The following is a 69,023-nucleotide window of genomic DNA, read 5'->3' as shown; positions in this document are numbered from 1 at the left end:
CCAAAATTACAGTGAGCACATAATAATACAATGAAGCTACGGTAAAAAATTTAGGATTAAAGCTATCACCAATTTACCACAACAATTCCTATAATAATTACCCTAACAATATTAAGCACTTTTAAACGATTTAATAGCCCTGAGTATCAACATAGATATGCATGATCTATCTATACTACCAGATAGATCATAATTTTTGGAACCTAACAAAATTTGTTTCACAAATTTTGGACACCTACATGAATTTATATCAATTATACAAATCTAGCTTAGAAATTGAAATGGAAAAACTATTACTAAGAAAAAGAAAACGCGGATTCAACCGCGCGGCCCACCTACGCATGGCCCGCATGGACACGGCCCACGTGCGAGACGGCCCACGGTGGGGGAGCCAGCGCACGCTGGCACTTTTGCAAAAGAGCCCTCGGACTTCTCCTGAACTACACCTAAGTCCTAACACTATTTCTTCCTCTCTCTGACGAATCAGCACATGGTGGCTACGCCGGCCACCTAGGATTTGCGCGAACCCATCAAGCGGGTCGATCACCATCGCTAACCTAAACTATTGTGTTGGGTGGCGGTGAGGGGTGGCAGGGCTCACTGGTGAGGGCTGCAGCAATGCGTGGCCATCCACGACGGTGGCACGACTGTTTTGGTGAACTAGGACTGTTCTGGTGATCAAGATACTTAGCGAGTGTGATCACATTTAGGATCGATAGCCGTACTATTAAGAGGGGTGAAACTCATATCAAAATGCGGTCATCCAAGTGCCACTAGATGCTCTAACTCATTGCATATGCATTTAGGATCTAGTGGAGTGCTAACACCCTAGAAAATGTTTGTGAAAATATGCTAACACATGTGCACAAGGTGATACACTTGGTGGTTGGCACATTTGAGCAAGGGTAGGAAACTTCACCGGTGGAATGTCTGTCCGTAAAGTGCGAACAGTCCGACGATGCCACCGGCGCCCTAGACAGAAAAGACAGAGGTCACTGTGTGTGACCGAACGCTGGTCTCAGAAGGACCGGCGTGTTCGGTCAGTAGAAGCAGCGAAGTTGCTGTCGTCGGTCTCTGACCAGATGCTGGGACACTGAGTGACCGGACACTAAAGGGGTGCATCCGGTCCTACTGACATGGTAGCGCACAGGGGAGCAACTATGTGACCGGACGCTGGGAGAGTCCGGTCGAGCAAAAGTCATCTCTGGATGCTTACTGGAAACGACTAAACGTTGGTGTTCAGTGTCTGGTCACTTTGAGCTACTACATTCGGTCTTCACTTGACCGTTGAGATCGGGCGATCAACATTTGAAGAGAGGGGACACGTGGCACGCATCGCGTGACTAGACGCTGAGGTCCAGCGTCTGGTCAATATGACCAGAGCGTCTGGTCACCCCGCGTTGTGCCCAGTGAAGGGGTACAATGGCTCTATTTCATGAGGGCTTCTATTTAAGCCCCATGGCCGGTTCAAGCTCACTCTCATGTTTCGCTGTAGGATTCGCTTGTTACTCTTGGTGGTTGCCGCCACCTAGATGGCTTGGAGCAGCGAGGATTGTTGAGCGGAGGTTGGTGATTGTCTCCGGCTCCGATCGTGGTGATTGTAAGGGGTTCTTGACCTTTCCCCGGTGGAGAGCCAAAAGGTACTCTAGTGGATTGCTCGTGGCTTATGTGATCCTCATCTTGTGTTGGTTGTGTGGCACCCTATTGAGGGTTTGGCGTGTGATGCCAATTAGCGCGTGAACCTCCAAGTGAGTGAATCGCCACAACGAGGAGTACCTTGCCGGCAAGCAAGTGAACCTTGGTAAAAAATCATTGTGTTCATCATTTGATTCCGAGGTGATTGGTCTTCATTAGTATTCATTCTTGTGATTGATTGGCTCCTTCCTCGACACGAAGGTATAAACAAATTGCTCACTCTCTTTACATTACCGCAAACTAGTTGTCAAGCTCTTTAGTGTAGCTAGTTGTGAGAGCTTGTTAGTTTGGTTAGTGTGGCTCTTTAGTTAGCTTTTGAGAGCACACTAACTTAGTGTAGTGACATAGTTATTTTGTGGATAGAAACTATATAAACTAGAATTGTGGTAGGTGGCTTGCATTTTTAGTAGGCTAGCGCAACACTTGCTTTGAATCATAATTGTCTAACCGGTTTGTTAAGTGTTGTTGTAGAAATTTTTAATAGGCTATTCACCACCCCTCTAGCCATTAGGACCTTTCAAGTGGTATTGGAGCTGAGGTCACCGTGATTTGAGGCTTAACAACCTTCGGTGTAAAAATAGCTCAAATCAACAACACCAAGAAGCCACCCTAATTTGATGGCACAAATTATCCTTATTGGAAGTCAAAGATGACCACACATATCAAGTCAATCAATAGAAAGGTGTGGAAGGTGGTCGAAACCAAAATTGAGATTGATGATCCAGAGAATCCCACCGCGGCCAAAGAAGTGCTTCTCCAAAACAATGACATTGCTCTAAGTGTCATTCATGATGCAACTGATGAGAGAACATTTGAGCAAATCAAGAATATTAAGATGGCTCATGAGGCTTGGAAGAAGTTGGAAGAATCATTTGAGGGCACTCAAGCCGTGAAGGGTGCAAAGGCATACATTCTCAAGGAGAAGTTTGCAAGCTTCAAGATGAAGAAGGATGAGAGTGTGCCGGAGATGTTACATAGGCTTCAAGTACTTGTCAATGATCTCAAGGCACTTGGAGAAGAGGTGAAGGACAAGGACTTCTCCCATAAGTTCTTGAGATGTTTGCCTTCAAGATTTGGCACATTGGTCACTATTCTAGTGAGGAGTGGTTTAGACACCATGACACCAAACCAAGTGTTGGGATATATAATGACCGATGATACTTATAGAGATGATGATGAGAAGGAAGAAAAGAAGGAGAAGAAAGATGAGAAAAAGGATGAGAAGAAGAAGAGCATGGCATTCAAGGCCACATCATCCAAGGGCAAGGCAAAGCAAGAAACATCAAGTGAAGATGATGGTTCATGGGATGATGATGATGATGAGAAGATGGCTCACTTTGTCAAGAAATTTGGCAAGTTCATGATGAAGAAAGGGATACCGTGCTAGAAGAAAGAAATCTTCATCCAAGAACAAGGAAGAGTCAAGAAGGTGCTTCAAATGTGGAAGCAAAGATCATCTTGTTGCTCAATGTCCATACAATAGCAACAATGATGACGACAACAAGAAGAACAAGAAGAAGGACAAGAAGGAAAGAAAGAGAAGAAGGATAAGATGACCTTCAAGAAGAAGGGTGGTTCATATGTGGTCACTTGGGATAGTGATGCTTCCTCAAGTGATGATGATGATGATGATGATAGTGATGATGACAAGACCACCAAGAAGAAGGCACTTGCAAGCATTGCAATCAATGAGAAGCCTTCTCTCTTCGACACTCCATCATGCTTCATGGCTAAGGCCACTAAGGTACAAATTTATGATGATGGAAGTGATGAGGAACTATGATAATAAAAATGAAAATGAAAGTGATAGTGATAATGATGAACCTACTAAGGATGAACTATTTGACATGCTAGAAGATGCTAAAGAACACTTTGACATCAAGAGAAGGGAATGCAAAAGCTTGCGTAAGGAACTAAAAGACCTTAAGCAAGCCTTTGATGAGCTCAATGCATCTCATGAGAGGCTAGAGGAAGCCCATGAGAAGCTTGGCAAGGCTCACAAAAAGCTTGAAAAGGCTCATTCCTCTTTGCTTGATGAGCAAAATAAACAGAAGCATGTTGAAACTTGCAATGTAGGTTTAACTTGTGATATAATTGATGAATCATTATCTATGCCTATCATTGTTGCTCCCACTAACCCTTCTTGTAGTACTTCTACTTCCACCTCATCTAGTAGTGATGGTCTCACTTGTGATGCCTCACTAATAGTTGAGAATGAGAACCTCAAGAAGGAGGTCAACAAGCTCACTCACACCTTGGCTAAGGCCTATGGTGGTGAGGACCGCTTGCTTATGTGCTTGGGTAGCCAAAGAGCTTCTCTCTACAAAGAGGGATTGGGCTATACCCCTAAAAAAGGCAAGGCGGCCTTTGCTCCTCACAAGACTAGTTTTGTGAAGAACAATGGTCGGTTTTGCACTAGTTGCAAGCAAGTTGGTCATAAAGAGCATGAGTGCAAGAACAAGAGCAAAAATGCTAATGTATCCTCAATTAAGATTAATTCTTTCTATGTGCTTACTAGGGTACAAATGGTGTGAATGGCTAAGTTCATTGGTAAACTATGGATGAGCTCAAAGAAGAAAGCTATTTGGGTACCAAAGAGCTTAGTGACTAACCTTCAAGGACCCAAGCAAGTTTGGGTACCTAAAAAGAATTGATCTTTTTTGTAGGTCAATTACAAAGCCAGAGGAAGGCATTGGGTTCTTGATAGTAGGGTGCACTCAACACATGACCGGTGATGCAAGAATGTTCAACTCAATCAGCACCAATGGCAATGATGGTTATGATAGTATCACATTTGGTGATAATGGCAAAGGCAAGGTCAAAGGGCTTGGTAAGATTGCAATATCCAATGACATGAGCATATCCAATGTGTTGCTAGTAGAGAGCTTGAACTTCAACTTGCTATCCGTGGCTCAATTGTGTGATCTTGGATTCAAATGCATATTTGGGGTAGATGATGTAGAGATCATAAGTGTAGATGGCTCTAACTTGATCTTCAAAGGCTTTAGATATGAGAATCTATACTTGGTTGATTTCAATGCTAGTGAAGCTAGATTATCTACATGCTTGTTCACTAAGTCTAGCATGGGTTGGTTATGGCATAGAAGGCTTGGTCATGTTGGAATGAAACAATTGAATAGATTGGTTAAGCATGACTTGGTTAGAGGCTTGAAAGATGTTGTGTTTGAAAAGGATAAGCTTTGTAGCTCTTGTCAAGCCAGCAAACAAGTTGGAAACACCCATCCTAAGAAAAGCATGATGAGCACTAGTAAAGCATTTGAGTTATTGCATATGGACTTGTTTGGGCCAACACAATACACTAGCATTGGTGGAAATAAATATGGCTTTGTGATAGTGGATGATTATACTAGATACACATGGGTATTCTTTCTAGTGGACAAAAGTGATGTGTTTGCAATATTCAAATCATTTGTCAAGGGCATTCACAATGAGTTTGAAACAACCATCAAGAGAGTTAGAAGTGACAATGGTAGTGAGTTCAAGAACACTAGAATTGATGAGTTGTGTGATGAATTTGGAATTAGACATCAATTCTCAGGCCAAGTACACTCCACAATCAAATGGCCTTGTTGAGAGGAAGAATAGAACACTCATTGATATGGCAAGGTCTATGCTTAGTGAGTACAATGTGAGTCAATCTTTTTGGGCCAAAGCTATCAACACGGCTTGCTATTGTAGCAACCGCCTCTATTGTCACCCATTGAAAGAGAAGACACCATATGAGCTCTTGAATGGTAGAAAGCCCAACATTGCATATTTTTGGGTCTTTAGGTTGCAAATGCTATATCTTGAAGAAAGGCACTAGATTGGGCAAGTTTGACAAGAAATGTGATGAATGATTCCTACTTGGTTATTCCACTACAAGCAAAGCATATAGAGTTTGGAATTTGGATAGTGGTACTCTTGAGGAAGTTCATGATGTTGAATTTGATGAAACCAAGGGTTCACAAGTAGAGAATGAGAACTTGGAAGATGTTAGAGGCATTCAACTTTCAAATGCCATGAAGAACATGGATGTTGGTGAATTGAGGCCTAGGCAAGTGAATGATGATGAAGATGATCAAGTGCAAGTGCTCTCTAACTCAAATGTGCAAGATGATACAAATCAAGTTAGTACAAGTGGCTCTCATGATAATGAACAAGATCAAGTGGCTAGTACATCATCTCAACCCTAATGATCAAGCAAGTGCAAGCAATCAAGTTCCAATCCTCCAACCAACCAATATTGCAAGGGATCATCCATTGGACACTATCATTGGTGATATTTCAAGAGGTGTGCAAACTAGATCAAGATTGGCTTCATTTTGTGAGCATTTCTCATTTGTGTCATCCATTGAACCAAAGAAGATAGATGAAGCATTGAAGGATGTTGATTGGGTGAATGCTATGCATGAAGAATTGAATAACTTCACAAGAAATCAAGTATGGGAATTAGTAGAGAGACCAAAGGGACACAATGTGATTGGAACCAAATGGGTCTTTAGAAACAAGCAAGATCAAGATGGGATAGTAGTAAGGAACAAAGCAAGATTGGTAGCACAAGGCTATACACAAGTTGAAGGTCTTGACTTTGGAGAAACATATGCCCCGGTTGCTAGATTGGAAGCAATTAGAATCTTGCTAGCCTATGCTTGTGCCCACAACATCAAGCTCTATCAAATGGATGTTAAGAGTGCATTTCTCAATGGTTACATCAATGAAGAAGTATATGTTGAGCAACCTCCTGGTTTTGAAGATGACAAGAAGCCCGACCATGTGTACAAGTTGAAGAAGGCATTGTATGGCTTGAAGCAAGCACCTAGAGCATGGTATGAGAGATTGAGGGACTTCCTACTCTCTAAAGGGTTCATGATGGGCAAGGTTGACACCACTCTTTTCATCAAGAAGATTGGAAAAGATTTATTTGTGTTGCAAATCTATGTTGATGACATCATATTTGGATCAACCAATCAAGACTTTTGTGATGAGTTTGGAAAGATGATGGCTAATGAGTTTGAGATGTCCATGATTGGAGAGTTAAGTTACTTCCTTGGTCTTCAAATCAAGCAATTGAAGAATGGTACATTTGTGAGTCAAGGCAAGTATATCAAGGACATGATCAAGAAGTTTGGCATGAGTGATAGTAAAGTCATTAGCACACCAATGGGAACAAATGGCAACTTGGATAGTGATGCAAGTGGAAATATGGTGGATCAAAAATTGTATCGGTCTATGATTGGAAGCCTACTCTATGTGACCGCATCAAGGCCGGATGTCATGTTTAGTGTATGCATGTGTGCAAGATTTCAAGCCTCACCAAGAGAAAGTCATTTGAAGGCTACAAAGAGAATATTGAGGTACTTGAAGCATACACCAAATGTTGGTTTGTGGTATCCCAAAGGAGTAAAGTTTGAGCTAGTTGGTTACTCTGACTCGGATTATGCGGGATGCAAGGTTGAAAGGAAGAGCACCTCGGGCACATGTCAATTGTTGGGAAGATCACTTGTTTCATGGTCATCAAAGAAGCAAAATAGTGTTGCATTATCAACCGCCGAAGCCGAATACATATCCACCGATAGTTGTTGTGCACAAATACTTTGGATGAAGGCCACCTTGAAGTGACTTTGGAATCAAGTTCAAGAAAGTGCCATTGCTATGTGACAATGAGAGTGCAATCAAGTTAACCAACAATCCGGTTCAACATGCAAGAACAAAGCACATTGATGTCCGCCACCATTTCATAAGATATCACCAACAAAAAGGGGACATTTGCATTGAGAGTGTAGGCACCGAAGATCAACTTAGCCGATATATTCACCAAGCCATTGGATGAGAAAAGGTTTTGCAAGCTAAGGAATGAGTTGAACATATTGGATTTCTCAAATATGTGTTGATGCACCCCCACTCATATGACTTGCCTCTCCTTTGAGCAATCCAAGGTAAAAGTTGATTGGCATGGCATACATCCTTGCTAAGGACATGTTTAGTACATCTAGACATCTTTCACATTTAATACGCTCATTCATAAAAATCAAATGAATTTGATGATTGTATGGTACCACTATTGCTTCTATGCTTATTTTTTTGATCTAGTGGTAGCATATGACATGTTTATGGGCTTGTAAACCTAGTGTTTGATCTAGAAAATGAGCTCTAAGTGTTTAACTTAACATGGTACAAGATAATCCTTATTTGGAGGTGTGAAGAAGCTTATCCTTGGATCAAACCGAGTTAAATATCTTTGGCAAGTTTTTTTTGATTGAACCAAATTTGGAAAAATGATCCTCACCCCATTGATTGACATTGATAATCTCAACCTATCTACACTTTAAACCTTTGTGGTCATTGATGACAAAGGGGGGAGAGAAACAAAGATATAAGTGATAGGGGAGTATTTGACATAGGGGGCGAGATATGACAAAAGAAAGGGATCAATTAAAATTTTGAGCACACAAGTAGGGGGAGCAAGCTCATGAACTTGTATGGTGCATTTGAATGTGCATTTCATATGTTTGCTTGCATGGCACAAGTTTTAAATTTCAATATCCATGCTTGTGTGGTGTATGCTAATTGTAGGTTTGAATGATGAAATGAAAAACTAGCATGCATAGGATATCTATTGATTTCATTTCCAAGTGTTTCCAAGTGGTATCGAGCTAACCATGGTGCTAAGGATGGTATATTGGTGCACTCCAATTGGTATCATGCTTCAAAGGTCCATCTTTTATATCTTAGCATCATTTGGTAGACATTGTCTCCTATATTTCCTATCTAAGCATATGTGTAAGCTACAATCCAAACTCTTAGCACATATGTAGGGGGAGCAATTACTACCATTTGGGGTTCATGAAACTTGTCCATATTCTTTTGCACATAGTAAATATGCTTGGGCAAGCAACATGGATTCAATTGAATTTCAATTCATATCTTTGTGTAAAGGTTGTCATCAATTACCAAAAAGGGGGAGATTGAAAGCTCTAGTTTGGTTTTGGTGAATTGATGAAACCCTAAGTGCTAACCTAGTTTATCAAGTGATCATGAGATAGGTAGCACATTCCAAGTGGTGAAGCAAATGAAGATCATGACATGATGATGGTGATGCCATGGTGATGATCAAGTGCTTAGACTTGAAAAGAAGAAAGAGAAAAACAAAAGTCTCAAGGCAAAGGTATAAATGGTAGGAACCATTTTTATTTTGGTGATCGAGACACTTAGCGAGTGTGATCACATTTAGGATCAATAGCCGTACTATTAAGAGGGGTGAAACTCGTATCAAAATGCGGTTATCAAAGTGCCACTAGATGCTCTAACTCATTGCATATGCATTTAGGATCTAGTGGAGTGCTAACACCCTTGAAAATGTTTGTGAAAATATGCTAACACATGTGCACAAGGTGATACACTTGGTGGTTGGCATATTTGAGCAAGGGTAGGAAACTTCACCGGTGGAGTGTCCGTCCGTAGAGTGCGGACAGTCTGACGGTGCCACCGACGCCCTAGACAGAAAAGACAGAGGTCACTGTGTGTGCCCAGACGCTGGTCTCGGAAGGACCGGCGCGTCCGGTCAGTAGAAGCAGCGAAGTTGCTGGCGTCGGTCTCTAACCAGACGCTGGGACACTGAGTGACCGGACACTAAAGGGGTGCATCCGGTCCTACTGACGTGGCAGTGCACAGGGGAGTAACTATGTGACCGGACGCTGGGAGAGTCCGGTCGAGCATGAAAAGTCATCTATGGATGCTTACTGGAAACGACCGGACGCTGGTGTTCAGCGTCCGATCACTTTGAGCTGTTGCGTCCGGTCTTCACTTAACCGTTGAGATCGGGCGATCAACATTTGAAGAGAGGGGACACGTGGCACGCATCGCGTGACTAGACGCTGAGATCCAGCGTCCGATCAATATGACCGGAGCGTCCGGTCACCCCGCGTTGTGCCCAGTGAAGGGGTACAATGGCTCTATTTCGTGAGGGCTTCTATTTAAGCCCTATGGCCGGTTCAAGCTCACTCTCTTGGCCATTTGCATTGACATAGCAACCTTGTGAGCTTAGCCAAAGCCCTCCCACTCATCTCCATCATAGATTCAACATCTTTGTGAGATTGGGAGAGAATCCAAGCGCATTGCTTGAGTGTTTGCATCTAGAGGCACTTGGTATTCGTGTTTCGCTGCGGGATTCGCTTGTTACTCTTGGTGGTTGTCGCCACCTAGATGGCTTGGAGCAGCGAGGATCGTTGAGCGGAGGTTGGTGATTGTCTCCGGCTCCGATCGTGGTGATTGTAAGAGGTTCTTGACCTTTCCTTAGCGGAGAGCCAAAAGATACTCTAGTGGATTACTCGTGGCTTATGTGATCCTCATCTTGTATTGGTTGTGTGGCACCCTATCGAGGGTTTAGCGTGTGATGCCAATTAGCGCGTGAACCTCCAAGTGAGTGAATCACCACAACGAGGAGTACCTTGCCGGCAAGCAAGTGAACCTCGGTAAAAAAATCATTGTGTTCATCATTTGATTCCGAGGTGATTGGTCTTCATTGGTATTCATTCTTGTGATTGATTGGCTCCTTCCTCGACACGGCGGTATAAACAAATTGCTCACTCTCTTTATATTACCGCAAACTAGTTGTCAAGCTCTTTAGTGTAGCTAGTTGTGAGAGCTTGTTAGTTTGGTTAGTATGGCTCTTTAGTTAGCTTTTGAGAGCACACTAACTTAGTGTAGTGACATAGCTATTGTGTGGATAGAAACTATATAAACTAGAATTGTGGTAGGTGGCTTGCATTTTTAGTAGGCTAGCGCAACACTTGCTTCACCTCATAATTGTCTAACCGGTTTGTTAAGTGTTGTTGTAGAAATTTTTAATAGGCTATTCATCCCCCCTCTAGCCATTAGGACCTTTCACCCGGCAGCGGGGAAGTGGCCAAATTGAGGCTTGGACGGGCTCAACTCAAGGCGGGATGGGGTCGGGCGGCTAGGTGGCTTAATGGCGAGGCCACGGACGAGTTGAATCGAGTTGAGGTGATCTCCCTCTGGTGGATTTAGTGGGCGCGGCTCAGATGGCAGAGACGGCAGGGAGGAGGGTAGGTCTGAGCTCTGGCCGTCCTCGCCTTGGCGGCAAGCGACAGGCCGAACCTGAGACAACACCTGCGCGCTCGCTACGAGACAACGTAGCCAGAAAATGTACGCGCGCGTAGGCAGTTGGGGAGCGCAGCATGTGCGGCCACCGCGCCATTAAGGCGAGGCGACGTCGCAAGGCAGCAGGGAGCCAGCCCACGTGCGCGCGGCGACGAGGCGAGCAACAACAACACAGCACGGTTCCACAGCGGCGGCAGCAGCAGCAGCACTGTGCGGCAGCGGCCAGAGGCGACTAATGGCCCACCGCCGGCCAGGCAGGTGGCCAGCAACGCGGTAGCGAGGTGGGGCAGCAGCACGGCGGCTAGCAGTGGCCAAGCCGCGGTCAGGCTGCGGCCAAGCCGAGGGCGGCCTCGGTCGGCCAACACGTGGCAGCGCGCGTGCGAACGGGCGGCCAAACATGGCGACGTCGTGCTCCCGAGCGTGGTGACCGCGCCCATCTGGCCAACCAACCCAAGATGATGTTCGTGCACAGATTTTAAAGCGTTTGCCAAAACTAAATCGATTTGATTGAGGCTCGACCACCTAAACCATACTAAAGAGGGTACATCAAACTACCATACGGAACAAAAACATAGCACTGACCTTTAGCTAAATTTTTCAAAATTAATTCACCAACATAGCCTTGTCACACTGTTTTCAAACTTAAAGTTTTTTTTTAAGTCTTGAGCTGGATTTGATTTCAAGTTCCATTTCTAAGCTATTAGAAATACTAGCTAGCAATATTATTTTTCTAAGACAAAAGTTGCATTGTCATCTACAAAGTTTGTACTTCAAACTTTATTTAATTGTCACATACATGCTTTATAACATTTTTGCTTAATAAAAATTGTTTTATAAGCCTACTCGATAACACACAAGTACTATAACTAAATCTTCGTTGGGCATTTTTAGTACAACCAAAATTCTATTTTCACTTTCCCACATGTTCTAACACATAAACATGATGCTCATGAGATGGTTTAGTAGTTGATTTAGAGTGTAATACCAAGGGTGTTACACGGGCCCCACATGGGCACGCGAAATGGCGCGGGAAGCGGACTGCAGGCGCGAACGGACAAACGCCCCGTCTGACCGGACGCTAGTAGTTCCATTATTTCAAAGCAAAGTTAATTCGTATCATGGTGTTCCTAATTCTACGATGAGCCCACATGAGGGATATCCATGGTCAAGTTTGATGCTTCAGGTTGAGGTGAAATTTCGTTCTTTGGGGACTCAGTATGTCCACCTCACTGTAAGACCTTTCTATCAGCGTGTACAAGATGTCCGAAACAGCTGTAATCGTTGGAAAACTAGATAAAAAGGTTTTCCCAAATGGTGCTTCAAGAACTACTCCTAGTAGTCAATAAATAAGAATATACAGGGTAAACTGTCTTGTACAAACATAATGGACGACTACAGGACAGGTTGTGACTTGTGAACAACGTATATCTCATCTTCTGAACACATGCCACAGTTGTTAGAAACAACCTCACACAAATTCGCAAAACTTGTGACATGCATCCAAACCGACTATGCACACACTTAGTTTCTATAGCAAAACAGCCACCTGAACGATCAGCACACAAATTCCCTGGGGCTGAAACGGGTGTTCTCGTCGATAAAAATATTGACAATTGTCTGTAAACCTATTTCTCCACCAAAACAAAAGGCAAAGATTGGTAAACCATCCAGGGTAAGATTGAATCATTGTGCACCCTGGTTTTTCACCGCCAAAACAAGGGCGCCTGCAGTAACGGGTTAACTGGCACGATGCTACATTCATTGTGCGTTCTCGGTTTTCTCATCACTGTAACCAGCTGCCCTGCCGGTTCTGCCTACCAAGATTGAATTAGTCACTGGACCTTCATATTCTCCAGTTAGACCACGGTATGAACGTGCCTTGAGGTAGTCGATTGAGGACATTGCTCTTCCTTGGTAAAGGACAGCGTCATTGTGCTGGTTTTGGATGCTTAGTGCCTTTTCTGTTACCTCAGCCAGTGCGAGCGACATTTCTGATTGCTCCTCATTTTCTGTGGGGGCAAACGATTAGAAAACATGTGTGATAATTAGTAAAAAAAAAAGATGAAACAAAATAAAAGCAAATGAGTGAGCCAACCACAGCACTATTAAAGGACAGAACTTGTTCAAACAGTGACAGATGGATAGACCCATCTGCATATGATGTACCTTGGGGGCAATTATCTTCCACATAGACACCTTTGATAAAAGAAAAACGTGCTTCTTCTGTTGTGCTCGCAACTTCTTGTTTCTCTAAAGTGATCAAATCCTTGAAATCCAAAAGATATTCTCCAGTCCACTCTCTTCCCCTGAAAACATGTTGCTTCTGGCATCAGAACCATAGCAAAATTATGTAAATTGATGCCACCCTTCATATAGATTTGTAATCAGGCACAAACAATACAAGTATCTTGGGTTCTATTAGAGGACAATAATGTAGCATACCTGCCAAAAGCTAGTACAGCTTCAAAAGGTGTAATAACTGGAGCTAAAAAATCCTTGCTATCCAGCAGAGCGGTTTGGGCACAAGAAACATAAATAAAAACTTCGCACTGCTCCAAGGAAAAACAATGTCAGATGGTATAGATAGGTGAACAGAGAAAAACAGTTCAGAGTTAAATTAAAGTAGCACACCTCTGGAAAATTTGCAAGTTTTGCAGAATTAGGCCTGCCCATGACCAATGTATAAGATTTCTTTCCAGCGGCCTTGATCAGTTCTTTCATTTGTTCGATTATATGAAGATAACCAGCTGCATCATCAAGGAGTGCAATGCACCACATCACAAAATTTAAGTGTTTCTAGCAAAATTCCAGGCCAGATAACATGAGAACTAAAATAATAATATTCAAGTAAAGTGGTCGTATTTGGGATTATGGGAATGCACAAAATCAATAGACCAGTAAAGAAACTAGGAATGTCTGGTCTAGGCAAACCATGAAACTAGTTAGGGAGTTCATCTCCCGCTTGATCTGCTTATAGCCAAACTAAACCAGACTTGTGATGAACCGATCAGGCATGGATCAGATCTTGCATGGTATAGTGCCTTTCTAAGAGGCATGCATGGCTGAAATATAAAGGTAAACCTCATAGCTGAGGTCACAATCTAACAGTGCCTCAACATTGGCATAACTACTTTTTATGTTCAAGTTAACAATGTGCATACCAACACCCAGAGTTCCCACCAAAATGCCAATAATGTTTGCATCCTTTGCCTTCTCCACAAGGTAATACCTACAATTAAAAATTATATTTTGTAAGCAGTACCAAATAATGTAAGAAAAAAGTACATGAATGCTGCAAAAACAAAGTACCTTCGCCTAAGAATTTTCATCAGATGAGAGATGTCAGCTGTGAGTTGATTTTCTATTGCGTCATATCTAACTACAAAAGAAACATTAACATTCAAATGCATCACATTCAGAAGATCCCTGCATTAGAGCAATTACCTTAACCAAATGGAAGATTATTTAAACTTACTGAGATGATCAATTACAGAATGGAAAATGTAAGCATGTGCAGTTGCAAATAATGTAAAGAAGAGGACTATAAGATCTGCATCATGCATCGCTAAGCAGAAGTTACAAGATCACTGCCGATCAAGAATCAAATTTTAGATTTCAAACAAGCTGTACTCCAAGTACATCACATTGGTTGCCATATGCAGTATTGAATATCACACTGCTGATTATTCAAGAGAAAAGCAACTACAAGCTTAGGAAAACAAGACTTGCACAAATTAAAACAATCCTCCTGCCATACACAAAATGAGGATGAAGAAAACACACCTATTTCACATTTATTGAAGGTAAGGACTATGTTGGCAAATGCTGAGTTATCTTGTCCAATCCAAAATATCAAATAGTCCTCCATTTTCTCATCAACTGAAATATTCCATGTAATGCCACCAAGGCTGTACTTTTGTGTGGAACTGGAACATTTCATGCCATAATGATTGTCCAGGAATGTTGCTACATCGCTGTTTCTTGTGATATCTCCATTACAAGAGGTGCCATTCAACTGAGGAATTGTGTTTTCTTCTGTAGTACTTGATGGACTCATAACTGAACACAGAACTTCTGCATACTGGACTTCAGGATTGCCAGAATTTGATTTACATGACTCCATGAAAGCTCGTCTAAGATCATCCAATGCATATTCGTACTCTAGTCCATACAAAACCTGTTTGGTAAGCCATAATAGCCAAGATTAGTAAAAATAGAATACGTAGAATGTAAACTATCGTTGATAGCATAACATAGTTAATATTTGTTTATCGGTAAAACATGCCAATTGTACTAGTGAATGCAAGGCAACAGAAACCTGAAGTAAGCAGATCAATGAAAATCCTAGACATGATATAGAATTGCTGTTTGAACCAGCATTCTACTCCTATTGTAGCGTTACTTGTACCATAACAGGAAGAGTGGAAGACCACAGGAAATACAAAAAGATTTTTCCGCTGACCTATTTTTGTGCCTGCACTGGCTATTACTAGATGCGGGCAGGATGCATCTATTTCTGTTCTGGTGGATTCAATTTATGCTTCACAGACCGCAGGAGATGGTTACTGTGGCAATTTGTCTGACTATGAGGTTCGTCTTAGGTGAACTGTCCATATAAGTCTGCAATAAGATTTAGTTCTAATTGAATGATATGATAATGGAACTGTGTTTGCAATACTCGAGGATAATTCCTATGGAGGGAGAAACAAAGGAAGGTTATGGATGGAAACAGAGGGAGGGAGGGAGGGACGGAGGGAGGGAGGGAGAAGCACAGGGAAGTAGAGGCCCATTAGATGGTAGCTGTGATGAACCCATGCCTCTCCCACATCCAATGGTTGGATTTAACTTGCCAAACCAGTGGTCAAGACCAGCTGCACAAGCTATTGATCCACCATACTTCTACTATGAGAATGTTGTTCTTGCTCCAAAAGGTGTCTGGACTACCATATCGAGATTCTTGTATGATATTCAGCCAGAGTTTGTGGACTCGAAGTACTTCTGTGCTGCTGCCAGGAAAAGGGGTTACATACTTAATCTGTCACTTGAGAACAGGTCACCTCTCCCCTCCATACCTCCAAAGACAATATCCGAAGCATTACCTCGTACCAAGAGGTGGCGGCCGTCATGGGACCCAAGATGACAGTTCAATTGCCTCCATACTTGTGTCTAGTGCAAAATTGTTAGAGAGGATTCGTGTAGCCCTTACAAACAGTTCAGATTCACCTCCTCCAAGAGTTCAGAAGTTTGCCTAGGAGGAGTCTAGGAAATGGAATCTCGCTTGGGTTGGCTTAAACAAGGTTGCTCCTCTAGAGCCTAATGAGATGGAATTTCTACTCGGCTTTCCGAAGGATAACACCAGAGGTATCAGGAGGACAGAGAGGTATCGATCGCTAGGAAATTCGTTTCAAGTTGATATTGTTGCTTACCATCTCTCAGTCCTCAAGGATATGTTCCCACAAGGCATGAATGTCCTGTCTTTATTCTCTGGTATTGGAGGAGCAGAGGTGGCTCTACACAGACTTGGTATATGCATGAACACAGCTCTAGAGCCTGATGAGATGGAGTTTCTACTCGGCTTTCCGAAGGATCACACCAGAGGTATCAACACGACAGAGAGGTATCGATCTCTAGGAAATTCATTTCAAGTTGATACTGTTGCTTACCATCTCTCATTCCTCAAGGATATGTTCCCACAAGGCATAAATGTACTGTCTTCATTCTCTGGTATTGGAGTTATTCCAGTAGAGAAATCTGAGGTCAATAGGACGATTCTGAGGAGTTGGTGGGGTCAGACACAGATAGCCACTTTGATTGAGATTACTGATGTGCAGGCATATTAGAAGGATCGGTGGCTTTGATCTTGTGATTGGTGGAAGTTCATGTAACAATCTTGATGGGAGCAACCGTCACCACAGAGGTGGTTTGGAGGGCGAACATTCTGCATTATTCTACAATTATTTTAGGATCTTAGACTCCGTCAAGTCCATCATGGAGTGTTTGTAGTTTTTAGAATCTTTATTGTATTGGTTCTAGAATTGTAGCATCTTTCTTTGTGACGAAACTTGTGATTGATTTGAAGGTTGACTACTGTAATTCTCATGTCACTCTAATTTAGGCTACTTTTAATTTAATCTCCTTTGGGATTAAAAAAAACTATAAGAATGATGACCTAAATAAAAACACGGCTTCTGCCCAAAGAAACTTTCTCACTATTAATCTAGCCAAGAAAATTACTTACTTGGGTAGAAAACGCAATCATTTATCAGCATGTTGATCTTATAGTGTGGTTTAGCAAAGTTGTCAAGAATTCATATATGGTGCTATAGGTCGTACAAAGATTGAAGCTCATCACATGGACTAAACATAAAACTTTTAAGCGGAGGAAATAGTTTGGGGCATACCAGAATGCGCTTATTGCTTTTTCTTGAGCACTCAAGCAATGTGCTGGCACATGCGGGGATATCCAACTGTGCCTTCCCAAATACAAAGAAAGCTGGCAAATTTGATGTTCTGCATTTCAAGTTGCCAGTGCAAAGGTAGTGTTAGCATAGCACAAACTAATGACAACACGGAATGCATTGTTCCCAACAAGTCGAAAAAATGGTATCAAACTGCATCTAATCTAACCATTTAAAAGTTTGTCCTAATCTTTGTTTAGGAAAAAAATCAAACTTTTGAGAGGAACAGGGTGGGTTTGCTCACGGGCTCATGCAGGCGTGGCCGTAGTGGACAACGCACTGCGCATCGATGTGGGACGCGCCCACCTCGTCGACGCAGCAGGAGTTGTACGCCGTATCGGCCAACACGAACACCCTGACCCCACCACCGGAGGCAAGCTCCCGCCGCAGCGCCCTCGCCACCGCCGCGGCGTCCTTCAGCATCTCGTCGGGGAACTACAGCGCCATGAGAACGATCCGAAGAATCAGAGGAGCGCCAACAAACCATCCACGAATCCAGAGAGAGACCAATAGAGTAGGAATGGTTTGTGCAGGATTACCTGGAGGGCGATCCTGGTGTAGACGCCGTCGCGGAGGAACTGAGCGGTCCGGGGGACCTCGTACCTGGAAGCGATGTCGGCTTCCATGGCCGTGGTTTTGGGAGGTTGCCCGCCGCGGCGCCGCCGGGAGAGAAGTGGGGCAGCCGGGAAGGAACGAGACGGTTGGCTGCCGAGGGTTTTGGGAGGGGGCGCCGCCGCAGCTGCTGTCGTCGTCAGCTATTGAGCAGCGTTCTGTTTATGCGCCGTTGGATGTGAAAGTGCGGCCCAGATCGACAGGAGTTTGAGTCAAACAACCTTCGTCATTCACTCGTCCTTTGAGTCAACTACATCACCGGAATGGCGACCTCCGACCCTGCCGCCACCTCGGCGCCGCAGTCTCCGGGCGTCGGCGGCGTGCCCCTCTCGTCCTGCATCGGCGACCTCCTCCGCTTCGTCCTCTCCTCCCACGCCACCGCCCACCCCGGTGACGACACGGCCGCGTTCCCCCTCTCGCCCTCTTACTGCGCCCGCCTCCTCAACGACGGCGAGCTGTTCCTGTTCGGGAAGCTAGAGGCCTGTATTCAGCAGTGCCTCGAGGAGGGACGGCTCCCGGGACCGCACGCGGTGGTCGGGATTACGGCTGCGGAGGAGGGGCCGGAGGAGAGAGGGTGGGAGCTGCTGCTGCTGGAGAAAGGCGCCGAGTTGAAGCGGGTAACTCATATTTTCGTTGCTTCAGTTCCAGCTGTGTTACGTCGCTATGAACCATGAATCAGAGGGACCATTGTTGGCTATCCAGTAGTATGCCAAGAATCAGAGGCACCATTGTTGGCTGCTTCGATTCTCGCTGTGGAAGCCTTGCATTTGCTGCAACTTTTCGGTGCACTAGCATCAGTTGCTTCTGAGTTCTGAGTTTTGACCAAACAGGATGAGCAGGGTAATTGTTTCCACAAATTCCACTGCACATGGCTTCTGTATAGGCACCAAATCACGTAAATTGCATATCATGTCTGGTGTTTGCTTGGGGGCTTGGGGGCAGTGTAATTTTTAGCTGACCAGTATGAAAGCATTGCACCATCTTCTTAATATTATGATGCGCAGCGTTTTCGAGAAAAGCATAGTACCAAATTTTGAAAAGTATAGTAATGTTCCTGTTTTTTTAAAAGAACAGGCAATATGGATTCCTGGCTGGGATGCAGCCTCCTTTTGTTGGGTTTGTAACTTACTATTTGCCATTTTTAAGCATTATAGATGTACGATGCTGTTGACTTTGAGCTGCATGTTCAGGAACCCTACTTCACTCAACTCAGAGGTAACTCTGAATCTTTATCTTCTGGGTAAATGGCCTTTTTTTAAACTTCGTTTCACTTCCAAACATCAAACTGATATTCACATTTCTCTTTCCTTGTATGTATCATGTGTATGTATGTACTAATGGTGCTTCGTTCTTTAATCTTAAAAAAAATAAGCTTGACCTTTTCTTTTCCTTCTGTGCACTTTACACAACCAATGGTCTGAGTTGATAAATATCATTTGAATGATTCCCTAATTCCTTTTCCATTCTTATGATTTGGAACATGATAGAAATTATGGTCAATAGTTTAAACAGCTATTGTAAGGCACACCTTCTGTATGTTAAGATGGACCAACATACATTGAAATTAAACCCAGTTAGTTTATACTCCTATATAGATGTACTTCTGATACAGGCGCATTACAAGGTATTGAGGTGTGGTACTACATTTAATATATTGTATTTTCTGCTTATTTATCGAACTTGTCGATGACAGCTATAAAATGGTTCTGGGAAAAGCTGTAAGAAGCTAATTTATGTATTTGGACAAAGTTTGTATGTTAATAATACTTTCCTTTGACCTCCTTGAGGACCACCTTTTTTACTTGATGCATGTATACCTGTAGCCGGAGCCAAGAAGGTTGAAGGGAGATTAGCAACTGGTAACTACAACCGGTAAGCACATTTTGATTTTAAAAGTCGGTTAGGGAATTCAAGGTGGATAAACAACTTTGCACTGTGGAACCACAATGGTTGTTATCATCAAAATCTTAGTCCCGTTGATGAACCAGAAGTATATCAACATATATTAAAACTGAAACAAATCTACTCTAGTTTTCTAGTCCTTGACTCCTTATATTGTTATTGTTTTGTGGTAGTGTAGATCCAGGTTGCTCCGGTCCTGGGGAATCTCATATTCTGCACAGACAAAACTTTGCAGACAAATGCGTCTTGCAATAGCGTGTGGTTTTTTTAAGGAAAAAACTGTCATAGACCCTGTCCCATTTTCATTAGAAAAAACAAGATGTAGCAGGATTTTAGCTTCTTCATTTTAGATAAATGTTTACAAAGTTTCTAGAGTCCTAACAAATGTTTAGCAAAACGTACTGCTTTTAGGAAACTTGTTGGTTCTTAATTTTGATTCCATCCACTTTTTCATGGTTAGGAATTTCGTGTTACTCTAATGTGCACAGCTATCAATTTAACATGCTTTGTTACCTCTCTTTCCCAGGATTACACAAGGTTCTTTGCTGCTATTCAATAAAAGCCTCTTGCTTAACGTTGAGGTAATATTAGTTTCTAAATAACTAACTCTTCTCACTATACTTTATTAGTTTTTTTACATAATTTTCTTGTGTTACTGTTTGCGTGTAACACTAATATTTAGAAATCTTCTTTAAAAATACATTATATTTGTTTCAGGAATACTCTAAAAAGGGCGTACCCAGTGCAGAGAGCTCCCACGTTGTACGGGGTCTCTTAACCAAAGCAGACATTCACTCCATTTTTTTCTGTCCTTTGCTTATGCTTTTTTCAGGCAGTTAGGACGTACAGTTTATTCTCTGAGATGCTGCAAGCAGAGATAATCTCAAATGTCCTTCCTGGTATTTCATCAATTGTAGAAGGTAATTAGATAGTGTTCTTGCATTGTCTTAGGAAACTTGTTCAACCCTCATGTCGACTGCATCTTTGGTCTTTTATAGACTAGGCTTTTAGGAAAATGGCACCCTTGCTTCTTATGGTGAATAGTTTGCACTTCACATTCCTTGTTTCGACTCTGTAAAGTGAGTTTGTTCCTCAGTAATTTGAAACCAACTACATTGTGTAGTCATTCAGTCATCTGTTTTACATGTCAAGTATAGCGTATGATAGCTTGGGATTAAAGAATGATTGGCTATGATAGGAGTATCCACTTCTTTTAATAAAATTATACCCAAAGATCTAAACACTTCTTAAACAGTATTTTGACTCTCTCTGCAGGTGTGAAAGTATATAGGAAATTCTATACAGAGGAAAAGGAGAAATCTTATGGAGTTTTAGCAATATCAGTTTCAAAGCCAACATCTCAACCTTACATAATCATGACTAATATCCTTGCTGTGAGTGCCAGTCTTCAGAATTTTATCCAAAATTTCTTCCATATATCATATCTGTGACAGAACTGTCCAATTTATAAGAGCACAAGTACAATGGCAGCCTACGAAGCAGTCGCACTATCATACTTGAGCCCATATAAACCCGGTCCGTCGAGTACCATGAAGGGTCTCGATTAATCGCCAACATACAACCAAGATCGTACATGATTCAACATACATGTCACATGTTACATAGAGTTCACAAATACATTGACATACATCAGAGTACGATTAAAGTTATTACAACTCAAGTTCTAAATAAGGTAGTAGCGCAACATCTCACACCATTGTTTAATACAAGTCAGATTGTGATCACCACCCACAAAAGCATTACAGATAAGATATATAAGTAGAAGTGTCTTGCCCTGGCTTACTCCTCTTCCACTGCGAGCGAGAAGCAGTTCTTACAATACTCATGATACACTGTGTTATCTGCAACAAGTGGGAAATAAACCCTGAGTACAAGAAGGTACTCAGCTAGACTTACCCGTCATAAACCAAAAATAAAGTGACTCCAAGGATTATGCAAGGCTTTATAAGTGGAGCTAGCTTGACAACATTTTGCATAAAAGCCACTAGTTGAGCTATACATTTTATAATTCGGTAACCAAGTTGATTATAGCTGTTCATCTCTAGATTAGCAATTAACATGTGCCAAACATGTAGAATATCAATAGTAACATACAATAGTAACCATAGCCGGTGTAATATTTTTCATGTTCATCATAACCATCACATTCCATAGTTCAATTATTACGATGAAGGGGCTCCGTCAAGTTTCTCACTATCCGAGAGAGGCGGCGATTCGAATTCATTGCAGCCAGCTGGGCAGTTATTTCTAACATAAACCCAGACATACGTACGCCAAGGTAGTCTTAGGTCACCTTTGGTACAATTCAGGTACACATTTTCCGGGATCGATCAGCGCCGCACAACCAGGGACAACCAGCTGCCAGGACGATCAGGACTACCCTGCCCTTGGGCTCACGTCTGGCTCCCTGCACATCCTTACTACTATCTAGAGTGCGCACTTTGACAGAACGAGGTCGGCCTGAGTTGAACTACTCGGCTTCGCGGTCGGAACGAGTTATTCGGCCAACTAAGTGAGAGGCATGCGTTCAAAATGACAAAAGGGTCTCCAACGATACGATCCTTAATCGGCACAGGCGGAATCACATGAGTCAACCTACACATAGACTTCGTCCGGCCTCCAGTTACATTATCCCATGGTTTTTTTCCACGATAGCAAATATAGCCAACCGTGCTTCGGTATCCACTTATATCTTGCATGTGACTAGAAATCACCCGACTTCTATCGGTCTAAGCATGGCTAAGCATATATTCGATCCTGGACCTACTTAGGGTTTAAAGTATATATCTGGACAAGGTAGTTCTATGCATCAAGTGTTTCCAAATCAACTCTTATAACTTGATGCATCAAACATAAACGACTCAAGTGATATTTTATAAAACATAGGAGGCTTAGAATGCTCTGGGGCTTACCTTTTAGGAAAGAAGTGGGTCGGTGGTCAGGGCACTCCGGAAGTTCTTCTGGAGCTTGCTTCTCGCCTTCGGGAGCTGCGGGCTGGGGTGTCTCATGATTCTCCTCTGCTTCGAACTCCAAGAGGGTGATTTCTTCGAGCGATCTTATATGTATGAGCACGAATAAGATATCATGGATGCATAGGTAATGACATGGATGATATGATGAAATGCATACTCATGAGTGTTCTTAATAGCAAGGTATTAGGGTGATAACAAGATTAACTTCTTTTACTAAATATGTGCATATCTCTTCTCTAATAATTAAACAAATGTCCATTTAAGCATTTTCTGGACTACAAGACAGCAGCCACTTGTTTTGACCATAACTGGAGTTATACACATCCAAACAATATGATCTTGAACTTTCTGAAAAGTTTATAAAATTGTCTATAACTTTATTTTAATCATCTTAAGCTATCTACGTCAAACAATTCAATCTTTCAGATCTATCTAGAGGACAAGCAAATCTGACAGTAGATTTCTAACAGCTATAAATCTTAAACCATTTAGCCTATAGCTATGAAATTTTAGGACAAGCAAGATGAGTAAGTTACCTACAACTTTGTTATTAACAAGTTTCGCAGAAAAGATCATTATCATCATGAATTTGTCAACACAACAGAAACTACTCATGCAGCCATTTAGTTGAATTATAAAATAATAATTAACTAGCTGCCTATAACCAATTAATTTTGAGCATAACTACCGATAGCAACACATCATATGCATTACAAGCACCATAGAAAACATCATGGTTAAGCCCAAATAATTTACTTATGTACATTTATTAATTTTCTTATATAATAAAGTGATTTAAAGGATAAATGTTTTCAATGATCAATAAATTTGGAGAAAATTACGGTAGGTTACATATGACCCCAATAGTCTACTATACAAATTTCATGCTATTTGGATAAGTATAGCAACCTCTACAAAAATGACAAGTTGCATAGGCTTATTTTAGCAAAAATAGTTTAGCCTAGTGAAAAGTGTCAAACAACATATTTTCTATTTTTCTTACTTTCATCCTAGCATAAGAACACTGGGTAGAAATTTGCATGATCATAAGTTAGGTATTTTTACCCCCATTTATTTTTACTAGAAACTAGCAATTATTTAAGATTAAATAGGAAGACCATATTCCAAGTATGTCTACTATAGGTTTAGCATTTTTTCTAGCTAGAGCATGTCAACACAAGACCAGCAAAATTGGAATCATAATTTTTGCATTTCCCTAGCTCAAAATATGCATTTTACAAGATAGAAACAAATTTAAAAGCACTTATCTAGCTCAATTTCATTCCCCCAGAAAAATACCTTAAACAGTAGGCTTCATATTTTTATCAAATTGTACACTTTATGGTCCAACAAAATTTGGTTCACTCAAATTGGACACTCCTAGCTCAAGATATAAATTTTTGAAGTTTGCATTTAAATCTATGAAAATAAATAAAGAAAATCAAATTTCAAATCGGACCCAGCAGCTAGGTGCACCCGGTCTAGTGCACCCGGAGGCACCGACAGCTGGGCCCCGTGATCAACGGGTCCCAAACGTCAGCGACACAGGAGCAAAGCGCGGCGTTTGACCGGCTATATCTCGCAGGCGGCGAGGTCACCAGCGGTGAGATCTTCACCACTACACTCGCCTTGTCAAGCCGCATCAAGGGGTACCCTCAGTTGGCTCGACGCATCACTGGAGCAACCTCACCGGCGACAATGGCTGCGCGGCGGAGGTGCTCTGCGGCGGGCTCGTCGTCTCCGGCGATGATACGGTCAGGAGAGCATGGCTACAGCGTCAGGAGGTCCTAGCAGAGCTCTAGGGTTAGGTCTAGGTCATGGTGGAGCGGCGGTGTGCTCCAATCGCGTGCATGGCGGTGCGGCGGCGCTTGCCGTTCCGACGAGACGGTGGTCGGTGACGGGTCTCCGTCTTCGGGGATGGTGCTAGGGTTCATGGCATTGCAGAAACACACACTATAGGGGGACGACGGGGTCGAACAAGGGTCGGCCACGACGAGCTTGAGCTCGCGTGCCATGGCGGGCAAGCTCAGCGCGGTTGCGCGTACCCGCGCGGTGGCGGCGGTAGCGATTAAACCGGCTACGGCGTGAGCTTCTGTGACCTAAGGTGGGACAGCAAAAGGGAAAAGGAAAAGAAAAACGTGGTCGGCAGGATTCGAACCTGCGCGGGCAAAACCCACATGATTTCTAGTCATGCCCGATAACCACTCCGGCACGACCACTGTTTCTCGTTTGTGCGTTCGTAATTTCATTACTGTAAACACCACGTAACCTCCTTCGTTTTATTCAAACACACCCACTAAAATTAGGCCTCGTTTAGTTCATCTCCCAAAAATTTACACCATTACTCATCAAATGTTTGACACATGTATAAAATATTAAATATAGACTAAAAGAATAACTAATTATACAGATTGTGACTACTTTACGAGACGAATCTTTTAAGTCTAATTAGTCCATGATTTGATAATAAAGTGCTACAGTACACACATGTACTAGTGACGTGTTAATTAAGCTGACGAATTCTGTAATTTATTTTTTTATTAGTATCTGAACACCATATGCGATACTCCATATAACACTCGATGTAAGATCCTGAAACTTTACACCTGGATCTAAACAAGGCCTCAGTTCATAGTTTTTTTTAGGTACAGAGACATCTGTCTACGTGCAAGTGTAATGGCATTGCCACTGCCCACTAGCACAGATCACTCGTGGCATCGATCATCACAAACACCAGAGATGAAAGTTCTGTCTTGATCGCGTGCACACCACACGCATGTAGCCTCATTCCAGTTTCTGCATCTGGGCGGGCCTCTGGGCCGCCGCCGCCGCCGCTGTCGAGTACTCGAGCAGCGGGCGGACCGGCGACGCCGGCAGCGCAGCGGGAGGCGGGCGACGTGCAGTGATCGCGCTCGTGGTCGGGCCGGCGGTGGCGGCGGGCGTGGACGACAGCAGGAGGCGGAAGGTCCATGCGAGGACGTCGGGCACGAAGACACGGAAGACGTCGTACCAGCTGGGGCGCTTGACGTAGGCATCGCCGTGGCAGGCGCCGACCACCAGCACCCACGCGTACGCCTCCACGTGTGCTCCCCCCGGTAGTGCCGCCCCCGCCGCCTCGTACTCTTCCTGCTTCCACTGCACCTCCGCCGCGCCTTCCTGATGATGGTCCAGCGTGAACTAGCCACCGCCGGCGTCGCCGTCGACTCAGCCGTGTGTCGCGATGGTTACGCCCACCTCATCCTTGACCTCGTACCGGAGCGTCTCATAGAAGTCCACCACCGCCGCCTTCGCCGCTTGCCGTACGTGCCACATCATCAGTCGTGTTTGTTAGAACTGATGGTGACCACCGAGTTCACTGTCTTGGAGCTGGCTTATAGCCGGCCCGGCTCGTTACCACGAGCCTGCGCTCTCACAGGTCCCAGGTCTACCGGAGCTGACAACATATAAGGCCTTTGGGCCTTACTCAACCAAAAAGACTAGTCTTATAGGTGGGGGTTGGCCCGGCTCGTTACCATAAGCCTGCGCTTCCACAGGTCCTAGGTCCACCGGAGCTGACAACATATAAGGCATTTGGGCCTTACTCAACCCAAAAGACTAGTCTTATAGGTGGGGGTTCTCCCGCCTTATATGTTGTGCTCCCCCACCATCGCTATATGATGTGGGACTAAACCCCAACAGTGTTACTGTTACCCGTTGTTCTGCGGCGGCAAACAACTTTCTTCTTCAGAGTTCAGACAAGAAGAGGAAAAATAAAGGCTTGTCATTATTACATACAGAGTAGAGGCTCATCCTTGGCATTGACAGCCAGCTCTCGACGGACGCGTTGATGACGACGCGGTCGTGGCTCCACCGGAGGTAGGGCAGCGCGGCGTAGGTAGGGTACACGTTGCCCTAGAAGTTGATGTCCTGCAATTTTGGCCTGTTCGCTTAAACTTATCGGCCGACTTATCAGCTAGAATCTACAGTATTTTTTTCTCACAATAAAACAGCTTCAGTCGGCTTTAATATCAGCCGAACAGCCCTAGCATGCGTTACATTGCGTTTTGTTTCCCTTTCCGATGACATGCATGTGCATGCTGATCCTCGACGACATGACAATGCATACTATGAGGCATAGTTGGCCATGCAGCCCGAGCCCGTCAGCTCGGCCCAAGCACGGCCCGGCACGGAGGCTAGCAGGCCTGGGCTAGCCTGGCCTAGAGCAGCAGGCCGTGCTTGGGCCTGACCCCAGGCACATGGGTCGGCACGGCACGGCCTGTTATAGAGCAACCGGCCCGGTGACGGCCCGGCCTACCAGCCCCCCTCCTCCCCCCCCCCCCCCCCCCGCCCCGCGCCGCGCCGCGCCCCCGCATATAAGCGGCTCCCCAGTCCCCCTGTCGCCTCTCCTCCTCAGTCCTCACCTCTCCACTCTCCCTCCTCACCCGCTCCGTAGTCAGCAGTCGCCTCGCCTCCTCGTCTGCTCCGCTCTCCGCTCCAAACCCTAATCCCTAGTTCCCCACTCGCTCGCCGCGGCGCAGTCGAGCCACGCTCGCCTAGTCGCCTCGGCCTCACCGCTGGCCGGCTTCGCAGTCCGCTCCCAACCCTAACCCTAATCCCCACTCGCTCGCCGGCTCGCCGTGGCGTAATCTCTGCTCCCTCTCTCGCCCGCATCGGTCGCATCCACGATCTGGTGAATCTGAGCTCTCTCTCGTGATCTACTGATCTCATTCGTCGTCCCTGACTCCAGTGACCTCGATCTGCCTCTTCTCCCTTTTCTCTCTCTCCTCCCTTCTCCCTCTCTCTTCTCTCACTCTCGGTGAACTATGTGAGTTTGTGACCGTGTTCCCGTCCATCCCTCCTCCGCCGTTCGCCATCGTTTCTAATCGGTCTCTCTCCTCTGGGTGGCCCTCGTCATCTCCGACATCGGGCTCCGGTTGCGTAGGTACTCCACTAACCCTAACCCTAACCCTAGATCTATCTTATCCACTTCTTGTGTCTCTTCCACTGACTCTGGATCTGTACCTCTATGGCTCTATCTCTCTGACTCTATTTTTCTCCTCTGTGCAGGTCGGTTGCCGATGCCTCGTCGTCCTCTTCCTGTGGCATAGACCGGGCACGGTGGTCGCGCGCACCGTTGAGGAACGGTGCTAGAGATAAGCCGTCCACGGTCAAGGTCGCCATGGCGGATGACGATGATGTCATCTATCCACTCACCGGCAATGATGACCTGATCGCGGCAGGGCTGCTCCCAGAGGACGACGACGACATCCGTGATGACGCTGCTGCGTTGTCAGGTATCGATGTTGGTAGCGGCTCTGCTCCGATCGATCTGGACGGTGGCGACGGTGGTGGAGGGGCGGAGCTGGCGCCGTCGGCGACGGCGACAGGGACACCGGTCGGCTCCAACAACACAGATGGTACCTCATGCCTTGGTAAGCGTAAATCTAGGTCTGGGTTAATTTTTTATGAGATCTATGAGACTGTGAATGGTCAAAAGGTTCGAACTGCTGCTATCTGTAAAATGTGTAAGAGTAGATTGTCTGTTAAATCTTCTGCTGGCACTGGCCATTTGATTAGGCATCAGAAATCTTATAGGAAAAGGTTGATTATGCTGCTAGGGTTCAGTCTAGCCTTTCTTACAATCCTAATGAATAAGTACATAACTGGGACTATAATCCTACTGTTGCTCGCTCTGAGTTGTGTAGGTTGATTGCTAGGCTTGACCTTCCATTAGGTATAGGTGAGTCACAGGTATAGGAGGATTGCATTGTTCTTGCTCATAACCCTAGGTTTGTCAAGGTTTCTAGACAGACCACCACTAGATATCTCGGTAAGCTGTTTACTGAATGTTGTGATAAGCTTAAGAATTTTATGTTGCCTGCTGCTTCTTCTGTTGCTTTGACTTTAGACATTTGGTTTGGTAATGCTAAGGAGAACTATATTAGTCTTGTTGCTTACTATGTGAATGCTGATTGGGAGTTACAAAAAAGGGTTATTGGTCTTAGGTTGATTGAGGTTAAACATTTTGGTGAAAACATTGCTGAAAGAATTGTTGTTGTGGTTGAGGAGTATTGTCTGATTGACAAGATTTTCTCTGTCACTCTAGACAATGCTTCTTCTAATGCTAGGACTATGAACACTTTGACACCTCTATTTGCTTATTACTTGGGTCCTGATCCTTTGGATCCTAGTAACCGTAAGTACAGTCTTGTACATCAACGTTGTGCTTGTCATATCATTAATCTTATTGTAAAATCTAGCTTAAAGAGGTTGAAACTTTACACAGAAGATTTTAGAACTGCAATTAACTTTTTAAATTCCTCTAATCAAATAATTGCATTGTTCAAGGAATACTGTAATGCTAAGGGTGTTAGACCTAGAAAGTTTGGCTTGGATATGGATGTTAGATGGAATTATACTTACCTGATGCTTAAACACTTGGTTCCATATAAGAATGTATTTTCTGTGTTCATTAATTTCCATTATGGTTCACAATTGTTGACTATAAATCATTGGTATTTTGCTGAGAAGTTACTGGAGTTCCTGGAACTCTTCTATGACTCCACTGTTGTACTGTCTGGTGTTTATTATCCTACAAGTCCACTTGTTCTGCACCATATCCTAGAGATTGCTTCTCATTTGCATGCATGTGAAAAAGATCATAATCTGAGAGCTATTGTATTACTTATGTTATTCATATGCATTCATTTTTTATCCTAGAGCTAAGATGAGAGGTTTCTTTAATGTGCTGCAATTACTTGGTGAATACACTAGTTCTGAGTACAGTTCATACTATGTTGATGTCAAAACTGAATTGTATAAACTGTTTAATAAATATGAGAGCAAGTTTGGTGCAGCTAGGTCTCAAAGGGTTGCACAACCATCACATCATACAGGTAAGAAAAAGCAGGCCTAGGGAAGAATCTTTGGTCGTGGATCAGGTGTTGTTGGTCCTTCCCCTCTCCCTGCCATTTCATCTTTATCTACTTATGTTGTTTCTGAGCTATCAGCTTACTTAGACAGTGACAATGTCACTTCTTATGAGGATGATTTTGACCTACTTCTGTGGTGGTGTGACCATAAGCTAACCTTTCCCATCCTATCTATAATGGCTAGAGATATCCGATCAGTTCTTGTATCTACTGTGTCTTCGGAGTCTTGTTTCAGTTTGACAGGTAGGATAATTGAGGAACGACGGCGACGCTTGTCACCAGAGACTGTGGAGATGCTGACCTGCTTAAAGAATCGGGAGTTAGGAGAAAAAAAGGAAACACCATGTGTTGACAACCAAGAACTTGAAGACTCATTCCAGAACTTACCTTGATGAAGATGGACCTGCTGGTGGTGCTCCTGGTACTTAGTGAGGTACTGAGGTTGAGACTTGCCTCCTGAGTGTGTGTGATCTGTGACTGTGAAATGGTGTGTGTGACTGTGAAAGACTTGTCTATCATTTAAACAATGGTTAATTAAGAGCTAGCTGCACTCTTTTTTTTCTTTCTAGGGTTTCTCACAAGGGTGAGTTTTACCTTAGAAAGGTTTTTAATAAGGTAGCATTGCACTAAACAACTCATTTTAGTTATTTCTGTTGTCTGTCGGCTTTGGACTTTGATTCTGTGAATCAGTGAATGTATGAAACTGTGATCTGTGAATGTATTGGATATTTCGACTTCCATTATGTGAATGTATGAAAATGTGACTGTATCGGACAAGTTTTGGACTTTGATTTTGTGAATGTAAGAAACTGTGATGATATATTGATGTGAACTGTGAATGTATGAATTATGAAACTGTGAACTGTTATCTGTTTGTGAAACTGTGATTCTGTGAATGCAAAGGGTAACAGGGCGCGGGCTGGCACGGCCCATGATTCTAGCCGTGCTTCGCGGGCCGTCCCGACACGAAAATCAGCCTATAGGGCCGTGTCTGGGCCGAAGGCCAGACCCATAACCTTATGAGGCACGGCCCGTGAGACACGACTTGCCGTGCCGGCCCGTTGGCTATGAGGTGCGGGAAGGCCGTGGTGTCGCCGGCCTCCTCGAAGGTGAAGTCGTGGCTCAAGCTCACGGTGTTCACCAGATGGTTCACTGCCGACGCATGCATGCCCAGCAGGTGTGTGTCAGAAGAAGGCAAGGATTATTGCAGTTGCAGACAAAGAGGATTCGACGACTCACGCTGTCCTAAGTAGCTGACGGTGTCGGCGACGAGCCTCCGGCAGTCGTCCTCCTTGACGACGTCGGCGGCGATGACGAGGACCTGGCCGGCGCCCAGCTGGCGCGCGTTGTCGCGGATCCCGAACAGCCGCCGCTCCCGCCGCGCCACCAGCACCAGGTTCGCGTTCCGCCGCGCGTACTCGTACGCGATTTGCTGCACTTGCACGCACACGGTGGGCGTGTGTCGTCGTGTGTTCATCATGCTACTAAATTGATCGCAACGAAACAGTGAATCTGCCGTACGACATCGATACCTACCTCGCCGATTGCGGAGGATGCGCCGGTGATGACGACGACTTTTCCCGGCATGTCCTCCTTGGTGAGGGTCTTGAGCGCCCACTCGACGCCGCGCAGGAACGACAGCGTCGGCCACGCGAACGCCAGCATCACCATGCTCGCCGGCGGCACCACCAGGTCCATCACCGCGTTCACCAACCGATCCATCCTAGCTTTAGCCCTTCCCTCGATCGATCACTCCCTGTCAACTCGATCAACACCTGATCCCTGCAGTCTTCAATGATCTTACTCTGAATGAGAATGCTGCGTGGATGAGCTGACGGAGAAGAGATCGAATGGAGGAGATGGAGTAGTCACTTGACGAATCCAAGTTGTGCTTCTGTAGTCTGAGGAACGGAACGGACGGGGATAAGGACAGGCGAGGGTGGTGAGAGACGGACGGGTGCGGTGCATGGCGGGCAGCTGCGTGCGAGGCCCTGCCGGCTGCCGCCATGCGCACGTCGGTCCAGGACCAGGAGGAGGCACGCTTTGGCCACTTCCTCCTGCACGGCTCCCTCTGCGTATGCGTGCTAGCCGCCGCTCTAGCTTAGGTACTTGTCACTCGAGACATCTTCTGCCGGCTCTGCGTCTGCATATACGTGCCGCTTCTGGATTCACCGGTGTTGTCAGCTGGTTTGCCTTCAGTAAATTGAGCAGTTTCCTCTTTGGCTTCTAATTCACCGCACCGGTGTTGTCACCGGACACACAGATGACACCGCTATATAAATTTTGGGACCTAATAAATATGAAAATTCAAGAACTGGAGATCACAGATCAGAGTGATATCATCGTACGTCCAGGCTCCGAGATTCAAATAGATGACATCACTGTGTAAGTTTAAGGATCGTTCATGAATTTTACTCCCCGTGGAATTAAAACAGTGAATACTCCAGCACTTGCCAGTGGTTCAGAGAAGTAACAACGGTGAAGAAGAAGCAGAGTATTCAAGCATGCAAGCCATTATATATGTACACGAGGAATTTCCCTTCCGAAACCAATTCAATTCTTTTCCTGGAACAAACATCACATTTTGATTCTGATTTTGTTTTTGCCGTCTCCTGTACGCGCGAAGAATAGCCGATGTTGCTGACGATCACTACCCAGCTATACAAGCTGGCATGGCTAGAACGCGCAGCACCGCGCCGTGAGGCCGCCGGAGTCGCCGGCCGACGACACCTGAATCGCCTGCCCCTCCCCGACGGCTCTCGCCTCGTCATCCGCCGCCGCCGCGGTGGCAGACAGTGCCTTCCTGCTGACGGCGCGGTAGATCTCGGTGAGCAGGGTCTCGAACGCGGCATCGACGTTGGTGGCGTCGAGCGCGGAGGTCTCGACGAACGAGAGTCCTTCCCGCTCCGCGAACACGGCGGCGTCCCCGCGCGGCACGGCGCGGAGGCCGCGCTGCTTCACCAGGTCGGTCTTGTTGCCGACGAGCATGACGGCGGCGCCGCGGCCGTCCGCGTGGTCCCGGAGCTCACGGAGCCACAGCGCCGCGTTCTCGAACGTGGCCGCCTTGGTCACGTCGTACACCAGCAGCGCGCCCACCGCGCCGCGGTAGTAGGCGCTGGTTATGGCGCGGTACCGCTCCTGCCCCGCCGTGTCCCAGATCTGCGCCTTGATCGTCTTCCCGTCCACCTGTGATCGTGATCGGTCGATGAGAGTTGAGTTGAGCAGAGCAGGCAGTCATGGCCGGCCGGTCAAGCGAAGCGATGGCCGATATGGTGGTGGATACAGGACGCATGCAGCAGCACGGTACGGGCGTACCTGGATGGTGCGGGTGGCGAACTCGACGCCGATGGTGGACTTGGAGTCGAGGGAGAAGGTGTTGCGGGTGAAGCGGGAGAGGAGGTTGGACTTGCCCACGCCGGAGTCGCCCACCAGCACCACCTTGAACAGGTAGTCGTAGTCGTCCGCGGCCTGCTGCTCCCACGTCGCCGGCCGCCGCCCCGACATCGCCCCTCCGCCCCCGCCCGGCCCCTTGTTCCCTTCCCTCCGGCGTGGGTGTACTCGATCGATCGGCTTGCGTGACTCTGCTGCTGCTGGCTGGCTCGTGGCTCGTCGCACCTCGCTGCCTGCTCCCTAGCTTCTTCCTCGTAGGCTTCGCCGCCACTCGGTGTTATTTTCTCTGCTGGCGCCTCCGATCCCGCCTGCTCTTGTTGCTTTGGCGGCTTGCTGGCTGGCTGGCCTGTGGGCTGTCCGCCGGCTGTGTGGCTTTCGCTTTGGAACGGAAGACCCAAGCCGGAGTGGTGGAGGAGGAGACCAAGTCCGTACGAGCAAATGGTACGGCCACACCACACGTGCACCTTGGGGCTTGGGCCACCTCACTTCTCTTTTTTCTTTTGTCTTGTGTCAAAAAATGCCTACCATAGCGTTCCTAAAAGAAAAGTCATGAAGTGTTATTCCCAAATGAAATCGAGTATATTATGGTGATTTGTATTTTTTTTAATCGTGATTCTTTTGCCCGGTGTTATCATGTAGTATTTTTTTTTTGTTAGCAATCAATGGCTGAATATTATGATCGCTCCTAAAGAAGACAAACGAAACACTTGAAATGCTTACGGATCTCTTAGGTCCTGTTTTGGTTACTATGAATTGAAAGGAATCGGAAAGTAACCTCATAATGAAATGTGAAACAGTTTCTAGATATGGGTTTTAATTCATGAGATCCAAACGTAACAAGCTTTTAGGGAGTGCTTGCACACCTCTCAGGGCCATTTGAAGTGGGAAAACAGACATATTAGATGAGCTTAAAACTCCAGACTTCAAAGAATGTCTGTATATCCAACCACAATTGTCAGGAACAGGGTTGTGTCCAACAAAGCTCTTTTTCGTTGTGGAGCACGCACGGGGAGGAATTGCAGTGTGGATCTAGCCATATCCCACTATGGGAAGGACACACCAATGGAAGTTGAGAAGAGAGGAGAGAAGAGTTCAACGGACACGGTTTCAACCAGAGCCACCCAATGCGAGTCGGCCGGCTCTACGTGTCCACTGAAACACGCACAAAAAATTGGCAGAGCTATCTATCACGCACTCATGCACTGAGAAAAGTCAACGGAATTTCCCTCACGGTTGGATCATCATAGGACGACTTATAACGACGTTCATGATGAGTGGTCACTGAACTCAAGTTTGATGGTGTTATCTAAGTCTCAAATTATCAATTTACAACATGTATAGGAGATTATAGGTCCTAACTTGTTAATTATCACTGGAGGTCCAAATAACTTAGCACATGATTGTCGTGGCTATATGAGATAGATAGAGGACTCCACTGGATGTGTTATATTTTTTTCATTGGTAATCACGTGCAACCCAAAAATCATCCAATTCAGTGGCATGAAATAACAGACGTCGCATAATCCCTTCATTTTAAATTGTAAGTCATTCTGATATTTCTAAATTGTTATTATGCACCTACATATACGTTGTATCCATATATGTAGTAAAATCTATGTATATAAAAACCCCCAAAACGACTTACAATTATGAGTATATAGGAAGTAAATGCTAAGCAATTAGATGATCAACAAGCTTTGAACCTTGAGTGAACCACATAATAAGTTCAGATGTCTAGATATGCAAGCATAATAGTTTGTGTCTTTGCGGACTACAGTGACACCACCAAACAAATTTGAGATATTTTCTACTCTAACTCGGCCAAAACTTGTATTTGTAATTTTTACTTATTTCAAACAAAAATAACGGCAAAGGCTTTGGCGTTGTTTCTATTTTTTTTATACGACTTGCGAGCGCCCATACGTCTGATCGTGCTAGCGTCGGACGGTGCTTGTTGCACGCCACGCCAGTAAGTGCGAATCGCTCGCACAGGCGGGACCGCCCCGCGCCGCTCCTTTCCCGCGCAAATGCCCGTTCGTGTTTGCTCCGCTTCCGGACTGCCTGAGCCCACGTGGGTCACCTGACCCGGCTGTGGATGCGTCTGCCGGTCTCAGACCCCGCACGGTGACCCACGGCGGCATCAGCATGCGACAGGTAGGTTCTATTGCAACATGTGTAATACCAGATCTACTTTTACAATATTCAGAAACACTTGCAACCTACGTTTGAAATAGCAGGAAAAACACATGTCTTGCCATTGCAAACATATGTATTATCCAGATAAAACGCTTGCAACATACGTATGAAACACTTGAAACATACGTTAGCAACATGCATGTATATGCAACATCCAGATCTACCTTTGTAACATCCAAATGAAACACTTGCAACATACGTTTGAAACGGATAAAATATTTGTAATATATACTTGAAACATACGTGTATAGCCATTGTAACCTGTGCAACATCCCGATTTACTTTTGCAACATCGATATAAAACACTTGCAACATATATCTGAAACATTTAAAACATACGTTTGCAACATGCGCTTTCAGCACAACATCTCTTTACTGCTTAGGAACGGTGGTTGGTGCATGGAGTTTACTGGTGTAGAGCTCACTGCTTACGAAAGTGGACCACGCGCTCGAGAAGGCCGCGATGCAGCGTGGGGCGCGCGCGGTGGATGGAGCGTGGCACGACGGCGGCTGGCAACGTGGCAGGGCCAGCAGCCGAGCCGAGCGTCGTGCCTGGCAGGCCAGCGGCCGAGCGCTGCGCGTTGGAGGTGCGGGCGGAGGTGGCATCACGGAGACAAAGCGACGCTGCGAGCGACTCCTTGCGGCTGAGCAAAGTGAGTCAGTGTGTGGACCCAGAGAAGCCTAAGCGCACGTTTAGATCTAACGAGTTAATGAGCGCTATGAAAAGCACCGTCCGGACTCCCTATCCTAATCATCTCGGCTCCAATTAAGAGCTAGTTTAGATGCGAAATTTTTTGCAAAATACAACTGTAGCGCTTTTCGTTGTTATTTGATAATTAGTGTCAATCATAGTCTAATTAGGCTTAAAAGATTCGTCTCGTGGATTTCGTCTAAATTGTGTAATTAGTTTTATTTTTTATTTATATTTAATGTTTCGTATATGCGTCTAAAGATTCAACCTGACGAAAAATCTTAAAAAATTTGGTAAAATGAAGTGGAACTCAACAGGCCCTACTCACTGTCTCGCTTCCTGCCCGCGCAGCTGCAGTTTAGTCTCCACCACAAGTGCTGTCGTAGCAGTAGAGGGAGGCCAGGGCAGGGCAGGGCAGGGGCCAGCGGGGCCGGCGAGCGGGGATGGCGGGCTTGGCCACGTACTCCGCGTCCGCTACCACCGTGGTGGCGATGGCCAAGGGCAACGGCAACAGCAAGGGCGTCAGAGGCGGCGGCTCCGCGGGCACCAACAAGGTCAGCCTCCGCTCGGCCCAGTCCCCTTCCTACTGAAGAATATTCCGATTCCGTGGCCTCGGATTTGGGCGGGGTAGTCGCCCGGGATGGAGCAATGCAGGGGCGACGGTGCTTCGCGGGCAGGATTTTTGTTGCTGCTTACTGGAAATGGGAACATGGAAAGTGAGATGAAAAAAACGAAAGAAAATTTGATGGGTGTACAAGGTTCAGTCAAGTGAGTAGTCAAGGGGAAAATAGATAGAGGACCTCTTATATTGGTTCCTGGCTTCCTGCTATTGTAGAATAGGTCTTCCAGGAAAATGAATTTGGGATACTATCACAAGAGTTATTAAGGCATTGCATTTTAGGATTATGAACACATTGGGATCACTAGTCTTCAACCTAGGAGGTAGAATTCTGCAATTTGTGACAGATCAGGAGTACAGTTGGAGCATCCTTCTCTCCACTCCGTTTTGTGAAAGGTAGCAGCGGCACTTCAGTCCTGCAACAATGGTAGGGTGGTTCAGAAACAGATTTCAGCAAGGTTCCAGGATACTAGTATGAATGACCTAGTTTTTGCACCTTATAAAAAAATCCTAGTTCTTGCAGATTGTAAACCCAAAGTTGCCATATGTACTGCCTGCACCATATACTTTTCTTCTATTTTTTGTTCAATATATCTGAAATAGAATGATGACACAATCTAAGCCAATCAAAAGTAGATCTCTTACTTCAGTCAAACTGTGTGGTCTGAACATTTTGAGCAGTCTAAAAACATGGTATATATATGTCAGCATGCATTCAATATCTGTATGACTGTATCGCATATTTTAGAACTTCTAGCATAACAACTTCAGACAAGTAGTTACAAATAATGAGGCCAAAGTTGACTAAGCTTTTCAGTATATGTGATCCATGGCCATGGAGAAACTGCAAATCTTCAAAATGGATTATTTTTAACTACTCTAGTGCCTATCTTCCATCAGAATCCAGGATTTTTGGAAATTCAAGGCCTAGCAAGTTCGTCTATTGCATCATATAGTACTAGAGAACTAGCTTGTCAATGTCATCACACCTAAAATCAAATAAAAAAGATTCATGTTTATGCTAAAGCTGACTATTTTCCACTGGGATCACTTATATTGAACCTAGGAGGTGGGATTTCTGCAATTTGAGACAGATCAGGAGTACGGTTGGAGCATCCTAACAATGATGTCTCTTATTTGTAGGTGACGCGGCCTCCTAGGATTACATCTAATGTTAAGCAGAACTTGAGGATTCTAAAATTTTGGAAGGTGACTTTTCCTGCATTCAGTTTTAAAACTTCCATTCCAACATTGCCATTGCCTATCTGCCTCCGGTGCTTAAATTCATGTCATGCTAAACTCCATATAAATTTTCTGCAATCGCATATTGTAAGTTTGTAACTGCATCAAGTGTTTCTTTGATGCGTTCATTTATTTCTGTTTCAAAAAATGGATTGAGTGCATGCAAGGTTAACTTTACAGCAGCAGCGGAGTGTGTGTGTAGAGTTGTGTGTGGTTTTGTGTGTGTGTGTGTGTGTTGTATGGGTTCTTATCCCATTTTATTATCTTCTTAATATAATGATGCGCAGCTCTCATGTGTTTTCGAGAAAAAAGAAGACCGGCATGGGGTCAGATTATCAGATGCATGTAATGCTTTTGTAGTTAGAAATGTTTGGGACTCACAGTAATTCTACTTTGTTATGCGGTGCGTCATTTTCAGAGTAAAACACATTAGTTGTTACAATTACCTAAACCTTTGTTCTCAGGAATTTGAAAGGAGGCAAACAAGTGGACCTCAGCCTGCTACTAGGTACCGCAAAAAGAAAGTAATAAAAGAAGTGCTTCCTGATGACACAGACTTCTATGAGGACCCTTCATCCACTCTTCACTTGTCAGGCTTGTCCTTCCTTTCAAATCCAATTCTCTTAAAATTACTGGTGATTCAAATTGGTCATTCTGAGTTGCTGACTTTGCCTTTTCATTTAATATAGGACAAATGAGGGTTTGGAAATTGCTTCACCAGTTATTCTTGTGGATGGCTACAATGTATGTGGCTATTGGGGAAAGCTTAAGAAGGATTTCATGAATGGGAGACAAGAAATTGCTAGACAAACGCTCATTGATGAATTGGTATCTTTCAGTGCAGTAAGAGGTCTGCTCTAAAGGATTAAACCAGTTATAATAGTGAAAATGTCTCAGTTGTGGTTTCTCAAAAGAAAAAGGGTCCCAATCATGCTGCCTACTTCAGCAATAACTTAAAGCTGATACGAAGTTGAACTACTTAGTGTACTACAATTTATAGTAAATTTAGTCACAGCTTACAGATGAATGCGACCAATCAAGTGTGGAACATAACTCAATCAGGTTTTCTTTACCTGATGGCAATACCATTTCCCCTTCATTTTCTCAGCAATTTTTAATTTCCTTGATAGCCATGTACAATCTTATGCCGGCTTTTATATCATTTGTCCCAATTATATTGCAGAGGTAAAAGTTGTTGTGGTTTTTGATGCTGCCAATTCAGGGCTTCCAACACATAAAGAAACATATAAAGGGTAAGAAACTATAAATTGACTTTTGGTGCTAGTCCCCCCCCCCCCCCCCCCCCCCCTTCTCACTAAATAATGATCCTGTTATGACCGACATCCCCTATGCCAGGCGCAGGCCCAATAGTGGCTAGGGGGCCGGCTCTGTTAGGGGGCTTAGAGGCCCAATTTATCGCATATTTGGTATTTTCTTAGAGATAGATATAGTTCCTTAATTATAGCGTCTATAGGGAAGGATAAATACCTGTAAACTGGGATGATTGGAAGATAAGCAGCAGCAACCTAATTTGTTGCCGGCTTCCCTGGGGAGCCCTAGCCGCACCCCTCTGTCCTCCCTGCGCCATGATCACGGCGCCCGTTCGTCGTCCTCGCTTCCCTAAGCTTCGTCCACCGATCTCTCACCCCTGCACCCTACGCAACAAGCCTGGTAGGATCCGTAATCCTATCAGATCCATGCAATTAAAGAGATCTGACTAATAAAATAAGTGGAAGTTCAGTATTTCTGTCAGGTCTTTACAGGCAGTTATTAGAGAAAACCTAACATACAGATTTTGCCTCATCGAACAGGGTCGATGTTGTATATTCTGCCGACTTATCTGCTGATTCTTGGATTGAGAAGGAGGTACATGTTGGAATTGCACATCAGAAGCATTGGCTAGAGTTCCTTGGGTAGAATTATGACGCTACTCACCAGTGTATGGTTGATGATCAAGTTCGTTATCTGGGATATGCATTTGGTGCAGTCCAGTGCTGTTTCTGTAGTCCTTGAGTGGTCATTGGAGGTGATAGTTTCCTTTTCCTCATATCTGAACTGAAGGCTCATGAGCCATGTTTGTGCTCTGTTCTTGGGGACAGATGCTTGATGCTGTAAATGTTGGACCTGAATTTGGTCCTGGTAGCAATGCTAGCGGGCCGGGGGTTCTCCCTGGAACTCTAAAACACTCACCAGTCTATGGCAAAAATGCCCTATTATATGAAGCATACATGACCCCAAAAAAAGGAAAGTAATTGAGCCAGTTACAGCATGCAGGGAGGCCAGTACATCTTAATCCTAGCTGTGTCATAACCAACTGTTTGAATCTTTAGAGATTCTACGGAAAGGAATTTGCAATAGAAGTGCAATATACAGGAGGGCCTAGCCCCTTCCACCCACCGGCGTCGCCGGGATCAGTGGAATGAAATTCAGGTGGGGATCGGCTTTGATCCCCCCTGTCGTTGACCTCAAAAAAAATATACAGGAGCATTTTGCTGGTCCAAAGTAATGCAGTTTGTTCCCATTTCATCAAGAGGCATTTACTATAATATTAATTTTGGCACTACAATATTTCTCTGGACGCGGGCACATGATTTTTGGAGCAAATGCTCTTGAAATGAGTTCATATCTGAACACAGATGAAATACATAATATGTAGGTACTGAGTGTTTTGCTGGTTCTTTCACTTATGTAGGTCGAAGCTTTGGTGGCAGATGGCTGCCCGAAAGTGTGGGTAGTAACATCCGATGCACTGGAGCAACAATTAGCACATGGAGAAGTATGTTTTCTTCCTTTCTATGATAAGTTGCTTTATTTATCTCTACCAGGCAATAGGCATTTTTTCAGTATTTTTCTCACAAAAAAATTATTTTACTTTTGTTATTAAGTTCTGCCACAAATCTTATGATAGTGTCATGGAATAAATTTTGCCAGAAATGCTCGCTGGTTCTTTTCTTGGAAACATGAATCTGATTGTTATATTTCAGAACATAGAAAGGAATAGGAAATGACAGGGATCAAGGGAAGATGATCTGAATATATGAAAATATGCTAGCTATGTTTACATTCGTGAGGAAATTATCGTCCAGAACAAGATGAATGGTGGAGAGCAGTTGAAAGTTTATACTTACAGCATACAAGATGGTGTTTGTTGCTACTTTCTTTTTCACCACATATTCACATGTTGCATTCGTGATGATTTAAAAGTAGTCTGTATTGTATATTTTGTAGGGTGCTCTTATCTGGAGCTCTAAAAGATTGGTGAAAGAGGTTAGTCCTGATTTTTTTTTTGGCATTTCGTGGATTTGAATTTCTCAAACGATAATATATTTTCTTGTGGCTCCGCAGATAAAAGAATCGGAAAAGGAACTCGATCTGGAACTGAAGGAAACCAGGTCTTGAGTTACATCTTTGCAACGATGTTGCATCATTTTGTTTTAGAAGATTTGCTTTCTCCATCAAAGAGAGACAACTTTACCTATCCACCTGTGGAGCAGCAAGAAATGCTGCAGCACTAAATTTCGTTCTGATACATTCTATATGAATCTAAAATTGACAGGTCGACGTCGTTGCAAGGAAAACTCCTGCAGCACAAGCTGAACCCAAAGGTTGTGCACGCACTAAAAGGTCTTAGGAATAAGCTTGAAGAACAAGAGCGGAGAAAGAAGTGACCACTAACTACTGTACCATGGTTGACAAGCGAAGCGGAAGAGAGCAGGTGTACATAAGTGCGTTTGTGCAAGGACATCAACTAAAACTGGAGATTGAATCCATTGACAGCGGAGAGAAGAGCTAAGTTCGATGCGAGCACAAAGACCATTATGAGAAGGCGGAGAAGAGCATCAGGAGCATAGTTTTTAAGGCGTTGTCTAGTCGTCGCCTTGGCGTCCAGGCGATTTTCAAACCTGGGCGTCGGGGTCGCCATGACCTTGAGGGATATGGCGTCCGCAGTTGTCGCCTATAGGCGCGATTTGGCGTCCCTTTTGCGCTGGGCGGGCGTCGCAGGCGCGGAATCTTGGATGGCGCAGTGTAGTAGCAGCGCGCAGGCGGGAAAAGGAGCAGGGTTTCAGCGCGCGGGAAGTCGAGGGGAGTTCTGCGCACAGGGAAATCGCGAACCTACACCCCCTGTGGGGCCATGACCCCAGGCCAGCACGTCAATTGAGAGGGGAATGGGCGAGGGTGGTAGGGAAAGAGGGAAAAGGGAAGAGGGTGGCCGACGTAGCACCTGGAATACATGGTGGTGGCGCGCTGCCTCTGTCCAGCTGCTCCTGCTCCATCGATTTTCGCTTCCGCCGCCGCCGATTCACCCCACCGATTCGTTCCTCCTTCCGATTCTCCATCGATTTGTGGCTCCAATTGGTGCTTCCGTACGGTTCTCTGTCGATTCGTGCCTTCAATTGATTCTTCCTCCGCTCCATCAATTTGTGTCCCCGTCTGGCCCGTCATCGCAGGCTCGCGGCACACAGGTAACTCTTCCGCTCCCGCTCTCCACTGTAGGCCTCTGCTCTTCTCCTTGGATATGCTCTGCCTTTAGGATTGCTGGTACATGGGCTCTAGGATTGACAGCAACAAGGTATGTTTGTGCTGCTCCATAGTAGGTTATAGTATGTGTATGGCGTCGTCTCGCCGCGTGCCTTACTCGTCTAGGCATCTGGAAGGGGGTGGGTCGCCACGCCTCGCCTTACCGCCTTAAAAACTATGATCAGGAGTATGCTAGCATCATGTAAATGAATCTGGTTTCCTTTGGGGTGCAGGGAGTTTTGTGTAGACACCATCAGTGGCCTGTGGAAAATAAAACCACGCATGATATTGATGCAGCTTGTTATTGTTAGCTGCTGACGTTCTGAGAGGAATGTGGACAGGTCCTAAGGACAGATAGAGATGGATTGCAAATCCAATCAATGGATCCTTGTATGTTACTTCCTCCGTACCAAATTATAAGTCTGCTTTGACTTTTTTTGGTACATCTGTATCAAAAAAACTCAAAGCGACGGAGGGAGTACATTTTTTGTGTGTAGCGGTCTCCTCGTATTGCACAGGCGAGGGTAAGGCTTGCCACTAACATCCTTCCTCAGACCCTGCACAGCGTGGGAGCTTTCTGCATTGGGTACGTCCTTTTATATTGTTATTGCCATAATAGTCGAATCCTTCCATTACTGGTTCACCGCACGACAACTAGCATCCTTCCATTACTGGTTCACCGCACGACAACTAGCAGTGGCAGGTCCAATTCAATTCAAGGGTATTCAGCTGAATAACCATTATTTTTTTATGAAAAAGTTGTATAGTAGAAAAATTATAGGAGGTCGCCAGCGTCAGGAGGGCTGGAGGTGGAGGCCGCGGGCCAATCCCTAGCATTCCCTCCCCGGTCCTCGATCCAGGGCTCCAAGCTGAACATGCATCTGAGGGGGGGCATGGCAATGCAGGCGCCGCTGACATCCACCTTCATCAGGGCCGCTGACATCCAACTTCTTCATCAGGGCCTTTCGATGGCGACCTACAGAGGAGAATCAAAGGTTGGGGTAAACTCGCCGCCCACTCGGCCCCGGTACGCCTCGATATAGGTGAAGGGGTGACCGGTGAAATGAAAAGAAATAAGGCCAATAGGACACGAACAAAGAGAAACAGTGAAGATTTGCCACGCTCTATGAGACTATTCTTTGGGAGCCTTAGAATACAGCCATTGCAGGCAATATATGGATGTAACATCGAAACATGACACCCTATTTTTTTGTTGTCAGCAGTAAGCTATCTATATAATTCTGCAGATTAACAATAACAAAGATTACTCAAAAAAAAAATACTACAAGCTGATTTTAAGCTTCGCTTGATCTTGTATCATCAGCATATTCATTATCTTGGGTTTCATCTAAGTTAGCCTCAGTATCCCCATCAGCATCCATATCTGGGCCGGCTTCTGAAGCTTTGTCTTTGGTGGAAGGAGGCACATGGCTACTCGCAGCCCTGCTGGTGTAATTGCTGTCTTCTGTAATGTTAGCCCCGGTGTGTTTTTCAATCATTCCAGAAATAGCTAACTTCGGAGACCATTCAAGAACATCATCAATTATGTTAGAAACCTTCTTTTGGTACCTAACAAGAGAGAAACAATAAAAAGGTTAATAAAGCGATTCAGAACATTCAATCAAACTTCATTGCTGGTGACAATTTACGGAGGTCACTAACATCATTAACCATGTTAAGGATACTCACGCAGCATGAGTTACCATCTAAAATCATGTGTCAGATCCATAAATTAGATTGCAGTAAGAGAAACACCATCTTATCGATAGCTATATGATTTGCTGAAAATTTCGACAAGGCCTATAGCAATTTTTGAAGTAAATGGCATAGTAGTTTTAATTTTCGGTAGTTATTAAACCTAATGGATTGAACATTTCCAGGCAGATAGAGCAATCGGCAACAAGTATTGTGATGCCTATCATATTGTTTTATGTGGAATTTGTGGAAAGAAAGAAACCAGTGAATGTTCCAAAATGAAAGCTCCACGCCTCATGGTAGCGCTACGCGCAAATGAAGACAGAGCAGTAGCAGCGTGATTCCCAAAACATGTAATGTGGGCCTAGGCGAGCAGCAGCAGCGTGTTTCCCAAAACATGTACAAGGGCCTAGACCTTTGACTGTATCCTGTGTGAGCTTTATCCTGTGTGAGCTTTCTTTGTTTGTCCCATTAACTTTCTGGGGACATCGCTAGTCCATTGGAGAAAAATTGTGTTCTTTCTTTCCCTACTTTAATGCAAGGCAGAGCTCCTGCCACTGTTCTTCCAAAAAATAAAAGCAAGGGTGGAGATACTGATCGCAGAAAACAAATTACCTGGCTCTAGCTGCTTCGTCAGGAGCATGGTGCCTAAGCAGTAATATCACCAATAGAGCAACAAGAGCATAGAAAAGTCTTGATGTCCACTTTGGCCGCTCTCCTTCATCCTTTTCAGGCCAAAAACGAACGAGTTCTCTAAATGTTGTCTCCTCTGCATTTATATTGGGGAAGAACCACACGCGTTTCCCAAGGAGAACCCATAAGATGCCAAAGATAGCAGCTCTTACTGCAATTACATTGGAAATATTAGAAAAACAGGGATTACTATAGAGATTTAAAAAATAAATGCTAAGCCCAGCAAGAAGAGAGATGAACCCTGGAAACATAAGACAGCAAAGCTAAAAAACTAAATGATGGAATATATCATTATTATCAAGTTAAAAAATGGACAAAAGAGAACCATGAACCACTACAGCATAAACAAACAGAAAGAAAGAACAACAAAAATTCAAATGGTAAAACTGTGGCATCATAACAAATGCAAAATAATATCACTGGTAATCTGTAATGCTCTCTACAAGGATATATAAACTAAAATCAACATGTAGCACCAACATACACCAAATATGAAGAATTTCAAACCTGTTTATGATATACATACAAAACTAAGAAATTCTAAGGAAGAATACTGAATCAGTGTTTACCAAAAAAAAAATTGATACCTGATTTCAGGTCAGCTTAAATTCAAGAAAATTTGGTAAATCCTCAACACCCTATGTTTCATGGCAAATGGAACTAAACCAGGAGAAAATTTGGTAAATCCTCAACACCCTATGTCTTGGTAACTAGGACTATAAACCAGGAGAAAATTTGGTAAATCCTCAACACCCCATGTCTTGGTAACTAGTTTATTGCAAGAACAATATTATTACTACCATGGGCAATATTTCCTATCAACAATGCATACCACAGTAAGCTCACAAACTTATGATTTCTTCCCCTTGCTTCAGAATAGTGATCCAAACCAAATATGAAATATCAATTGTACAAGTTCTGAGCAATTCTTCTGTGATACACCACAGCTACCAATTGTGTTGTGAAAACAAATTAGCAAACGCAAGCAGGGAATCTACATTGCCAGCTAGTTACCACTGGCAGCTCTGGTTTATTGGGTGGGTCACGTAAAAAAAAATCATACGGTCAAAAAAAGAAAAGTTAGGATGTGCTTGAATTGGAAGGGTTAAAAAAATAGATAATTTATTGTAATGAAACAAGTGAATGCTACTCTAGTGTTGAGCCCATGGTTCCCACACACCAAAAGTCTTGTGTCTGAATCCTACCCTCCAGTTTTTCCTTTTCTTTAAACATTCACATTGATGCACTGAGGTGTGAGTTCCACACTAAAAGTGTCGTGCAAACATCACTTCAACAACAACCAAACTCAGAAAGTTTGGTGGAGGCTGGAGGGGAATAGTACCTATCCACCTAGCATGCTGTGCAGTTTTTAATTGAAGTATGAATCTTTGTTTGTTTGTTTATTGAACGGTAAACAATACTCATTAATCAAAGATGCATATGACTAGGGTGTGACGCTGGAAGTGTGCACGACACTACACAGGCAAAAAAATGTAGCTCGTTACTCAAATATGCCTAATGACTAAAATGTGATATTGAAAGTGTCTACTGAAGCATAATGTTTGACGTAAATGAAAATACAGTTGGAGAGGGAGGGTGAGAGATTTTACGCAAAAGAATGGAGACAATGAACAGTAGAGCTCCAGCACATGAGTACAGGACAACAATCTTGCATTGGTATGGGTAAACTGGAAATAAGCAGACTGCCAGTGCAAAAAGGGGCCAAACAAATGAAAGAATTGTCTGCCACAAGGTCCGCCTTTTCAGAAACATCCAAGCAAAAAATCCATCATTTTCAGTAAACACTTGTTCCTGCAAGAACAAATCAAATCCACTTGCATAAGAACAAACTTCAGGAAGAAAATAACATTGTAACACATTCTATAGTGAGTTGTTATGTATAATCTCACTTTATCAAAGAAAATATCACAAGATTCAGAAGAAGTAAAACTTTATACATACCAGAGCTCTAACAAAGACATCGATCCATAAAGACAACAAAATACAACAAAGACACTTGGTCAAACCTAATTAACACCATACTGATTTCGATTCATTTCAATATGAGGGGAATAAGGGAACAGATAGAATTAATTAGAATAGAAAACTTACACGACAGAAGAGTAGAGAAGTTATTAGTTGGCAATGATGGATTTTGCCAAATAAAAAGTGTGATTCTTTAATTTACTTTATATTTGATTTGAAATCTCACTGATTTTCCCTCATTCAAAATATTTCTTACTGTCATAGTAATTACACCCATTAACTATAATATAAGAATCATAGAAATCAGATGGTAAAAGACAAATTTCTGCATTATGTTAGACTAGCATACCGTATTTCAAAGTAATTGTAGCAAGCAGAAATGTTAAGATAATTAGAGCGGAACAAATTATCATAAGAAAACCTTTACATGGTATCAAGAAAGAAATTTAAATGATGCAACTGTCATGTAGAATTACTGAAATGTGGATCTTAGCTAAACTTACAGTACAATATGTCGCCAGTATTATCAGCCACCTCTCACTATCGGTTGCTTATATGCTGTCTAATTACCTATTGACAATTCCAAATCTAAACTACTTATAACTGCTCAGATGAAATGAAAACACCCCTTTACATAAAGGGTGCCTTTCCTTGAAAAAGGATATAGTCATATACAGTTTGAAAACATCCATCGTTTCAACTAATAGGTGTCAAATAATGCATACTTGAACTATCTAAAATCAGGATGTTATTATGCTAATGGATTTTGATTACCATGATCATAGTTACAAGGTGAGGTGGTGCAACGTCAATGCAGCTTTAGAAGTCTATAAGAGCAACGAATAATTAGAAACACAGTAGCAGTGTTGTCCTAAACGCTAAACGGTAAACAGTCCTACCATTTAGCCATTATTCAGGCTATACGGTCCATTAAACGAGCTAAACGTCCAATTAAATGGGATAAACAGACGATTAAATGGAAACGGCATACCCCCAGTGTAGCCTTTACAGTGTTTAAACTTAGGAGAATATCGCACACACAGTATTAACATGTAATCTTAACAACAGGATCAGAAAATATAACATATATATTATGTTTTCCATAAGATAAGAAGCATATAATACTTACATTATGTATCTCCAAATGAGCAGGCCATGATGATAGCTTTTTCTTGCCAGGCCTCACAGTTTTCATAACTCGATCACACCTTATCACAAGGTTCTTGGTCAGCAAAGTGTTAACAATGTCTTCCACTTCTAAATCCTTATCTGGCCCCAAAATTTCCCTGACTTCTGGATGATTCTTGATGAAGGTATTGAAATCTTTTCCACGAAAATACTCCACACGGGTTTCTTGCATGATTGCCCATCTTGATTCCAGTTGTTTGTTATCCCTAACCTTCTCAGCGAACAACTGATAAACATCTTTCTTCGGAGCTGACTTCTCCTAGATAATAGAAGAGCATCAAAGAGTTAACGACAATGGCGGAAAGCACCCTAGCACCATCTCAAGCCGTGGCACACCAACTTTTCCTGCTTATCCCGAAACAATCAAGAATAACCCTTCTAACCCCATGATTAATGAGAGAGCCTTCCCAGGCCAAGGAAATGAAATCTTCTAACCACCATTCCATCCACAGGACCCAATTTACACATACCACGGGTTTCTGCAGATCTACGAAAATCTTGAATGAGGAAAAAATAGCCATCATCTAGCTAACCATGCGAAAACCCTAAAAAATTCCGCAAAGCCGCATCGCATGAACCCTGGAGAAATAAAACAGACGAATCTAACGACCGCGGCCCCCGAATGCACAGCAAAATGTTGGTGGCACCAGCAGCATCTACAGCAAATCTAAAACACCCACGGATGACCAGGCAGGCAACGTGTGGAGCAGAGCGGAGCGGAGGGATCAAGCTCACCTGAGGTGCGGCGCGGGAGGAGCGCGAGACGGGGCCGCCGGCCTTCTTCCCCTTGTCCTTGTCCGCCGACTTGGCGGCCGTGGCCTTGGCTCCCTTCCCCGCCATCTCGTCGGAGGAAGGTGGAACCTTACCCGACTGAGAGCGCCGGAACGGAGCGAGAGTCGGGCGGATCTCACGGCAGATTCGACCAAATGTTTCGGGGGATTGGGGAACCTCGGCTCGCACTACAACTGCGCGCTGGAGGACTCAACGTGGACGTATTGTGCGTATCCTCTCGTGTGGTGTGAGCTCCTTTTTTTTTAAATTTGGCCCTTTTTAAAAAAAAAAAAATCACGTTTAGACCCGACGTAAACTCAACTTTGAACCTTTTTTTTCGGCGCCACGACTTTCTCCAAGTCTTGATATTTACTAAGGTTTAGACATGTAAATTTGGCTGTCTGAAATTTTACCGTGACTTGGACATCTACAGATTTAAGGTTATCATGAAATCAAATCCTAACATACATATCCGAGTCATAGTAAAAAATCATAAGCTCGGCTAAGTATGTGATTTTAAATGAGATGGACATATGTATATTTACCACGGGATGGTCTAATTTTTTACCATGGCTAAGTTCAACCTTGACGAGACTTGTTTTGTTGTCATCTCCTTAGAGATTACTCAAACTCGTAGTAAGTTATCAAATTGATTTGCTATAGAAATTTTGAAGATCATTGAAAAATTAGAGTCCAAGTCATATAAATTTACAGCTTAAGGTTAAAATCAGAGCTCGGAGCCGTAGATCATGGCGCCGAGATTCACGGCGCCGAGCTCTGGCCACGTCAGCGCCACGTCCCCAACCATGCAATTCCTGGCCTCCGACCTCGGCGCCATGACCTATGGCGCCGAGAAAAGGGTCCAAAGTTGAGTTTACGTCGCCCAGGGGTCCAAACGTGATTTTTTAACAAAAAAAATGGGCCAAATTGCAAAAAATTAGGTGTGACCTCTACACTTGTTCTTTACTTGTGCTCTTTACAGTTCCTTGTATAGAGATGTTAGGTTTTGTTCTCCCTAGGGTGTTGATCTTGTTAAGGGGTGTTTAGGACTGCTTCACAAACTCGGTTCCACTAAATTCACTATGGAGCAGTTCCACAAAAAACTAGAGTTTGTGGAGCACCTCTTCGGGTGCTCTCACAACTCTACCATTTTTTCTCGAACAGAGTGCGTGGAGCTGAAACCGTTTGGCTAAAAAACATAAAGCAGAGCTGAAAAACGTGGAGCGGAGCAGTCCCAAACACCCCCATTAGTTTACCAATTCTAGTGATCTAGCTTAGTTGTTTATGTTGCTATCTAGAATTGTGTATTTGCTCATCCTAGACTTGCATTCTTGCAAAAATCATAGTTAGAAGCGGTGGTTATTTCGGCCTCTTAACGGTTTGCCTAAGTGTTGTGCTTTGTATAGATTTTAATTTAGTTAGGCTCACCCCTCTATCTATTCATATATTTATTTATTTATTTTCCAGCCACCAGCTGCCGTGATACATCCATAAGTTAGTTTGGCTAATTGGCTTCCCATTCCAATTTACTAATTTCAATTTGCGAATGTTTGTAAGGTCTGCAAGGTTCTCAGTACCGTGATAGTATAGTATTATACATACCAAATACGTATTGACAGCTCCAACGCCAGCAGAGCCCTAGAACTAGAACCTCCATGACAGGGCGTGACCGCGTGAGGCCATTGAGTTGAACCTCCAGGTGCAAGAAATCAATGGTAATGCTATGTCCAAGACATCCGTCCTTCCGGACGGCTCTATGGTGGGCTACGATGCCGACGAGGTTTTCTTATATGTTCCTATATGTGTTCCCTTAAAGCATCATAATTTTTTTTTTAAAAATATATATCACCGCAGCGCCTCGAGTCCATGACAGCACTCCGTGACCGCGCCTCACGCTCGCCTTCCTCTCCGCCGCCGCGCCCGGCACATCTCGCGCTGCTCTGTGCCCCGCATCATGCCCCCATCCACCTCGCTCGTCGCAGAAGGAGAGGCAGGGGATGCCTGAGCCTGCACCCCCATCTAGCACACCCGTCGGCAGAAAGGGGAGGCCTACGCGCTGTGCCTGGTGTGTACGCTGGACCGTTGCTCTCGACGTACCCTGATCCGAGCTTACTGGTTATCGGAGTTCTCCACCAGGTAGGCTGTGGTTGCCGGCGACACTGCTTTTCAAGTGTTTTAGGCGTTTCAAACTTATGTTTCAAGTGTTGCATCTGGATATTGCAAAAATAGATCCAGGATGGCGTTTCAAACTTATGTTTCAAGTGTTGCATCTGGATATTGTAAAAAATAGATCCAGGATGTTTTATATGTTGCAATGACAATACACAAATGTTTCAAGCCTATGTTCAAAGTGTTTCAGTTGTTTCAGATGCATGTTTCAAGTGTTTTCATCTGGATGTTGCATATGTTTGCTATGGATACACACAAGTTTCAAGTGTTTATTTTCATGTGCTTCAGATATTTCAGACTTATGTTGCAAAAGTAGATTTGGATGTTGCATATGTTGCTATGGCTATACACGCATGTTTCAAGAGCATATTTCAAATGTTTTATTTATATGTTGCAAATATTTTATCTTTATGTTTCAAAAGTAGATCGGGTGTTACACATGTTGCAATGTGCGCTGGTGGCTGGCGGTAGGAATGAAAACAGATCAGATCGGTGCGGATAATGCCTTTCTCATATCCTAATCCGCTTTTCTTTGTTGGATTCGGTGCGGAGCGGGTAATACACGGATGTGGATGCGGATTTTTTCGGATGTCGGAAGTGGTCTGAATATGGAGCGGAACCGGATCGGAGACATATTTAATTAGTCGAGCAATATTGCATGCATAAAGAATTATAAGCTTGTCAAGAATTGATTTAGTAAAGAACCAAGAACAAGCAAAAGATAATATAAGCTTGCATTGCATTCCATATTGCGGCTATCACACTATAATTAACACTTAACATGATATTTTCACTAAAAAATGATAAGTTATTAGCCAATAAACAACAACACCAAACAAATTCTTAATTTTAAAATTAGAACATCAAACAACCACATCACAAAATAAGAGTTCTCAACTAACATACTTTTTTAAACCCCAAATTCTTTAGTCTAGGAAGAGAAACTTTTGGATATCCTATTTTAAACACCGAATAATCCGCATAGAAATTGCAGATAATCCATATCTGTCGGATTTTACCTATTCCACATCCTACCCCGCATCCGCACAAAATCGGTTTCAGATTATCCATATCCTCAAAATTCGGATTCGAATCGGATCAGATCGGATCGGAGAATTATCCCCACCACTTTCACCCCTAGCTGACGGACAACGGCCTGCCCCAGGTGCTGCTACCGGGGCGCTGTCGTGGTTCATGTGCCGGTGCGGTAGGCCTAGTGCTGCTGCCAGGGCGCCGTCGTGGTTCACGTGCGGACACGGGGGCGCGATTCTAGACACCGGCGCGCGATGCAGGCGGGCGTGAGACACGGGATACGATGCGGGCGGGCGTCAGGTGCAGACACGGAGCTGTGTCCGGACGGACGCGGCCTCCGGAACAGGAGCTGCGTCTGGATGGACGTCCGGACGCTGGTCCCGGTGGCCTTGCAGCGCCTCTTCTTCTACGGCCGTGAGCTCACATCGACCGAGGCTCTCCCATCTGCCTACAAAGCCCAGCCGTAGATCATCTAGAGTGTTTTGTTTCGATTGAAAACAACCATCTCCAATGTGTGATGCAACGGATTACAGTACACTTTGAGGTGGTCCATCTTTTTTGCACTCCTTATTTTTTTTATTTGGTTTGTAAAAAAAAATGAGTTGATTTATCGTCACCTTAATCCTCACAAGCTAATAATTAATATATATATATATATATATAATTGACTGATTTCACCAAAATTTATAAAATGAACTCATGATGCACCACCTCATAAAGTATGAAGTGACTCTACAGTCAAACACACCATTACTGATCAATAAATATGGATTCAGGCACGTATATGTACTTTCTCGTGTGCGCAGTGAGCGCGTTTCTCTTATAATCCGTCTTTTTCAGCTTTATTTTTTTAGTTAAAACTGTGTTTTTCTCTCACAACAAATTAGTCGGAATAGTATTTCAGCTTGTTTTTTCAACGAAGCGAACGTGACCATGGTGTTCTCAAATGTGTTCACGCTTTGCCTGAATGAAGAATTTCTGTCCCTGTCTTATCTATCTTTGGTGAAATTGTAAGGTGGCAAGTTATTGGTAGTTCCTTTCGCTCGAGAACAGGATGATTTTGCTCCTTTGTCGATTGAGGGCCTGTTTAGATTTCAAAATTTTTTTGTGCAGTACCCATCACATTAAATCTTGCGGCACATGCATGGAGTACTAAATATAGACGAAAAAAAAAACTAATTACACAGTTAGATGAAAAATCACGAGACGAAACTTTCAAACCTAATTAGTCCATAATTAGACACTAATTGCTAAATACAAACGAAAGTACTACCGTAGCCAAAACCAAAAAAAAAAAATTTGGATCTAAACGCGCCCTGACATGCCAAACAAGCATTTCAGAAAGAAATAACAAAAGAAAGAAAACAAGCATTTCAGAAAGAAAAAAGAAGCAGACACAGCCCCCATGAAAACAGGTGTGGATTATTAATGACTTGCCCGTGAGGCCGTGAGCTTCTGCATGGATAAATAACATGGCTGTAAGGCTGTAAGTTCATTTCAGGATATCATTGGCACTTGACCATCACAGCAGCGCAAAACATTTCAGGCACGAGCTATTCCAACCAGACCCAAAAAAGAACCTGGAGGGTCATGGAATTTTTATTCTTCAGTTCCAACCGCAAAGTTTGGAGAAGGAATTCACGCAGGAGACTACACAGAGGAAACCTCATACTGGACAACGCACGGCGCCACGACGTACACTGACGAAGTGAGGATGTTCAGACAATGCAAAACAACAAGACACCATAAGCTAAGGCATGAGCTTAACTAGCGCTAAGGGTATCAGGTGGATGACGATCTCCGCATCCTTCTCTGCTTTGCTGCATTTTGTGTGAAAGGTAACAGCAGCGCTCCAGTCCTGCAACAATGGTAGGGTGGTTCAGAAACAGAGTTCAGCAAGGTTACAGGCCACCAGTGTGAACGATTTTGCAAGGGAAATGCCATCACAACAAACCAATCTACTACTACTTGCAGGATTGTATACCCAAAGCTTCCCATGAACAACTGTCAGACATAGCGACTGCCTGCAGTCCTGCACTGCATACTTTTCTTCAATTTTTCACATGTGATTGTGTTACTACTAACGACCTGGTCTCTACAACTACAACCTAGTCCAGATGGCATGTTTTGAGCTAACATCTTGCTATGCTACATGTTCTATTAAGTTCATCAAATGCATATCTCTGCTTGAATCAAACAGTGTGTGTAGTCTGAACATTTGAACAGAGTATAAAATCTTGTATATCGACATGCACTGAATATATGACTCACACATCATCATCTAGCATAACAAGTTCAGACAAGTGCTTGCTAAATCTCTCCGACTAATAAGGTCATAGTTGACTAAGCTTTTCGGTACAAGTGATCCATGTTGAGACTGCAGAGTTTCAAAATGACAACTTGTAACAACTATTTCTAGTGTCTATCAGAATTCTGGATTTTTGGAAATTCAAAGGAATAGCAAGTTCGGGTATTGCATTTAGTCAACACGCCTTAAATCAATTAAAAAGGATTCATGCTTATGCTAAAGCTATCGCTTTTCCAGTATTCTAGTTAGTCAAAGAGTACTAAAAACAATAACAAGTACTAAACTGATGAATCATCATACGAATGAATGAATTGGCAACATGGAAGAACAAAGATGGTACTAGATCGACAGGCAGCAGATAGTAGTAGTACACAGTTGCCATCTCCTAGCATAGGATGTGTTTAGTTCGCGAAATGAAAATTTTTTGGTGTCACATCGCTGTGTCGGAAGGATGTCGGGAGGGGTTTTTGGATACTAATAAAAAAACAAATTATAGAACCCATCAGGAAACTACGAGACGAATCTAATGATACTAATTAATCGGTCATTAGCGCATGTGGGGGTTACTGTAGCACTTAAGGCTTTTCATGGACTGATTAGGCTTAAAAGATTCGTCTCGCGATTTTGCCGAGAACTGTGCAATTAGTTTTTTTTTTCGTCTACATTTAGTACTCCATGCATGTGCCGCAAGATTCGATATGACACTTTGGGGTGAAAATTTTTGGAAACTAAACAGGGCCTAAGTACTTGCAAAATCTCTATGACTAGTGACGTCATAGTAGACTAAGCTTTTCAGTATAATTGATCCATGGAGAGACTACAAAGCTACAAAATGGTCAGGTTTTGGAAACTTAAAGCCTACCAAGTTCGGCTATTGCATCGTGTAGTAGTACAGAACTTAGCTTGTCAACACACCAAAAATCAAATTTAAAAGATTCATGCTCATGCTAAAGCTGTCTCTTTTTCATTGGCATTCTCGTTAGTCAAAAAGAGAACAGACTGGTACTTACTGAACTGGTGAATACATACTCCATATGAAGAACTGGAAACATCTTGGAAGAAGAAAACAGTACTGACTAATAGTATGGCATTAGATCAACAGGCAGAAGATAGTAGTAGTACCTCAGTTCAGTTGTCATCATCGTCATCATCGTCGTCGTCCTTCTTGATGCGGGTGGTTCCACCCTCTTTGCTTATGGGCAGCTTCATGTTGCCGAAGGGAGTGTCGACATCAATCTTGCCCTTGATGGTGTATCCCGTGCCCCTTCCCCTGATCATGTCCCAGACAGCGGATCCGAAGTCCTTGGGACTGAAGCTGAAGGGCACCTGCATCCTGGTGATCCCCTGCTTCTCGATCTTGGCGGTCTGGGTGAGCTCAGCAGAGGCGATGCTGTCGTCGCCGAGCCACATCTCGTACTCGAGCAGGTTGAGGCCGAGGTCGAAGTCGTTCTTGTTCTCGAGCTTGAGGTGGAGCGTGGCGGTGGTCTCCTCGAAGGAGAAGTGGTGGAACTTGATCTTCTCGACGTCGACGTCGGGCTTGTACGGGACGGGGATCTCGCCGTCCTTCTGGATCGGGATCTTGATGCGGCCGATGATGGGGACGTCGACGAGGAGCACGACGCGGACGAGGTAAGGGATGATGCTGCCCGGCTGGATGTCCTTGTAGGTGCTCTTGATGTCGTCGAAGACGAGCGAGACGGGGATCTTGACGGTCTCCTGGCCGTGCGCGTGGATGGTGCCGGCGTCCGGGATGAGGCCGGACACGAGCTTGCGGCCGTCGCTGTCGATGAGGTAGTCGATGTCGACGAGCGGGATGGGCACCGGGTTGGGGTTCTTGATGAGCACGTCCACGACGAGGTCGGCGCGGTGGAGGCTGATGTGCGGGATGTGGATGCCGCACACGTCGGCCGTGGGCTTGCCGAACCCGACCGCCTCCTCGATCTTCTCGCCGATGTCGTGGATGAAGTCCTTCACCTTTTCGATGAAGCCGCCGCCGCCGCTGCCCTGCTCCTTGTCACCGTCCTCGTGCTTGTCCTTGCCGCGCTCGGTCACCGTCACCGTGGGATCGTTCTCCGCCGACGACGACATGCTCGCTCTGCTAGACTGCTACTCTGCTAGAGAGAAAGGTGGAAGCAAGCCAAGAACGCGAGCGTGCGTGCGTGAGATACAGATCGGTGGGCGAGATCTGAAGCGCGAGTGCGAGTGCGAGATGCTAAGAGGGGGCGGAGGAGAGGAGTGGTGGTTGACCTGAGGGGGATCCGCAGGGGACGAAGCGAGTAGAAACCGCGTGCCGTGCCGGTGCCGTGCCTGCGGGAAGGATGGTCGGGCGGAGGGAGAGGAGGTTGGTGGGGCCGTGGGGGAGCTCGGGGTCGAGGGCCGAGGCTGCCAACGTGCCAGCAGGAAGGTGTGGTGCTTGGTGTGGTGGTGATGAGTGATGACTGACAGAGGCAGCAAGCACGTGTATGAATGTGGGTGGACCGACCCTTTTGTCGATCCACAGCTCAGCTTGAGCGATCGCCGTCGTCGATCGGAGGAGCGGAGCGGAGAGCCGGAGAATGGAAGTCGGCACGACCAAGCACCGGAATTTGGCTGGGTCAGCTGGATGGCTAATTCTAGCAAAAAAAGAAAAGAAAAAAAAGGGCTCGTCAGTAACAATCCGTAGATGGCCAGCTCACGAGTTTCGCTAAGGGGTAATGCTCTATAATGAGCATCCGGCTGCCCGGACAGGAGGGACCCGACTGCCTCCGCGGCTCGTGCCTCGCGTGCCTACCCACGCCTCGTGCCTCACGCCCCTACCCACACCGTGCGCTGCTCTCGCCTCGCGTCTCCTGCGCCTCACGCCATTTACGCCTCGCAGCTGGTGCTACGCTCCACCGCACCACACGCCTCCCGCCCAAACTCGCGTTGTGCATAACGGAGGTTCGACCTCTGCACCGTGGCATCGAGCTCCGTGCCGACGTGAAGCTCTACGTCAACGAGCGTCCATTGGGGGCAGCAAGTAGATGGACACATATTGCAAACCGTATGTTTCATGCGTTTCAGATGTATATTGCATATATTTTATCTATATGTGTGCAAAAGTAGATGTGGTGTTGCATATGTTACGATGACTATACACGTATGTTGTAAAGTGTATGTTTCAAACGTATGTTGCAAGTGTTTTATCTGTATGTTGCATATGTTGCACTCGTTATACACGTATGTTTCAGCTATTTCAAACGTATGTTGCAAGTGTGTTTTATCTCGATGATGCATATGTTGCAGTGCACATACATATATGTTGCAAGCGTATGCTGTAAATGTTTCATCTGTTTTGGACATATGTTGCAAGTGTTTCATGAGCAGGCGCGGCAAGGGGGCACAGGCGAAGGTGGTCCCTAGGGCGCAACGGTCCCCGCGTGCGCGTGGAAAGCGAAGCGGGCGTGGCAGTAGGCGCAGAGCACAAAGACATCCATGGGTGTGGCAGTAGGCGCGGAGCACGAAGCTGCATCATGGGCGGGTAGCAGGCGCGGAGCACAAAGCTGCATCCATAGGGGCCCTGAGGGTATCATTATTGAAAACAGATGCACAAAGCTACAGGCGCGGGCGTCCGGACGTCCGAGCACTAGTCTCTCCGTTCACTGAAAGCAATTAAAAGATGCAGAGAGAGACAGGTGTCTCTAGCTTCCAATAGATCCGTGCGAGTAGCAATTTATGGCCCAGCAATGCATCTAGAGCCTCAACAATGGCGGGGGTGTCGTGGAGCCCTATGATTAAGGGAGGGCGGGTTTGAGGGGTCTGTCGGTGTTTTGAATTATCATCGGCTAGTAAATTTCTAATATTGCGAGTCTGACTCGAATGGTATGCTAAGAGGACACGAGGTTTATATTGGTTCAGGCAAAATATCCCTACGTCCAGTTCGTTACTGCTGCTCATGTTACTAGCACTAAAAGTTTGTAATAGGGGTTACAAACGGTCGAGAGAGGGACATGTCCCAAGTCTTTGGTGAGAGGAGCGAACGGGTGCTGAGAGCTCGGTCGCTTTCCGGCTGTGTGCTTATATGTTCTGATCGGTTCAGGGTTTGATGGGTTTCAGTCCTCTTCATAGGACGTCCTGCTTTCTCTTTTATAGGCCAAGGGAAAGCATGGGTTACAGTGGAAAGAAAAGAGGAGAATGAGAAGGAGAAGTCCTCCAGGATCACCGGGTCCTTTCTTCACGTGGGTCTTGAAAGCATCTAGGCTCCTAGTTGGGTTTCGGTGATTAATGATAATACGTGATTACTGTGACTAACGTGTGTTTTGCAGAAACAATTGAGTTAGGTCACGATAATGGAGATCGATTGGGCAATCATGGTTGTCATGCCTCTATGATGGAAATCGTTTCGATTTTCAAAGGATGGACGACAAGGTTAAGGATGAACTAGTTCTAAGTGTCGATTGAAGTTGGAGAGACACTTAGAGTAGTTTAGGACTTTGTTTTTCCTTTAGCCGTACTATTAAGAGGGGTATGAACGGGTAGCTTGACCTAGGTAAGTCTAGTGAGTTAGGTGAGGTGTACACTTATTAAAACTAGCACTAGGTAGCTCCAAAACAGCCCTATGATCCAATAGAACAAACTTTATTCACATTTGTTCGAAAGTTGGAAGTGAATGGAGGGTCAAATGCTGACCGGACGCTGGCTCCGGTGTGACCGGATGTTGGCTCAGAGTCCGGTCAGTTTATTTGACCAAGGTGAAAGTGTCTAGAAGTGACCGGATGCTGCGAGGTCATGGTACCGGACGCTGAAGGCCAGCGTCCGGTTGACTCCAGTAAGGTCCCAAAGAGGGAGAATCCTGATCGGACGTGTCCGGTCAATGCTGACTGGACGCTGATCAGGTTCCGGCTACTGACCGGGCGCTGCTCAGCGAGTGACCAGACTCTGGAGGTCCAGTGTCCGGTCGACATCAGTAAGGTTCCAGTGAGGGAAAAACGTGACCAGACGCGTTCGGTCAGTGTTGATCAGACGCTGCCAGGGTCCGGTCAACTCTTAACCACTGGAGCTCGGGTTATACTGACCAGTGCGTCCGGTCAACATGACCGGAGCGTCCGGTCACCCCGCAGTGGCACATAACGGTTCATTTTTCAGCCGGTGTTATAAATACAACATCCGCTCGTGTGTGGGGGTACTTTTGCTCATTCCAATAGCTGAGAAACATCTTAGAGAGTGCCAAGAAGAGCAAGGTCCTAGTGAGGTGATTGAGATTTGAGAATCCCAAAGAGAGCCCTCATTAGTGAAGATCAAGAGTAGCAAAGTGTGCATCCACCTTCTCATTAGGCTTGTTGTGGTCAAGTGAGAGTTCGTGCTTGTTACTCTTGGTGATCGCCATCACCTAGACGGCTTGGTGGTGATTGGGAGTTCGATGATCACCCGATAGAGCTTGTGGGTGACCCAACTCAAGTTGTGAGCGGTTGTAGGTGATTCACCGCGACGGAGTGTCGAAGAATCAACCCATAGAGAGCACTTGATCCTTGCGTGGATCAAGGGGGAGCTACACCCTTGCGCGGGTGCTCCAACGAGGACTAGTGGGGAGTGGCGACTCTCCGATACCTCGGCAAAACATCGCCGCGTTCCTTCCTCTCTATTTACTTTGAGCATTTACTTTGAGCAATTCAATTTATGTCTTTACATTCTTAGAATTGCCATGCTAGAGTAGGATTGGAACTTAGGTTGCAAGTCTTTTGTGCGGTAGAACAATTAGGAACACTTTCAAGGCACAAGGGGTTAATTGGGCAAACCATAGGATTTAATTATTGCAAAGAAATTTAGAATTAGCCTAATTCATCCCTCCCTCTTGGGCATCTTGATCCTTTTAATTGGTATCAAAGCCTCATACTCACGTTTTTAGGCTTAACCACCTAGAGCAAGATGTCTTATAGGGATGGACCTCCTCCTATCTTTGAGAGAGATGACTTTCCTTATTAGAAAATTCGCATGGAGGCGTATCTAGAGGCTCTAGATGTTGGTATACTTAGAGCCACCTCACAAGGCTTCCCAAAACCTCGGGATGCTACTAACCTACAAGGCGATGAGATAAATTACGAGAAGTGGAATGCAAAGGCTTGAAACACCATCTTTAGAGGCCTTTGCAAAGATGTGTTCAATCAGGTGAGGAACCACAAAGACGTCCATGCACTATGGTCGGACATTTGTGCACTCCATGAGGGAACTAAGAGTGAGCGTGAGGAACGCTATCATCTTGTCATGAAAAAGCTCAACTCCTTTGAAATGCTTCCTAAGGAATGTGCTAATGAAATGTATTCACGTTTGAATGTTCTTGTAGAGGAAGTCAATGGGCTTAGACTCACTCAAATGCAACCATCCGATGTTGTAAGAAAGATCTTGAGTGTCCTCCCCATTGACAAATATGGACATATTGTGACCGTGCTACATCAAGGTGATCTTTCCACCGCTATACCGACACAAATCTTAGGGAAGATCAATGCTCATGAGATGTACATGCACATCACGCCATAAGATGGCTCATTCTCTACCAAGAAAAAAGATAAGGACTTAGCATTCAAAGCTAGCCAAGAGAAGGGCAAGGCAAGACTTGAGTATGAGAGCTCAAGTGATGATGAAGTTGATGATGAAAGTCTTACTCTCATGGTGAAGAAGACCGCCAAGATGCTAAAGAAGCTCAACAAGAGTGGCATCAAGTTTGATGGTAAGAAGAAGTTCTTTACTAGCTCTAGAAGGAAGCCAATCTCCGAGATGGATTGCTACAATTGTGGAGAACTTGGTCATCTAGCTCACCAATGCACAAAGCCCAAGAAAGACAAGTTCAAAAACAAGAACAAGGGCAAGAAAGATGACTCAAGCAATGAAGATGAAGATGAGAAGAAAAAGAACAAGCCATACAAGAAGAGAGATGGCAAGAAGAAGGTTTTCCACAAGAAGAAGAAGAGTGGAAAGGCTTACATCGTCGGTGATTGGCTCACGGACATTGATTCATCTAGTGGATCATTCGATGATGAGAGTGACAACGAGAAGGTGGCCGCCATTGCTATTGACTCATCACCTTCACCGCCACCACCGCCATCATCCTCTACACACCTATGCCTTATGGCTAAAGGTGAACGAAAGGTATCACATGATGATGATAGTAGTGGTGATGATCATATTCATAATGATGATAGTGATAGTGATAGCGATGATGATGAATATGAGTCACCTACTTATGATGATCTTGCTAAATTGCTAAAGAAATACACTAAGATCATTATAAATACTAGAGCTAAAAATGAAAAGCTTGAGATTAAGAATGATTCTCTTTTAGCTAAATGTGAGATAGCCGAAAAGGCTAAGTGTTGAGCTTAGAGAAGCAAATGATGCTATGTCATCCAAACTCAAGGAGCTCAAATCTTCTAAGAAAGAGCTTAAAGATAAACATGATAAACTTGAGTGGGTGCACAAAGAGCTCATCACTAGCCATAACAAGCTAAAAGATGAATATACTACTCTCAAGATTAATTATGACAATCTTATTATTGCTCAAGAATTTTTACCCTAATAAGCCATATGATGCTACTAACGATGTTGTTAAGATTGATATAGCTACATCATGTGATGATTTAATTGATGAGAGCATTGAGCAAGGATCTAGTGGCAAAGGCAAGGCAAGTGGTTGAGTGCAATGACTATGATGAGTATGTCAAGCTCAAGCATAACAATGAAAAGCTAAAGAAAGAGTTTGAAGAGTTCAAAATCAACAACACCATTGTGCTAGAAACTCTTGATCATGATGGTGACTTGGTTCTTGAGAATGAGAAGCTAAAAGAAGAAAACAAGAAACTCAAGGAAGAGAGAAAACAATGTTGCACTCAAGGAAGATAAAAGTAGTGATGCACTCAAGGAAGAAAACAAGAAGCTCAAGTTAGAAAAAGAGCATCTTAAAGATTAGATTGAGCAAGTTCACTAGAGGTAAGTATCTTCAAAGTGAGCTCCTAATGAACACCGTCATGAAGATGAATAGAAGTGGTATTGGGTACATGGCAAATCAAGAGAAGAAGAAGGCTCAAGCTCAACAACAACAATCAAAGCCAAAACCAAAGCCAAAGAGATGATTTAAGTGTGGACAAGAAGGCCACTTTGCTCATGAGTGCCAAACTCCACCACCACAACCCTTGCCCAAGCATGCTAGACCCTTTGCCTTCAATGCTCACTACATGCTTAGAAAGGATTCTAGTAGAAAGATAAAGTGATGTTCTTAGGACCTCCAAATAAGAATAGGCCTAAGAAAATTTGGGTTGCAAAGTCACTTGTTGAGAAGGTGAAGGGCCCTCAACAAGTTTGGGTTCCTAAAGCTTGATCTCTTGTGTGTAGGTGAACTACAAGACCGGTGGAAGTCATTGGGTTATTGATAGTGGTTGCACACAACATGTGATCGGTAATCCTCGTATGTTCACCTCACTAGATGAAGAAGTAGATGAACAAGAAAGAATCACATTTGGAGATAATTCAAAGGGCAAGGTCAAAAGATTGGGTAAAGTGGCAATATCAAATGATCACTCCATCTCCAATATGCTATATGTTGCTTCATTAAGTTTCAACTTGCTATCCGTTAGACAATTATGTGATCTTGGCTTCCAATGCTTATTTACCAAGAAGAAGGTTGTTGTATCCAAGAAGTATGATAATCATGTGATATTCAAAGGATTTAGATACAACAACCTATATCTAGTGGACTTCACCTCCGAAGATGCAAACTTGAAGATATGTCTATTCACCAAAACAACACTTGGGTGGCTATGGCATAGAAGACTTGCTCATGTTGAGATGAGCTCACTCAAGAAGCTTATGAAGAATGATTTGGTAAGAGGATTGAAGGATGTGAAGTTTGAGAAGGACAAGCTTTGTAGTGCATGTTAAGTCGGCAAGCAAGTTGCAAATACCCATCCAACAAAAGCTTTTATGTCAACCACAAGAGTGCTAGAACTCCTTCACATGGATTTATTTGGACCAACAACATACAAGAGTTTGGGAGGAAATCTTTATTGTCTTGTGATTGTTGAAGATTATTCAAGGTATACATGGGTATTCTTCTTCATGACAAATCCGAAGTTGCATCTTGCTTCAAGAAGTTTGCCAAGAGAGCACAAAATGAATTTGAAGTGAAGCTCAAGAAGATAAGAAGTAACAATAGGAAAAAATTTGACAACACAAACATAGAAGCTTATTGTGATGAAGTTGGAATCAAACATGAAGTCTCCGCAACGTATACTCCTCAACAAAATGGTGTAGTTGAAAGGAAGAACCAGACATTGATCACTCTTGCAAGAACAATGCTTGATGAGTACAACACCCCCGAAGCTCTATGGGCAGAAGCAATCAACACCGCATGCTATGCATCCAACCGTCTATTCCTTCAAAAGTTCATTGGCAAGACACCTTATGAGTTGCTCACTGAGAAGAAGCCGAATGTCTCCTTCTTTAGGGTGTTTGGTTGCAAATGCTACATCTACAAGAAGCGGCAACACCTAGGGAAGTTTCAAAGACGTTGTGATATTGGTTTTCTTGTTGGCTACTCATCAAAGTTCAAAGCATATAGAGTATTTAATCATGCCACCAGCTTGGTTGAAGAAACATATGATGTGGAATTTGATAAATCTAACAGCTCCCAAGGAGCACATGAGAATCTTGATGATGTAGGTGATGAACCATTGAGGAAGGCTATGAAGAATATTCCGGTTGGAGACATCAAGCCTAAAGATGATGAAGATAATGTACAAGTGATTGATCCACCTTCTTCATCAAGTGTGCCACAAGATGATGAAAAAGATGAGAGAGTAGAAAATAAAGATACTCATGTCTCTCATGAACAAATGGTGGTACAAGCACAAGATGTTGATGCTCCACAACCTCCCCCTCAAGTGGTCAATAGAAGAAATACACCCCTACTTCAAGATCATCCACAAGATCTTATCATAGGGAGTCCATCAAAGGGTGTAATGACTCGATCTCAAAAACTTGCTTCATTTATTGCTCGTCACTCTTTTGTCTCTTGCTTTGAGCCTACTAAGGTAGAAGAAGCTCTTCAACATCCGGATTGGATAAATGTCATGCATGAAGAGTTGAACCACTTCACTCGCAATAAAGTTTGGACTCTTGAAGAGCGGCCAAAAGGTGCAAGAGTTATTGGAACAAAGTGGGTGTTTAGAAACAAGCAAAATGATCAAGGTGTTGTTGTGAGGAACAAGGCAAGACTAGTTGTAAAGGGGTTCTCTCAAATTGAAGGTTTGGATTTTGGAGAGACCTTTGCCCTAGTTGCAAGATTAGAAGCCATCCGTATCCTCCTTGCATATGCATCACATCATGAAATAAAACTTTATCAAATAGATGTGAAAAGTGCATTTTTAAATGGCTTTATTAATGAACTAGTCTATGTTGATCAACCTCTTAGGTTTGAAGACCCTAGATATCCTAATCATGTTTATAGGTTGTCCAAGGCATTATATGGGCTTAAGCAAGCCCCAAGAGCTTGGTATGAGCGCCTTCGGGACTTTCTTATTGAGAAGGACTTCACCATTGGGAAGGTCGACACCACACTATTCACCAAGAAGCTTGATGGGCATATCTTTATTTGTCAAGTGTATGTTGATGATATCATTTTTGGATCATCAAATGAAGATTCATGCAAAGAATTTGGTGAATTGATGTCGAAGGAGTTTGAGATGTCAATGATTGGAGAGCTTACATTCTTTTTTGGTTTTCAAGTCAAGCAAATGAGAGAAGGGATTTTCATCTCTCAAGAGAAATATACTAATGATCTTCTCAAAAGATTCAAGATGGATGAATGTAAGCCAATCAAGACTCCAATGCCAACCAATGGATATCTCAAACTAGATGAGGGAGGTAACCCAGTTGATCAAACTCTCTATCGCTCTATGATTGGTAGCTTATTGTATTTGACCGCATCTAGGCCCGACATCATATTTAGTGTGTGTATGTGTGCTAAGTTTTAAGCTAATCCTAAGGAAACTCATTTAATTGCCGTAAAAATAATCCTTAGGTATCTTAAGCATACACCAAGCATTAGCCTTTGGTATCCCAAAGGAGCTATATTTGAGTTAGTTGGCTATTCCGATTCGGATTATACCGGTTGCAAAGTTGATAGAGAGCACATCCAGAGGGTGCCATTTGCTTGGTAGATCACTTGTGTCTTGGTCCTCCAAGAAACAAAATAGTGTGGCTTTGTCCACCGCCGAAGCGGAATACATTGCCGCGGGTGCTTGTTGTGCATAAATACTTTACATGAAATAAACCTTGCTAGACTATGGTGTAGTTCTAGATAAAGTACCTCTTTTGTGCGACAATAAAAGTACGGTAAAACTTACAAATAATCTGGTTCAACACTCTCGTACCAAGCACATAGATATCTGCCATCACTTTCTTAGAGATCATGTTGCTAAAAATGATATATCACTAGAAGGTGTAAGGACCGATGATCAATTGGTGGATATCTTCACTAAACCGCTAGATGAGGCAACATTTTGTAGATGGTGAAATGAGCTCAATGTTCTTGATTTTAGTAACTTTACTAAAAGATGAGCTTGTGTTGTCCCTTGCATTGCATTGTAATATACATCACGTTTAATATTTTGTAATGCATATAGGGCTTGTCTAACATAGTTAAGATAACCGTCGAAAAGCGTGTGAAGAAGCTTAACCTTGGATCAAACTTGACAAGCAACTAGATTTACTTACAAGTATTACATATGCATGAATGTTGTTTTGTCGTTTATCTTAATTTGCCCTCTTATTTGCCTATTTTCTTAAAAAGAATTATAGCCTAAAGCAAAATATTTTGAAAAACTTGAGGGTTTGAGAGAGGTCACTCACATCAGTCCCAATTGATGTTCATTTGGATCTTATTTGAGTTAGGACTTGATTGGGAACAGGTAGCGCGAAGGACTTTGAAGATTTGCTAGAAAAGGAGTGACCGGACGCTGCACCGGACTCTGATGTCCAGCGTCCGGTCAGTTCACAGGAGGTGAACCTACTGCTGAAGGAGTGACCGGACGCTGAAACAGTAGGCCAAGGAGACAGAGCCGCACCACCCTGCTCCCGCACTAGCACCGTGGTGCAGCGCCATCCCGAGCACGCGCACCACCAAGCAGCTTCGCCCGCACCCGCACCGAAGTTCTCCCTCGTTGTGGCCTATGTCGCCGTGCTCTAGAGCCGCCGCTCAGCCGCCCTAGCGCCGGTAGCATCGACAGCACCGCCACCAGTGCCTCCACAGCAGCAGAGCCATCCACGCCCAGTGCCGGTAAGGCACTGCCCTAACGCCGTTGTTCCCTAACCAACATTGTCGTCACCGCACTGACTTCAATTACATCCAGGGCTGTCGATTCACTGCTCACCGCAAACCCTAGCCGATTCGGTGGTTCCCCGTGTGTCGCTTCTCTTTTCATCGGATCGCCGGTTCGTCAGGTAGCAAGCCCACATTTCAATCTCGTACCTAAATTGCTTGCTCTCATAGGGTTTTTGCATCTATTAGATATATTGTATTTATTTGTATATCATATCTACTCCATCGTGCAGCAAGTCGGTGCCGTTGAGGTGTCAGTAGCAGTTGTCAGTTAACTCGGGGCTAAGCTCACGAGTATAGAACGAGGCCAAGCCTCGAAAGTGTCAGCGATAGTTGATCTTTGTCAGAGGTAGTCGATTCATCTCAGATCTTTCAGATGGCTTGTACAAAGAATGTCGGTGGTGGTCCCAGTGATGAGGATCTGAGGCCCCCACCTCGCCAGCCTACAGAACCTAAAGGCAAGGTGACCAAGAAGCTGGCAGTCAGGAAGCGCAAGTATCCAGATGCAGATACTACAAGAGCCGCCGCAGTTGCAGAGGCCATAGAGCATGCTGAGAGAGGAGGCGCTCGTAGTGGAGTCTAGATTGTTGATCCACTTTCACCAGAGGCGATGGCTTCACTTCAGTGAGTTGAGCGTCTTCATGGTGGTCTAGCTGGGACCCTCAAGATTGGAGGACGGCATGTTGCCATTGATGAGGTTCAGCCTCAGGGGGAGCCACATCAGCAGCCTCAGCCATCACATCAGACTTAGAAGCCTTAGCCAGCTCAGCAGACATAGGAGGCACAGTCGACACAATAGTCAGGAGGGTGAGTAGATCCAGTAGGCCGAGGAGACAGAGCTGGCACATCAGCCATAGTTACGCCGCTCTGGTCGTACTCGTGTCCCAGTTTCACCGAGGCCAGCCACTCAGAGGATGGGTTCTCGTCCACCACCTCGACCACAGGGTCCGCCTCCAGTGACCCATCTTGACCTGAGGGCCGCCACGGCCAAACAGGTGCAATAGTTGAGGTTTGTTGATTTTGAGGTGTGGTTTCCACCTAGGAGGGATGAGAGAGCATCAGAGGGATTCTATACACCCCTACAGGAGGACTTCTATAATGCTTATCTGAACAACGAAGCAGTCTTCAGACCACAGATAGTGTGCAACATAGAATCTATTGTTGCAGCAGCTGGCGAGCACATTCGCCTCTACCTTGCATATCTGCCGGGGCTGACAGATCTGATTGGACGGACCGGATTATATGTTCCATCTTAGGTTCGGCAGTTCTATGCTTCTCTCTTTATTGACCCGCACCATAACTTTATTCACTTTGCATTCGGTGGTAGAGACTATCGGTTGATGAGTACCAGGGTCAGGGAGATTCTTAGGCTTCAGGAGCAGCCAGTCAGGCTCCATGAGGTGTGCTATGGACAGACTGCACCCCCCAGATGTCCTCATGGTGGCATGGTACCCTCTATAGACTTGGTACGTCACTGCTTCACTGAGCCCTTTGGCGAGGAGTCGAGGAGGAACCCCAGTGATCTCACGCCCACTGCTCGAGTCGAGGAGGAACCCTAGTGATCTCACGCCCACTACTCGAGTGCTTAAGGCTGTTATGAGGAGGACTTTACTTCTAAGGATGGGATACAGAGAGGGATTGACCAGGATTCAGCTATGGCTTCTCAACTCTCTCATGCAGCAGACAATTTTTTATATCTGGGATCTTCTTCTGTCAGAGATGGAGGACACTATAGCTGAGGGCTTCAGAGGTCACAGACAGCTACCTTATGCTCACTGGGTCACATTTCTTATCCACAGAGCTATTTCTGTTAAGTCGTCTGAGATGATTGCTGAGTACAGTGGTGCCACGACAGAGTTCCCTGCTTATAACCTGTCTCAAATGATCCACCATAGTACCCCATAGGCACCGAGTCAGCCGCACCATCATCCAGAGGTGCCAGAGACTACAGCCCAGTAGGATGATATCATCAGGGGTATTGCAGCTACAGAGGAGGAGGAGCTTGCTCAGCAGGAGGGGTTGGTCACTAGCGAGCCTAGTGATAGTTCTGATGATGATTACCAGCCCATTCCACAGATGCCTCCACGATGACATGATGCTAAGGCCGGTAGCTCCAGTTCTGTGCCACCTGCCCCATAGACTGACCCCGCTCTTCTGGCTATACTTGAGCGGATGAGGTAGGACCAAGCCAGACAGGCTCAGGAGATAGCTGCTACACTTGCTCAGTTCCAGACTCAGCAGGACGAGTTCTAGCGCCAACAGCTAGTCATTCAGTAGCAGCCATAGGCACTACAGCAGCAGCAGCAGGCTATGCATTAGCAGTAGATCCTCATGCAGCAACAGCTTCTTGGGTTCATGCAGCATGTAGTGCAGGCAATTAGGGCCCCACCGCCATAGGCTTCGCCCTAGCTTGGTCAGCCTGCTACCACTTCGATGACTCCAGCGTTACAGCCCAGTGGGCTTCAGAGTCAGGGACAGCCACCAGCACAGTATGCTTCACCGACAA

At 44.5% G+C, this 69,023-nt stretch overlaps 6 protein-coding genes, 1 long non-coding RNA gene, 1 other non-coding gene and 2 pseudogenes across 13 annotated transcripts; 4 read left to right on the top strand and 6 right to left on the bottom strand.

Moving 5' to 3' along the window:
* Positions 1-12,122: 12,122 nt before the first annotated feature.
* On the bottom strand, positions 12,123-18,025 carry LOC136517805 (uncharacterized). The gene is made up of 10 exons (XM_066511451.1): positions 17,816-18,025; positions 17,521-17,711; positions 17,220-17,328; positions 14,602-14,995; positions 14,128-14,197; positions 13,980-14,047; positions 13,450-13,565; positions 13,261-13,367; positions 12,985-13,124; positions 12,123-12,827 (listed from the first exon to the last, which is right to left on the bottom strand). The coding sequence occupies exons 1-10, from the start codon at positions 17,900-17,902 to the stop codon at positions 12,577-12,579; spliced, it is 1,533 nt and encodes a 510-aa protein (XP_066367548.1). The 5' UTR covers positions 17,903-18,025; the 3' UTR covers positions 12,123-12,576.
* On the top strand, positions 15,286-16,821 carry LOC136518192 (DNA (cytosine-5)-methyltransferase DRM2-like; annotated as a pseudogene).
* Positions 18,026-18,150: 125 nt separating the features above from the next.
* On the top strand, positions 18,151-21,274 carry LOC136517806 (uncharacterized). 3 transcript variants are annotated; one of them, XR_010774343.1, is made up of 6 exons: positions 18,151-18,505; positions 19,043-19,103; positions 19,712-19,760; positions 20,317-20,371; positions 20,508-20,710; positions 21,066-21,123. XR_010774343.1 is itself a non-coding variant. In XM_066511452.1 (6 exons), exons 1-6 carry the CDS (start codon positions 18,152-18,154, stop codon positions 21,239-21,241), a joined length of 783 nt encoding a protein of 260 aa, XP_066367549.1. In that variant the 5' UTR covers position 18,151; the 3' UTR covers positions 21,242-21,274. The 3 variants fall into 3 exon arrangements, 2 of the variants coding, with proteins under 2 accessions (XP_066367549.1, XP_066367550.1); XM_066511452.1 differs by having other exon boundaries at positions 20,623-20,710; positions 21,066-21,274; XM_066511453.1 differs by lacking the exon at positions 21,066-21,123 and having other exon boundaries at positions 20,508-20,874.
* Positions 21,275-24,920: 3,646 nt separating this feature from the next.
* On the bottom strand, positions 24,921-25,002 carry TRNAS-AGA (transfer RNA serine (anticodon AGA)). The gene has a single exon. It is a non-coding gene; the product is annotated as a tRNA-Ser (tRNA).
* A 410-nt stretch (positions 25,003-25,412) lies between these two features.
* Positions 25,413-31,601, bottom strand: LOC136517722 (11-beta-hydroxysteroid dehydrogenase B-like; annotated as a pseudogene).
* Positions 30,762-31,719, top strand: LOC136517723 (uncharacterized). Its single transcript, XR_010774331.1, has 4 exons — positions 30,762-30,803; positions 30,872-31,090; positions 31,202-31,386; positions 31,595-31,719. It is a non-coding gene; the product is annotated as an uncharacterized lncRNA (long non-coding RNA).
* Positions 31,720-32,148: 429 nt separating this feature from the next.
* On the bottom strand, positions 32,149-33,555 carry LOC136517721 (ras-related protein RABA2a-like). Its single transcript, XM_066511367.1, has 2 exons — positions 33,010-33,555; positions 32,149-32,880 (listed from the first exon to the last, which is right to left on the bottom strand). The coding sequence occupies exons 1-2, from the start codon at positions 33,196-33,198 to the stop codon at positions 32,371-32,373; spliced, it is 699 nt and encodes a 232-aa protein (XP_066367464.1). The 5' UTR covers positions 33,199-33,555; the 3' UTR covers positions 32,149-32,370.
* Positions 33,556-36,301: 2,746 nt separating this feature from the next.
* On the top strand, positions 36,302-43,296 carry LOC136518105 (uncharacterized). Of its 3 annotated transcripts, none has more exons than XM_066511762.1 (10): positions 36,302-36,525; positions 37,734-37,799; positions 38,297-38,421; positions 38,522-38,682; positions 39,016-39,085; positions 39,644-39,698; positions 40,525-40,608; positions 41,061-41,099; positions 41,178-41,224; positions 41,389-43,296. In XM_066511762.1, exons 1-10 carry the CDS (start codon positions 36,415-36,417, stop codon positions 41,498-41,500), a joined length of 870 nt encoding a protein of 289 aa, XP_066367859.1. In that variant the 5' UTR covers positions 36,302-36,414; the 3' UTR covers positions 41,501-43,296. The 3 variants fall into 3 exon arrangements, with proteins under 3 accessions (XP_066367859.1, XP_066367860.1, XP_066367861.1); XM_066511764.1 differs by lacking the exon at positions 36,302-36,525 and adding an exon at positions 36,532-37,017; XM_066511763.1 differs by lacking the exon at positions 37,734-37,799.
* A 149-nt stretch (positions 43,297-43,445) lies between these two features.
* LOC136518103 (uncharacterized) lies at positions 43,446-48,931 on the bottom strand. The gene is made up of 5 exons (XM_066511761.1): positions 48,648-48,931; positions 47,854-48,171; positions 46,349-46,550; positions 44,661-44,889; positions 43,446-43,919 (listed from the first exon to the last, which is right to left on the bottom strand). Exons 1-5 carry the CDS (start codon positions 48,750-48,752, stop codon positions 43,646-43,648), a joined length of 1,128 nt encoding a protein of 375 aa, XP_066367858.1. The 5' UTR covers positions 48,753-48,931; the 3' UTR covers positions 43,446-43,645.
* Positions 48,932-53,438: 4,507 nt separating this feature from the next.
* Positions 53,439-56,618, bottom strand: LOC136517344 (uncharacterized). Of its 2 annotated transcripts, XM_066510893.1 has the most exons (3): positions 56,440-56,618; positions 55,315-56,303; positions 53,439-53,742 (listed from the first exon to the last, which is right to left on the bottom strand). In XM_066510893.1, exon 2 carries the CDS (start codon positions 56,278-56,280, stop codon positions 55,321-55,323), a length of 960 nt encoding a protein of 319 aa, XP_066366990.1. In that variant the 5' UTR covers positions 56,281-56,303; positions 56,440-56,618; the 3' UTR covers positions 53,439-53,742; positions 55,315-55,320. The 2 variants fall into 2 exon arrangements, with proteins under 2 accessions (XP_066366990.1, XP_066366991.1); XM_066510894.1 differs by lacking the exon at positions 56,440-56,618 and having other exon boundaries at positions 55,315-56,433.
* Between the last annotated feature and the right edge of the window lie 12,405 nt (positions 56,619-69,023).

The sequence above is a fragment of the Miscanthus floridulus genome, chromosome 17 (assembly GCF_019320115.1).
Source record: "Miscanthus floridulus cultivar M001 chromosome 17, ASM1932011v1, whole genome shotgun sequence".
NCBI classification, from domain to species: domain Eukaryota; kingdom Viridiplantae; phylum Streptophyta; class Magnoliopsida; order Poales; family Poaceae; genus Miscanthus; species Miscanthus floridulus.
The sequence above is the reverse complement of the archived record's forward strand: the minus strand, read 5'-3'. Positions and strand labels throughout refer to the sequence as shown.

Bases quoted from the DNA above. Each gene is read 5' to 3' on its own strand.
- LOC136518103 (XM_066511761.1), bottom strand. From the start codon at position 48,752: ATGGCGGGGAAGGGAGCCAAGGCCACGGCCGCCAAGTCGGCGGACAAG. The intron at 48,172-48,647 runs GTGAGCTTGATC...TCTATTATCTAG, and splicing joins CCTCCCGCGCCGCACCTCAG to GAGAAGTCAGCTCCGAAGAA. The intron at 46,551-47,853 runs GTAAGTATTATA...TTGTTCTTGCAG, and splicing joins CTCATTTGGAGATACATAAT to GAACAAGTGTTTACTGAAAA.
- LOC136518105 (XM_066511762.1), top strand. From the start codon at position 36,415: ATGGCGGGCTTGGCCACGTACTCCGCGTCCGCTACCACCGTGGTGGCG. The intron at 37,800-38,296 runs GTGACTTTTCCT...CTTTGTTCTCAG, and splicing joins GGATTCTAAAATTTTGGAAG to GAATTTGAAAGGAGGCAAAC. The intron at 40,609-41,060 runs GTATGTTTTCTT...TATATTTTGTAG, and splicing joins AACAATTAGCACATGGAGAA to GGTGCTCTTATCTGGAGCTC.
- LOC136517806 (XM_066511452.1), top strand. From the start codon at position 18,152: ATGGCGACCTCCGACCCTGCCGCCACCTCGGCGCCGCAGTCTCCGGGC. The intron at 18,506-19,042 runs GTAACTCATATT...TAAGCATTATAG, and splicing joins AAGGCGCCGAGTTGAAGCGG to ATGTACGATGCTGTTGACTT. The intron at 20,711-21,065 runs GTAATTAGATAG...CTCTCTCTGCAG, and splicing joins TATTTCATCAATTGTAGAAG to GTGTGAAAGTATATAGGAAA.
- LOC136517344 (XM_066510893.1), bottom strand. From the start codon at position 56,280: ATGTCGTCGTCGGCGGAGAACGATCCCACGGTGACGGTGACCGAGCGC.
- LOC136517805 (XM_066511451.1), bottom strand. From the start codon at position 17,902: ATGGAAGCCGACATCGCTTCCAGGTACGAGGTCCCCCGGACCGCTCAG. The intron at 13,566-13,979 runs GTATGCACATTG...TTGATGATGCAG, and splicing joins GGTGGGAACTCTGGGTGTTG to CTGGTTATCTTCATATAATC. The intron at 12,828-12,984 runs GTACATCATATG...TTGCCCCCACAG, and splicing joins GGAAGATAATTGCCCCCAAG to AAAATGAGGAGCAATCAGAA.
- LOC136517721 (XM_066511367.1), bottom strand. From the start codon at position 33,198: ATGTCGGGGCGGCGGCCGGCGACGTGGGAGCAGCAGGCCGCGGACGAC. The intron at 32,881-33,009 runs GTACGCCCGTAC...TCACGATCACAG, and splicing joins TCGCCACCCGCACCATCCAG to GTGGACGGGAAGACGATCAA.